This window comes from Arabidopsis lyrata (genome assembly GCF_000004255.2).
Source record: "Arabidopsis lyrata subsp. lyrata unplaced genomic scaffold ARALYscaffold_5, whole genome shotgun sequence".
NCBI classification, from domain to species: Eukaryota; Viridiplantae; Streptophyta; class Magnoliopsida; order Brassicales; family Brassicaceae; genus Arabidopsis; species Arabidopsis lyrata.
This window is the reverse complement of record NW_003302551.1, coordinates 10,862,413-10,932,920: the sequence shown is the minus strand read 5'-3', so window position 1 is coordinate 10,932,920 and position 70,508 is coordinate 10,862,413. Positions and strand designations below refer to the sequence as shown.

General features: G+C 34.8%; 7 protein-coding genes and 1 long non-coding RNA gene across 8 annotated transcripts in view; 7 read left to right on the top strand and 1 right to left on the bottom strand.

Moving 5' to 3' along the window:
- LOC9313404 (probable ribosomal protein S11, mitochondrial) overlaps positions 1–222 on the top strand; it is a 1,708-nt gene extending 1,486 nt beyond the window's left edge. Inside the window, exon 2 of the mRNA XM_002877290.2 lies at positions 1–222. This exon is cut by the window's left edge and continues 770 nt beyond it. Within this exon, the coding sequence (XP_002877336.1) occupies positions 1–57 (57 nt within the window). The 3' untranslated portion in view covers positions 58–222.
- A 108-nt stretch (positions 223–330) lies between these two features.
- Positions 331–4,091, top strand: LOC9313403 (ALBINO3-like protein 3, mitochondrial). Its single transcript, XM_002877289.2, has 12 exons — positions 331–559; positions 860–931; positions 1,109–1,210; positions 1,368–1,424; positions 1,643–1,708; positions 2,205–2,252; positions 2,752–2,931; positions 3,018–3,073; positions 3,158–3,275; positions 3,360–3,446; positions 3,543–3,652; positions 3,732–4,091. The coding sequence occupies exons 2-12, from the start codon at positions 899–901 to the stop codon at positions 3,889–3,891; spliced, it is 1,017 nt and encodes a 338-aa protein (XP_002877335.1). The 5' UTR covers positions 331–559; positions 860–898; the 3' UTR covers positions 3,892–4,091.
- Positions 4,092–11,495: 7,404 nt separating this feature from the next.
- Positions 11,496–13,656, top strand: LOC110228403. Its single transcript, XM_021025840.1, has 2 exons — positions 11,496–13,244; positions 13,586–13,656. Exons 1-2 carry the CDS (start codon positions 11,900–11,902, stop codon positions 13,630–13,632), a joined length of 1,392 nt encoding a protein of 463 aa, XP_020881499.1. The 5' UTR covers positions 11,496–11,899; the 3' UTR covers positions 13,633–13,656.
- A 7,058-nt stretch (positions 13,657–20,714) lies between these two features.
- Positions 20,715–21,468, top strand: LOC110228413. The gene is made up of 2 exons (XR_002331964.1): positions 20,715–21,098; positions 21,211–21,468. It is a non-coding gene; the product is annotated as an uncharacterized LOC110228413 (long non-coding RNA).
- Positions 21,469–24,889: 3,421 nt separating this feature from the next.
- On the top strand, positions 24,890–27,105 carry LOC9313402 (putative NAC domain-containing protein 61). Its single transcript, XM_021025849.1, has 3 exons — positions 24,890–25,100; positions 25,429–25,724; positions 26,495–27,105. The coding sequence occupies exons 1-3, from the start codon at positions 24,911–24,913 to the stop codon at positions 26,777–26,779; spliced, it is 771 nt and encodes a 256-aa protein (XP_020881508.1). The 5' UTR covers positions 24,890–24,910; the 3' UTR covers positions 26,780–27,105.
- An 11,853-nt stretch (positions 27,106–38,958) lies between these two features.
- Positions 38,959–47,550, top strand: LOC9311728 (protein transport protein Sec24-like CEF). The gene is made up of 26 exons (XM_021025835.1): positions 38,959–39,099; positions 39,231–39,254; positions 39,367–40,323; positions 40,621–40,806; positions 40,919–40,993; positions 41,109–41,207; positions 41,364–41,475; positions 41,752–41,879; positions 42,267–42,386; positions 42,553–42,633; positions 42,941–43,018; positions 43,118–43,210; positions 43,460–43,514; positions 43,702–43,778; positions 43,983–44,054; positions 44,191–44,274; positions 44,630–44,749; positions 44,837–44,905; positions 45,156–45,233; positions 45,328–45,466; positions 45,588–45,752; positions 46,163–46,308; positions 46,397–46,576; positions 46,741–46,829; positions 46,925–46,956; positions 47,039–47,550. The coding sequence occupies exons 3-26, from the start codon at positions 39,421–39,423 to the stop codon at positions 47,146–47,148; spliced, it is 3,291 nt and encodes a 1,096-aa protein (XP_020881494.1). The 5' UTR covers positions 38,959–39,099; positions 39,231–39,254; positions 39,367–39,420; the 3' UTR covers positions 47,149–47,550.
- Positions 47,551–48,123: 573 nt separating this feature from the next.
- On the bottom strand, positions 48,124–52,799 carry LOC9313401 (nicalin-1). The gene is made up of 14 exons (XM_002875613.2): positions 52,326–52,799; positions 52,082–52,242; positions 51,890–51,993; positions 51,419–51,485; positions 50,803–50,895; positions 50,561–50,725; positions 50,309–50,449; positions 50,153–50,230; positions 49,590–49,702; positions 49,416–49,476; positions 49,097–49,264; positions 48,877–48,978; positions 48,575–48,664; positions 48,124–48,484 (listed from the first exon to the last, which is right to left on the bottom strand). The coding sequence occupies exons 1-14, from the start codon at positions 52,615–52,617 to the stop codon at positions 48,422–48,424; spliced, it is 1,698 nt and encodes a 565-aa protein (XP_002875659.1). The 5' UTR covers positions 52,618–52,799; the 3' UTR covers positions 48,124–48,421.
- Positions 52,800–66,190: 13,391 nt separating this feature from the next.
- LOC9311727 (F-box protein At3g44326) lies at positions 66,191–67,539 on the top strand. The gene has a single exon (XM_002877286.2). It carries the CDS (start codon positions 66,419–66,421, stop codon positions 67,535–67,537), a length of 1,119 nt encoding a protein of 372 aa, XP_002877332.1. The 5' UTR covers positions 66,191–66,418; the 3' UTR covers positions 67,538–67,539.
- The last annotated feature ends 2,969 nt before the right edge of the window (positions 67,540–70,508 follow it).

Below are 70,508 nucleotides of genomic sequence, written 5' to 3'. Positions count from 1 at the left end.
GACACGACTAGGAAAGCTCATAATGGTTGCAGATTACCAAAGAAACGTCGGGTGTGAAAAGAAAACATCGCATGTCCTCTCTTGTTATTCTATGGTCACTATAGACACCATCTCTTTTGGCAAGTTCTCTTTTTTGTTGGTTATGTTTTCTCCTTTAAATCCGAGGAATATCGGGGTATTAAAGGGATTTGATTAATAATCCTAATCTTTTTCCTGTTTTGACCCATTAAATCTTAATCCAAATCTTAATCCCCAAAATTTTATAATCTGGTTTTACATAAGGTTTTAGACCATAAAGCCTCGTCAAAATTTTGGTCACACATATATAAGCGATAATTTTTTTAAAAAATAGTTATTGCTTTGAAAATAACAGAGCTCAACATTGGTGGTTGTGACTAGATGCTAATAATTTGATAGTGTTTTTCTTGTAGTACCGCCTTTCTGGCCTCCAGAGGGTTCAGGAAGGAGTGTTATTGATCAGTTGAAGCTTTTCCGGAAGGAAAGAAGAGATAGCGGGTGCCCTTCGTTTTTGTGGGTTCCTGCTTATTTCTCCATCCAGGTTATGCTTCATATCTTCGTGTGGAACTAAAAGTATTATGATATTCCATGCCGTTCATATTTCTGTAGAAATTTCGAAATTGTTTACTTTTCGCAGCCTTGTTGACTTTTGCATGAGTGAAATGAGACCATATTTATAGAGCTTAGATGGCTAGTTTTGTGTTATTAGTGCGTCTTTTAGTTTTTACCACTCATGTAACATTACTTATGAGTGTAAATATTTGGTCTACAGATAACTTGAAATATAATTCTTTGAGTGGCAAGAAGTTGTAGGCTTACTCCCCCCTTCTTCTTGCTGCAGATTTCATGTTTTTTCTTGTGGATAACTAGCATCAGAAGAATGTCACTTGATCATCATCCTGGATTTGATTCGGTAAGTCGCCAGCCAGTATATTGGGTTCACTTATAAGCGTATTTTGAAATTGTATATTTTAGGACTTTTGTTTTCTTCTATTTCAGGCCTTATATTATCGTCATTTAGTCGGTATATTGGAAAATGTCTTCTGCCACACTCTCCTTTTAATAGAATCCTTTGTCCCATTGCTTGCAGGGTGGAGCTTTATGGTTTCAGAATTTGACCGAAGTTCCCAATGGTCTTTATGGTCCTCTTTTCCCCTTTTTAATAGCTGGTTTGCATTACACAAACACACAGGTATGTACTGTTTGGTTCTTTGTTGGATCATGAAAGCTTAAGTAACACTTATGTTACATCTCATCAACTAGAATCATTTCTCTAATTCTCTTGAACTATACTTCCTGTTATTTTCTGTATTCCTGCTTGTTTGAAATATATACACATTTTCCTGCAGATAACTTTTACAGCATCCTCAGTTCACAAAGTTGATAAATTCGCGGAACTGGCAAAAGTGAGTTTTTCTACTTTGTTGTCCAGTTTTGTCATAGGAAGTCTATATTTCTTCATATATACTTCAATGAACTTTTTGGCCAGAAAAGTTAGTGTGACTTGGTTGCCTGGCATCAAGTAAAATACCAAATTCTACCGAAAAAGAAAGAGTTTTTTTTATGCACTGTTCTTTATGCATGCTACTTAACAATTGATGGGTGTTTCTGTTTTCTTCTGCAGACTTTCAAGATGTTTTTGAATTTTTTGACATTTGCTCTTTATGGCCTTTCATTCCAAATGCCTCAGGTAAATTGATCGCTTATCTTATCCCCCCCCCCCCCCCCCCTCTTCTGAAGTTGTGATGTTCAGATTCCATCTAAGATGTTAGTGTATAACATTGCCATGCTTTATCTTTGTGTCCAGATAGTCTTTTCCATTATCATGACTATATTTTGATACCGGTTTAGTGCAATGTCCTTCAACTAGATTTCTTAAAACACAAAACTCCGCTTTACTTGACCAGTTTGACTTATATCCTTTTGTAAAACCCGTATTGGTGACCAATCTTGAAACTATGCCATTCAAACAAAACCATCTTCCTTCTCTAGAGTCATGTGTCGTTCCATTGTAAACCTAGTGTCTGGTTGAGTTTTGTTTAAGAGCTACTGCTCTCACTTTACTATTACTCCCTGGAACAGCCATTTTCACCCCATTCTTTCTATTGGGAATACTGTATTTTTACATTGCTTCCTGTTCAAAAGTTTCATTTCTTCTCATTCTTTTTTTCACAATTACTTCTCAGGGAAGTCTACTCTACTGGGCTACCAATTTGTCATTCAGCATAGCTCAGGTTTGTTCTAAAGATTGCAGTCCAAGATCTACTAATGGTGTTTGTCTTTTGATGCTGTCAAATTTATGCTTTGTATGGTGTGGTATCTTTTGGGACAAGCTTTCTCTGGACAAAAAATGAGATCATAGTTAAACTCGTTAAGATGAAGAATTTGTGTGAAAAATTGGGCAAATCGAAAAATTACTTAGGGTGTTCTTAATCTTGAATTCATCTAAACTAAACACTCCATTATAGAGTGGCAAGTGCCACACAGCATTTGAGTCAGGGATGAATGATGCGGATTGTTGAGTTGAGGATCCAAAGCTTATCGTAGACGTTGACCCCAAGTTACTGATAACTTTGTAGTAATTAGTTAAAAGTTTAGTAACTCTGTTTAGGGAGATTGGTTTTTATGCTGGTTATGGTCTGTATCTCTGTTCACAATAACTCTCTACCTTCCCTTTAACATTAAAGATGTAAGTACCCTTCGATTCTCTCATAAAGTGCATTGGCTTTGTAGCAATCAATCCTTAACCACCCCGTTGTAAGTGCAAAGTTGGGCCTACAAGCAAATGACTCTGTACAGAAAGAGGCTGGCAATCCTATATTAACAAACATTAATGAAGCAAAACTTACTGATTCATCCTCAAAAGGACGCTTGATCTCAGGGCATAACTTAACCCCTAAAGAGTTGGTTGCTGTAAGTCAATGTCATGGATCAGGATGTTTTTACAATATTTAGTTTTCCACTTGTTTGTTACTTATGTTAAAAGCTTTTCCTACCAGCTTTCTGCCAAATACTTATCCGGAGGGAACAAGGATAAATCAATTCCGCTATTAAGGTAACTATGTAGCTATGATTGCTTCTCATCATGAAAAGCATTTCCTTGGATGTTGTAGTTAATTAGTTGTGTTTTTTTATTCAGATTGGCATTAGAAAAAGATCCTGAATACCTTCAAGCTATGGTTATTCTTGGCCAGGCTTTATATCAGAAAGACCAGTTTGCTGAAGCTGCAAAATACTTAGAGCTGGCTGCTTCAAAGGTGAGATTTTGATGTCTCATTCTTTAGGACATTTGATAAGAAACCTATAACAAAATTAATCAAAGGTAATTATGACCCTCTCAGCTTCTTGATACCAGTCCAACAGAAGTTGAAGAAGTCGATCTTTTAATTGTTGCATCCCAATGGGCAGGTGTCTCCAATATTCGCCAGGTGCATTATTCACACAAATTTCTTGTCTTCACCTATCTTTTTGTATACACACGTTGATGCGAAAATACTCAAAGAATTGTTCGCTCATGGCTTTAGGGAAAGACATCGGAAGGAATCACTCACCTTGAAAGAGTAGCAAACATGAAAGAGCCTGACGATCCCAAGAGCAAAGCTCATTACTTGGACGCATTGGTACTCTACTCAAGGTAAAAACAAAAACAAGTAAATTATTCTCATGACTTTAATCTTGAGTAATGTGTTCTTCTTATCATTTTGTGTGTGCAGTGCTATATTCAACGAAGGAAGGAGAGAGGAAGCAGCAAAGTATTTGAGAAGAGTGGTGGCTTATGATCCTTCCTTCAGTGAATTGTTGAAACAATGCGAAGAAGATAATAATACCATTCCCACTTCTTCTTCATCTAATTCTGTCAACAAAACTTCATAACTTTTTTTTTTCTTCTATTGGTTTCTTTCTTGTTTCTTCCATCCTTTACTGATTTTCTTTGGGTGTTGCACCATTTTTTGGTTAATCGTATTCGCGTTACAAATGTGGATAGATTATTTTCTTCTATTCTATTTGAAATAAGTATGTATACGAATATGATTATACAACAGAATAAAAGCAAATATACATATTAACATTAAGCAAATTTTGTTATTTACACATTAAAGTCCACATGCTTTGAACTTGGAGATTAAAGAACGTTCCCAAATATGAGATTGGAGAAAGAAGAAAGTCATCATCTCTAGTAACAACAATAAAAGTCTAAAAGACTATATAACCGATTAAGCTAAATGTAATTGTTTGTTCTCTTTAGGTAATAAGGTTGACTATATGTTACCATCTTACCGGCACACACACCATGTAGTAACAAAAATAGCTCATACTCGGTATATATTAATGTAGTCATTTAATAAATTGGGGTTTGGTGGTACCAATCTCACTGCCTTTTGTTAACTAATTCAAATCTTCCCATACCATTCTCGACTTCTATTTTCACTAGTTGAATCCGTAAGCTCACTACTATATACTAAATCTTGAAGTGGTCTATAAGGTCACGATCCTTCCTCTCCTTTTTATCAAATATGTTCTTTGTTATGTAGAGAAGATAGTTCTTTCACATGGCATATACTTCATTATCATCATCTCCTTAATTTTCCATAGACTCTTATCTTCCGAAATCAGAAAGCTTCACACAACTTTAGGTATATTGCTCAAGTACCTTTTATATTTTATCTATAGTTTAAGAGATTCGGTTAAAGATTAAACGGTTTTTATTTTCACGTCTTTGTCGCAAGAAAATGAATCCATAGAGATGTCTATTTTTCATATATGTATAATTTACTTTATCGCATTCTAAGTATTTTTCTCTTCTTTATAAGTCATATGTGTTTTTGCTTACTTCCTATGTAAACCCTCAAAACTTTTTTTTATGGTTTGTTTATATGGTGTTGGGTCTGTTTCTTCAATTGGGCTTTATGAATTTTGAAATGGGCTCTTAAGACCCACGTTGGTATTGTTGTTATGTCAAATCTCCTTCACCCTAAAAGATTAAGTCAAAGAACGTGGCTGAATTTTCTCACCTGTTTCACTTCGTTGGCCACGCGGTGGCTGGGAATGAGCGATTCCCATGGCACAAAAATCTAACTTGATTAGATTCGTTTTTTTGGTCTTTAAAAGGAGTTTTGGGAGAGACTCGATTGAGGTATCAAGTAGAAAAGATCTCTCTTCTATTTTCTTCTTCTTCTAAATTTCTGAGTTTGAGTTTGAGAGCTTCATCTCTTTTGGGTTGAGTGCACAACACAATTGAGAGCAGAGTGAACCCTGGAGTGAGCCGTCTTGGTTATCTTGCACACCGGGATTAGGCGGTTTTTCGCTCAAGTGCAGTAGATTCTCTACGGCTCTGCGACTTTCGTTCTTTGTCAATTTTGGTTCTAAGCTTTATTTCCAACAATCTTGAGCGAAAAAATTATTTGTTGGTTCCATTACGATTCAGAATGCCGAAGAACTCTGCAGTGCCCGATTTGTCAAAGCTCCAGCCTTTGATTGGCTCAAATTACCGTCGCTGGTCGGAGGAACTCATGTTCTTCTTTCAAGAGGTTGGCTTAAGCTACGTCCTTGTTGAAGACAAGCCCACTTCCTCCTCTGAAACGCCTACCTCCGGGAATTCTCAAGATGTTTTGACACAATCAAGCAAGCCAAAACCGGAAGGAAGCTTTGAAGATCACAACCGCACATGTCGTGGTCATATCATCAGGCACCTCTCGGAGAAGCTGTTTGATATCTATGTCAACTATGAATCTGCAAAGGAGATATGGAACAACTTGAAGAAAAGGTACGGAGCCGAAGATGAAGGCAAGAAGCAGTACGTCACTTCAAAATGGACCTCATTTCAGATGAAGGACGATCAACCCGTTCTCGATCAACTCCATGAGTATGAAGCCATTGTCTCCAAGATTCAGGCCGAGGGTATACCAATCGATGAGCAACTGGCTGCTTTGGTACTCGTTGACAAACTGTCTCCGTCATGGAATGGCTATCGCTCCAAGCTGAAGCATGAGAAAAAGAAGATGTCGCTTGATGAGCTGATTGCAGACATAATGATCGAAGACGCAAACAGAAACTACTTAGGTAATAAAACAGTGTCTCGTTCAATTCCTAATGATGCTAACGTTGTGGAAAGTTCTGGTGGTGTAAAGAACAGGTTCAAATCCAACAAAAACCAAGGAAAGACTCCTCAAAAGTCTAATCCTATTACACCATCTGTTGAATTCAAGAAGAAACTGAAGTGCTGGAATTGTAACAAGCCTGGACATAAGAAGCAGGATTGTCGCTTACCTCCACAGCAAAAGGAGTCAAACAAAGCTCATCTTACTGAAGACCTAATTGCTGTCGTCACTGAGGTAAACGCTGCAATTGACGTGGTGGAATGGATCATTGATTCAGGTGCCACACGTCACATTTGCAGCCAGAAGTCTCTCTTTAAAACTCTTGATGAATCTCCACGTGATAATGTCTTCTTGGGTGATGCTAGTGCTTTACAAGTTGCTGGAATTGGAGAAGTTAATTTGAAATTATCATCTGGAAGAGTTTTAACTTTGACTAAGGTTTTGTTTGTTCCAAACATGCGTAGGAATTTAATTTCTAGTGCTTTGTTGATGATTGCTGGGTTTAAGCAAACTCTTGAGGCTGGTAAGTTAGTGATAACTAAGAATGGGGGGTATGTGGGAAAAGCTTTTTGTAAGGGAAATCTCTTTGTTCTTGAAATAATGAATGAAAGTGCTGGTGCTTCTGCTTACTTTGTGAGTGTTTTGGATACATGGCATGGCAGATTAGGACACTTAAATGTGAACTCTATTAGACGCTTAAAGCATGCTAATCTGATTCCTGATAACTTGGAAAAAGATATCTCAAAATGTGAAATTTGTGTGGAAGCAAAGCATGCTAGAAAACCGTTTTCTTATCCTGTTAATCGAAAATCTGAATTGCTTGAGCTCATTCACTCAGATTTGGCTGATTTTAAAAACACCACTAGTAGAGGTGGCAAGCATTATTATATCACTTTTGTTGATGATTGTTCTAGATATACAAGGGTTTATTTGTTAAGAACAAAAGATGAGGCTTGTGAAATGTTTATGCGATATAAAGCTGAAGTAGAAAATCAACTAGATAGAAAAATTAAGAGGTTAAGGTCTGATAGAGGTGGAGAATATGAATCTGAAATTCTGAATTCTTTGTGTTTGAAAGAGGGTATTATTCATGAAAGAACTGCACCTTATTTTCCCCAGCAAAATGGCATTGCTGAAAGGAAAAATCGAACCCTTAAAGAAATGATGAATGCTATGCTTATTAGTTCTGGGTTGCCTGATCAAATGTGGGGGGAAGCTATTCTTTCTGCATGTTATATTCTGAATAAAGTACCTCATAAAGGAATCTCTGTTACACCTTATGAACTTTGGAAAGGTCATTCTCCTAATTTGAGTTATTTGAAAGTGTGGGGGTGTCTTGTTAAAGTAGGACTGCCAGCCTTTAAAAGAACCACCATAGGTCCTAAGACTGTTGATGCTGTGTTTGTTGGTTATGCTTTGAACAGTGCTGCTTACCGTTGTTTAACATTTAAGCATGATTCCTTGCAATTTGATAGCATGATTGAGTCTAGAGATGTTGAATTTTTTGAGAATGTGTTTCCTTTTAAGAGAAACTTAGACTTCGCCTCTTCCCATGATTCAGCTAATATAGATTTTGCTTCTTCAAGTAATGCTAAAAGAATTCATGATGATGCTGAAGAACCTAGAAGGAGTAAAAGAATGAGAACTGAAACTGATTTTGGTCCAGATTTTATTACTACCTTTCTAGCTGAATATGATGAGATTAGTGAAGAATTTGTGTTTGCATTCTTGATAGAAGAAGATCCAAAAACGTTTTCAGAAGCTATGAAATCTGTAGATGCTGTTTTTTGGAAAGAAGCAGTTAATAATGAGTTTGATTCTATCATGACTAACCATACTTGGGAGATTGTTGATTTGCCTAGGGGATGCAAAGCTATCAGATGCAAATGGATTTTAAAGAAAAAATTCAAGGCTGATGGTTCTATTGACAAGTTCAAGGCGAGGCTGGTGGCTCAAGGGTTTGCGCAAAAACAGGGAGTAGACTATTTTGATACTTATGCTCCTGTTACTAAAATTTCTTCCATTCGCATGTTGCTTGCTGTTGCATCTGCTCATAAATTAGTTGTGCATCAAATGGATGTGAAAACAGCATTTTTAAATGGTGATTTGCATGAAGAAATTTATATGATGCAACCTGAGGGATTTATTATAGAAGGTCAAGAGAATAAAGTTTGCAAATTGATTAAGTCTCTTTATGGTCTTAAGCAAGCTCCTAAGCAATGGTTTGAAAAATTTAGTAACACGTTGCTTGAAAATGGCTTTGTTTCAAATGAAGGTGATACGTGTGTGTTCTCTAAAGTGCATGAACATGGATACGTCATTATATGTTTATACGTAGATGACATGCTTATTCTTGGCACATCTCTCGAAATTGTTTGTGACACAAAGGTTTTCTTGAGTTCTAAATTTGACATGAAAGATTTAGGAGAAGCTGATGTCATTCTTGGAATTAAAGTCGTTAAAACTGACTCTGGATTTTCTTTGAACCAGTCTCATTATATTGAAAAAATTCTAAAGAAATTTGGATATTGGGTTGAACCTAGTGCTAAGTCTCCTTATGATTCATCTTTGCATTTGTGTCAAAATAGAGGAGAAAGTGTGAATCAACCTGAATATGCTAAGGTGATAGGCAGCGTAATGTATTTGATGAATTGCACTAGACCTGACATTGCATATGCTGTGAGTAGGTTGAGTAGATATACTCATAATCCTGGTTCTAATCACTGGTCGGCACTTAACCGCTTAATGCGATATCTAAAGGGAACTATTGATTGGAACTTGTGTTATTCTGGTACTTCTTGTGTTCTTGAAGCTTATTGTGATGCTAATTGGAGTTCAGATAATGATGAAGTGAATTCCACCAGTGGCTTTGTATTTACTTTGGCTGGTGGAGCTATAGCATGGAAATCTACTAAACAGACTTGTATTGCTCGTTCCACTATGGAATCTGAACTAATTGCTCTTGAATTGGCAGGACAAGAAGCTGAGTGGTTAAGAAACCTGCTAGCGGATTTTCCGATGATGGGAAGACCTTGTCCTTCCGTGTCTATGAGATGTGACTCTCAAGCTGCGATTGCTGTGGCGATGAACGCGCTGTATAACGGGAAGAAAAGGCATATACGTATGCGACATAAAGTGATAAGAAGCTTGATTGAAGCTGGAGTGTTATCACTAGAATTCGTGAGATCAGGGAAGAATATAGCTGATCCTCTCACGAAAGGCTTGTGTGGACGAATGGTCCTGGACACAGCAAAGGAAATGGGACTAAAGCCTTTTTCAGGTTAGATCATTCTGGATACCAAACCAAAATTCTATTCACTTCTGAATTATTGGTTCAAATTGGTCAAACGAAGGAATGATATTAATCTGATGATAGTGAAGCTCCCATGTTGTTGTCGTTTGGAAGGTTGAGACATATGGTCTCTTAATGAACTTATTCCTGTATGGGGGTGTGAGACAACACACACTTGATAAGTCACCTAAGTAAGTGTTAAGGCAAAGGTTGCCTAACTAGATGAGTTGTGGGCTAACTCACTAGAACACTTATGATGCAGGGTTATGTAATATGCTTATAATACTTTGTATTTGATATGCGAAGCTCTCAAACTATTTTCTTTGTTGATTCAAGTCTTAACAAGACATCAACGTCTCTTTCAATTTTGAAACATGTGGGGGATTGTTGGGTCTGTTTCTTCAATTGGGCTTTATGAATTTTGAAATGGGCTCTTAAGACCCACGTTGGTATTGTTGTTATGTCAAATCTCCTTCACCCTAAAAGATTAAGTCAAAGAACGTGGCTGAATTTTCTCACCTGTTTCACTTCGTTGGCCACGCGGTGGCTGGGAATGAGCGATTCCCATGGCACAAAAATCTAACTTGATTAGATTCGTTTTTTTGGTCTTTAAAAGGAGTTTTGGGAGAGACTCGATTGAGGTATCAAGTAGAAAAGATCTCTCTTCTATTTTCTTCTTCTTCTAAATTTCTGAGTTTGAGTTTGAGAGCTTCATCTCTTTTGGGTTGAGTGCACAACACAATTGAGAGCAGAGTGAACCCTGGAGTGAGCCGTCTTGGTTATCTTGCACACCGGGATTAGGCGGTTTTTCGCTCAAGTGCAGTAGATTCTCTACGGCTCTGCGACTTTCGTTCTTTGTCAATTTTGGTTCTAAGCTTTATTATCCAAGACTTTCATCTTTGTGTTTTCGGAAGATCCAAGACTACCCATTGAAAATCAATGCGATGATGATAGTGAAGCATATGTGATGTGAAGGAGCCTGAGAGAGATATATGTACGAAATTAGGGTGTACGCACCGTTTGATAAGGTTGATGTAACTAGTAATGATATATTTTCAGAATTAGTATCACCTATATATTGAATATACAAGTCTGGTTTGATTTTATAATTCAATCTATTGTATGTTTTTTTTTTTGTTTGTTTAAGTACACAACTATGAAAACCTAAACTAGAAATCTATATATTTCTCCAACCAGCATAATGATGTCATTATATTTGTGTTAGTTCCAATGTTTTTAGTTTGGGCTTTCTTGTCTAACAGTGATTTGTGTTGAAGGGTTGTCATGTTATCTATACCGAGATTCAAATATGTAGAGATATAATAAACTGGTTGCAAAAAAGATCCAGATGAATTTATGGAGGTAGAGTTATAATATAACATCTTAATTTTGTTATACAACAATTCGTTTAAAGAAAAATGTTTAAGATTATGATACAAAATAGGTGAAATTGTTTCATGAGATCGAAAAGATAATAACATAATAAGTTTATTCACTGCACATGTTACATGTATGAACCAAGCTTAAAATTAATTTATGTCAAACTGGCAAAATTTGGTTTGATTCGTATATTTTGATTAAGACATATCCAATTCATAGACCAGATATATACCGAAAATAACTCTCCAGCTCTCGGACTAATTAGTCAATGTTCAGTAATTAATCCTCATGCACATGAATGTTTGAACCTATTATTATTATTATTTTATTCAGTGTTTTTGTACATTTGTGTGAGTGACTGTAAGAACTCATTCTTGTTTTGATTTGATGGCGTACGTGTTACTATGAAAATAATTGAAACTCTCGATTCATATTTAGTCTATTGTTCACGTACGTCTAGATTTATGTTAAGAGAACCAAACCAAGTACAACACGCATCCCACCCTTCCTCGTCACTTCATTTATTCTCACGTAAATGTTTTTTTTTTTTTGTGGTTCATTGAAACGCATGAAGACGCATTTCTGATCAAAATATTTTACACTGAATATTCATGTTTGAAACACCCAGTGCATGAATATATAATAACGTCAACATGCATTACACAATATACATGTTTAATTTAGATGATGATATCAGAGTCTATATATTGGTTATTGTCCCGGTTTATCTTTCTCATTTGGTTAACCATATTCTTGGTTTAGATGTTTGTATTTAAGGAACATTCTATGTTTATTTCCAACTTAATGAAGCATAATCATAATTGAAAGGGAAAGTTTGTTAGATCTGAAATGGTATCAGAGCATTTTTTTCTTCCAGCTTTTCTTCTTCAAGTTTCATTCATCTTCCGCAAAATCAAATCATCAAATCATCCTCCATCTTTCGTTTGTTTCTCTTGAATCCATCATCTTCTTCTTCTCCGATTCATTATCTGCGTTTTCATCGGAGATTTTCTTTCTTCTTCATCGTTTTCTTGCTTTTCCGATCGCGTTACATTCCGATCGCGTTCTTTCTTCTTCTTTCAGCTGAATCTAGTTACGATTTCTTCTTGCAATGTCAAATCAAGCTGCTACGAACTCCGATCCTTACGCAAATCCGTTGTATCTTCATGCTGCTGATAATTCTGGTGTGAATTTGGTCCTTGATAAGCTCACCGGTGAATCTAACTACCACACTTGGCGACGATCTATCCTCAAAGCTTTAAACGCCAAGAACAAACTCGGATTCATCAATGGAAGTATCACCAAACCGCCAGAAACTCACGCTGATTATGGAGCATGGACTCGATGCAACGATATGGTATGTACTTGGATTACGAACTCTGTAACGAAGGATCTAGGTTCTAGCACCGTTTATTTCGATGATGCTCATTTGTTGTGGTTGAATCTGGAAGGTAGATTTAGGCAGAGTAATTTGTCTAAAATCTATAGCGTTCAAGATCAATTGGATCGTTTACATCAAGGATCTTTAGATCTCAATGCATACTACACTCGTCTTACTACTCTATGGGAAGAGCTAAAGAACTTCGAAGAATTACCTTCCTGTAACTGTGGTAATTATACATGTGGATCTAATGATCGTTGGCTTCAACTCTATGAGAGGCGCAACATTGTCAGATTCTTAATGCGTTTGAATGAGTCTTTTACTCAGACTCGTCGCCAGATTCTTATGATGGATCCTCTTCCAGATTTCACAAAGATTTACAACTTTGTTTCTCAAGATGAACAGCAACGAGGCTTAACTACATCACCTATACCAGAGAATCCTGTTTTTCAAGCATCCATGGGTTATCAGAAATCAAAGAATCCTCATCAACAGGGACGTCCTCGTCCTCTCTGTACTCATTGTGGTTTGCTTGGACATACAGTTGCAAGATGCTATAAGTTGCATGGATATCCTCCAGGCTATAAGATTCCTCTTCCTTCTGGTTCTCAAGGTGATCCTTCTAAAGCAAAGTTTCCACAGCAGAATGGAATTCATATGGTTTATTCACAATCTCCAGAGCAGAATGTTTATCTTCAGTCTCCTGATCAACAACAACAGATGTTTTATGTTCCAAATCCACAGTTTCAAGCTCCAGTTCCGCAGAATCCGGTTTACTACACAGGTCAACCCTATACTGCTCATGCTGGCTCTCAAACTGGTCCTTTTGTCACTGCTGGACAGTCTTCTACTACTCCTGTTGTTAGTACTCCTGTTGTCAGTAATCCTCAGTTGACTAATCATTCTGTTAACATGGTTCATTCTGGAAGTGGTTTTGTTGCTGGTACTAGCTCACATGGTGGAAATCAAGTTTCTCAGGTGGTTACACAACTGAATAGACAACTTCAAGGTTCTCCGTATCAAGTCATATGTCCTCAGCCTGTTTCACAACATATTGGTTCAATCTCAGCACAAGGTATGCCTCTTGTACCTTGTCACTATATTTCTGCTTTCGAACCAGGCCTTATTGTTCCACATAATGTCTGGATCTTAGATACTGGAGCTAGTTGTCATATCTGCTGTGACCTTAGTATGTTTTCTAATACCTACCGAGTTGAGCATACCACAATAAACCTTCCCAATAACACTCAAATCTCCATTCACACTGCTGGAACAATTAAGCTTAGTGATAGTCTCATTCTTCATCCTGTTTTTTATGTTCCTGATTTTCATTTTAATCTCATTAGCATTAGTTCTTTAACAAAAACAAATAAAAATCTTTCTATTCATTTTTATCATGATTCTTGTTTAATTCAGGATCATACTCAGGCTTGGACGATTGGAAGAGGGGATCAATCCAATGATCTTTATCTCTTAAATTCACCACCTCCACCTGATAAAGATCAGCATTATCTTGCATTCATTACTGTCTCTCCTGAGCTTTGGCATCAGCGTCTTGGACATCCATCTCTTTCAAGAATTCAATCTGTTTCTTCCAATTTAAACATTCCTTCAAAAATTTCTGAATTTCATTGTAAGATTTGTCATATGTCAAAACAAAAACGCTTGCCTTTTATTTCCAATAATAAAATTTCTGAGGAACCTTTTTCTTTGATTCACATTGATGTTTGGGGTCCTTTTCATATAACTTCTGTCAAAGGTTTTCGATATTTCTTAACAATTGTTGATGATTGCACACGTTTTACTTGGCTTTATTTTCTTCAGTTAAAAAGTGATGTTTCAAAAGTTTTTCCAGATTTCTTGGCATTAGTTCATAATCAATATGGTTTCAAAGTTAAAAGTATAAGATCTGATAATGCACCAGAATTACAATTCAAAGAATTATTAGCTAAACATGGCATTTTTCATTATCATTCTTGTGCATACACTCCTCAACAAAACTCTGTAGTAGAACGTAAACATCAGCATCTTCTGAATGTTGCTAGATCATTATATTTTCAATCAAACATTCCTCTTTCATATTGGCCAGAATGTGTTTCAACTGCAGCTTTCTTGATTAATAGAATTCCCACACCAGTTTTAAATGATAGGTCTCCTTTTGAGCTTTTAAACAAGAAGTTACCAGATTATACTATTCTAAGAGTCTTTGGTTGTCTTTCTTATGCATCTTCTCATCAGCATGATAGACATAAGTTTACAGAGAGAGCTAGAGCATGTGCATTCATTGGTTATGAACCCGGTTTTAAAGGTTACAAAGTTTTGGATCTTGAATCTAATACAATTTCAATTACTCGCAATGTTGTTTTCCATGAAACCATTTTTCCTTTTATTGATAATTCAGTTTCTCGCAGCATTTCTTTCTTTGATGATTCTATGCTTCCTGCTTCTGAACAACATTTAAAAGATTTGGAAAATTTAAAAGTCTATGATGATTTTACTACTTCTTTGGCTGAGAATGATCCTATCACTGATGCTAATACTGTTCTAGAGCACACACATACACGTAACATAAACACTTCAAATCAAAATGCTCAGACTCGGGATGGTATGGCTAACACACTTAGGCCTCGTAGAGAGACACGTGCTCCTAGTTATCTTTCACAGTACCATTGCTCTCTTATTACCAAAGAGCCTTCTCCTTCTCTTCATGGTACTGCTCATCCTCTCTCTGCTTATTTGTCCTACGATAAACTCTCTCATGAGTATCGTCTGTTCTGTTTTGCCATTATTTCTGAGAAAGAACCAAAATCCTTTAAAGAAGCAGTTTTGTTGAAACAATGGCTTGATGCGATGAACCTGGAGTTGGATGCTCTGGTGAGTACATCCACTTGGGAGATTTGTTCTTTACCTGATGGGAAACATGCTATTGGTTGCAAATGGGTGTATAAAATCAAATATAAATCTGATGGCTCTATTGAAAGATACAAAGCTCGCTTAGTTGCTAAGGGCTATACTCAACAAGAAGGTGTAGATTATATAGACACTTTTAGTCCTGTTGCTAAGCTTTCTTCTGTCAGATTAATGCTTGCTCTGTCTGCAATTCACAACTGGAGCATTAATCAGATGGATGTTACTAATGCATTCCTCCATGGTGATTTAGAAGAGGAGATTTATATGCATCTGCCACAGGGTTATACACCAAGACAGGGGGAGATTTTACCAGAGAAACCTGTCTGTCGTCTTGTAAAATCTTTATATGGTCTTAAGCAGGCTTCAAGAAAATGGTTTCACAAGTTTTCTGGTGTTCTCCTGCAAAATGGTTTTCTTCAATCCTTCTTTGATCCGACTATGTTTGTCAGAGTCACTTCTGGTTGTTTTCTGGCACTATTGGTCTATGTGGATGATATAATGCTTGTCAGTAACAAGGACTCTGCAATAGTGGATATCAAACAGTTGCTAGCTAAAGAGTTCAAGATCAAAGATTTGGGGCAACTGCGATATTTTCTGGGATTAGAAGTTGCTAGATCCAAAGAAGGAATCTCTGTTTCACAGAGAAAATATGCATTGGAGTTACTTGAAGAATTTGGTTTTCTTGGTTGTAAACCTGTACCAACACCAATGGAGCTCAATCTCAAATTAAGCCAGGAAACTGGTGACTTGCTTTCTGATCCTTCTCATTACAGGAAGCTCATTGGTAAGTTGGTCTATCTTACTGTCACAAGACCTGACATATGTTTCGCAGTCAACAAGTTGAGTCAATATATGAGTAATCCCCGAGCACCTCATCTTGTTGCTGCGCATCGCATTCTGCGTTACCTGAAAAATGATCCAGGTCAAGGTGTGTTTTATCCAGTCACTTCTTCTCTTAAACTTCGTGCATTTGCTGATGCTGATTGGAGCAACTGTCCTGAGAGTAGCAGATCGATTTCTGGCTATTGTGTGTTTCTTGGAGATTCTTTAATCTCTTGGAAATCCAAGAAACAAGATGTGGTTAGTCGCAGTTCTGCTGAAGCTGAGTACAGAAGCATGGCAAATGCTACATGTGAGTTGATTTGGATAAATTCACTTCTTGAGGATTTGCAGGTTCCTCTCAATGACACAATTGTACTGTATTGTGACAATGAGGCTGCATTACATATTGCAAAGAACTCTGTTTATCATGAGAGGACTAAGCATATTACTCGGGATGTTCATGTGGTTCGAGAGCGTGTAGCTTCTGGTTTCTTGAAGACGCTGCACATAGGCACTGAACATCAGATCGCCGACTTACTCACTAAGCCTCTCACTGCACTTCAGTTCAATCATCTACTGTCCAAGATGGGACTTCATCACCTGTACTCTCCATCTTGAGGGGGAGTATCAGAGTCTATATATTGGTTATTGTTCCGGTTTATCTTTCTCATTTGGTTAACCATATTCTTGGTTTAGATGTTTGTATTTAAGGAACATTCTATGTTTATTTCCAACTTAATGAAGCATAATCATAATTGAAAGGGAAAGTTTGTTAGATCTGAAAGATGACAAATCAACGATTATCACAAACCACTAAGTTACATGGTTCATCAAATTAGAAAAAAAAAGAGAGTTAAATTAGTTAAAAATATGAGTGCATTTTTGATAAATTAAAAAGGGTAATTTTGAAAGTATAATTAAGAGATATTATCAAGCCTCTTAACAAAAAAATATTAAGAAATCTGTAGTTGAAAATGATAATTTGAGAAATATGTATTTTATAAATATAGAGTGATGAAGAGATGAGTAGATGATTTTGGTCTTATAGCTAAATAGGTAATAAAATATTCGGTTGATAAGAACATAAAATAAAAATTATTAATCAAAAATATATACTCAATTTAAATCTATATATACATTTTCGGATATATTTTTGAAATAAATCCTGGAGTTGGCTCTTATTTACAATTTAATGCCATTAACATTAATTCTCAAGATTTGTTTCTTTAATTAAATATATGTTAATCTAATTATTTGCCAAAAATCTGGAGACAATCTTTTCTAATATTTAGACAATGATTATTTATACTCTATTTAAATTAAGATTTTTAATTCAAAATCACTTACCATATATTGTCCTATATTATCAACACAAAATCGCCCAAACAAATATTCATACAAACGAATTTGAGAAATTTTTTAATACTACTAACAATCGGAATTCAAAAAATCTGTATAATTTTTTTAAAAAATAATTATTATAATTTATATATTCAAAATCAATAAATTTTTAATAATATTATAAATATTTGAACATATCAACAGTTTAAACTAACACATGACGGGTTATATTACGGGACGGAATTATATGGCGGGGTAGAGTTATATAGCGGGACAGGTTTGAATCAAAATTAATAAAATTTTAAAATATCATTAACATGTCCCTTCAATACGGGTTAAATCTCCATTTTATTATTTTGGAAGATCTGTAATATTAGACATATCGAATCAGTCTAATTTAGTTAAAATTGTGTAAAACAAAATTTGTTCCGTAGTATACCATTACTTAATGACAATTATAAACTATAAATTATAAATATCTTAAAAAAAATACAATTTGCTAATTTTTATATATAATACATAATTTAAAAATTTTGAAAATCATAAATTTTAGAAAAAATCACCCCGCGGTGTACCGCTGGTTAATCGCTAGTTTATAGTAAAAACGATGACAAATATATTATCTTTATTAATAAATATATGATAGATTATTTTTTTAATTGAATATATAAACCACATTGAATAAGCTAAGACTCTTCACCAAAAAACAAAAAAGATGAAAAATATAATCTAAGACATTTTCCGAGAATATGAAGATCTGTTATTCCAAAAAGAGAAGAAGAGAATATGATTTGACCTTTTCGTTATCTCTTTCCAGCATGTAGAGTTTTAGTCTTTTAGACAAAAGAAACAAGACTTTTTGCCTTTTGGGTCTCCGGAATCAAAAGCGAAGACAGTTTCCGAGAAAATTTCTGCTGTTGTCTTACATGAGACATGTAAAATCAACATTTTCACGACTTTCTTCACCAATAAAAAAAAATTAAAAAAAAATAATGAAATCAAAAGTCGGGCATGACTATTTTACATGTGATGCAACTTTTTGTCTGTTATTTTTCTCTAAACTCACATTTGTAAAAACATAAACGAATCTCACATTTTTTAAGACCTAATGATTAACTTGATTTTTTTTTCTTTTGTGTAACTTATATCCACATAAATTCTATATTAGCGAATTAAAGAATTCTTACATGCATAGAATTAATGAGCATATCATATATCACTGACGCCTTTTGTTAAATAATTTATATGTTTTGTGTAAAACTACAATCACGAAAAAAAAATCATGGATCTACATGAAAGATGAAATAATAAAGTTATTTACGGCGCATGCATGAAACTTCAAAAGTCGATATACACAATTAGATTGCACGAATTAGTTTATATTAATATAGTAATATGATCATGAGCTCTTTGACCACTTGGACCAATTAGTCTTACGTTCACTACTTGTGCATATAAATGTTTGAACAATGTACACTTGCCACTTTTACTGATGTATGAATGTGTCAACTTAAAGACATAATGAACCCATTCATGTTTTGAAAAATTTCACCCAATTTTATAGTCTTTTAATCACTCTTCGAATACTGTTAGGACCACACCAACACCTCTCTCCCACTTGAGTGCCTTTTAGCACGCATTTATGACCATTATTTTCCCCTAAATATTCATTATGTGAATGAATTTATGAATCCATAAGCCTAAATATTCATTTTGTATATTGTTCAAAAAGTGATTTTTCTATAGGCATATACATGTATCTCCTAGATTTTTATATACATGTATCTCCTAGATTTTTTTTTTTTTATATTAATCATTTGTAATAATCTCTTTTCATTATCAGAAAGTGAGAGCTTTAGAGCGAGAGAGAAAACTTGTAGCTCCCAATTTTTTTTTTTTTTTAATCTGCGTGAAGTTCTATTAAAATCAGTCATTTTCGATTTATGTTCGTCATTGGTTTCCAACGTTAATTACTGGAATAAAGTATTATATTATGAGCAAGAGCCACATTGTTTAGGTTTATCCACTCCATCGTAAATACAATGATTTGACTATACAAAAAAAAAAAAAAAACAAAGTTTTACTATACTTTCTTATATTTCACTAGGATATGACCCGCGGTACACCGCGGGTTAATTATTTGATTTTTTTATTTTTATAAATTGATGAATTTATTGTGTATAATATTTTTTGTTGTATACCGCGGGTCACATGCATTGTATCTAAAATAAAAAATTTTAAGTTGTATTTGTTTTGTTTAGTGTTTAAGATTGTATAATTGTATTTTGATTTGTTATTTATAGGATTTCACCTGTGGTATATTGTCTCGTATTAATATTGACCCAAACCCGTCCAACCATATAATCTAAAATGAAATTAAACATCATTTTGTTATTTTTTTAATAACACTTTTATTTAAATGTCATATAATTCGAGTTAATTTGAAAGTTGCTTTCAAATAGTTTCCATGTATATTTTTAAATTAGTGTGTGTTTTTAGACCAACCCGTAAAAATAATTTATAATTGTATCTTAAAATACTAATTAGGATTTCACCCGTGATATACTGTCCCATTTTAGATAATTGTAAAAATTAAAGAAAGATCCGAATGACTCAATTTCGGGTCTGAATAAAATAACGACATGATTAAATGCTCAATTTGTTCTTAAAAATGTTAATATAGATTACACACATATTTTTATTCATCGATTGAGTAATATATGTCCGTTTTAAAAAATTTGAATTGTAACATATGCAGAAAAAAAAAAAACTAAAATTTACTAACTATTTATATATTTTATAATAATTTAAAATAATATAAATATAAGATCAAATAAAAGTGAAATAAGAATCATATATTTATGTTTAAATTAGGTAGAGAGGTTTTAGGAAATTAGTGCAAATTTGTTATATTAGCATTAAATCATCATATTTGATTTCTTTATCTATAAAAATCGTGGAGAATATACCATAAATAAAGCGTTTAAATATAGTAATTAGTTGAGAAAGTATATATATTTTAGATTTTATTAATTATTTTCGTTTTTTAATTTTGCCAAAATTTAAGGAAAGATCCGATTGAAGATTTCCGGGTCAAAATTAAACAAATTTGACCCGATTTGGGTACCCCAAAAACTGCTGCAAAAATGTATAGTAGATGGTTTATATTGATAAAATTTTTGGTCAATATACTAATAAACCCTATGATTATACTAAACCCTAGTCTCAAAATAAATCGGATTGAATATCATTACCATTTTCAACCATAAAATAAAAATATTTTAACTTGTTTAATACTTCAAAAATATTTTAGTTTCATGCATATATAGCAGGAAACATCATCTAGTTTTACTATTATGATTATACTAAACCCTAAGAAGTCTCTTTGCTCAAAAAAGAATAAGAAGTCTATGAGAAAGTTTATTGAGCAGCATGACAAAACCATCAATTTCACTAGGAAAGAGTAGGCCTGGGCAAACGGCAGAAACCGATCAAACCGACCCGATCAACCCGAGATTTTCGGTTTTCGGCGAAAACCGAAGAGATTAGACCAAACCGAACGGCAAAATTAGTTTGGGCAATCGGATGTCGGTTCGGGTCGGTTCGGTAGTCGGTTATCGATCGGTTAATTCGGTTTAAGGGAACATGGTATAAAAACATAAAACCCTAGATCTAATTCATTTCATCTCTTCTCCTCTCCTTTACGATCCTTCTTTTTCCACTCTTTCTTCTTCTCCTTACTTCTTTCTTCTTCTCCTTACTTCTTTTTTAGACTCTCCAACATCGATACCGTGGTTCAGTTTCGACATGGGTTGGCCGTTCATCACTAGCTTCGACCAGATTTTGTTTTCAGAAAGTAAGTCTTCAGATCTAACGATTTTCAATTTTGTTTTTGTTTTTCTTTTCCTTTTTTTCTTAATTTTATGATGGATTTGAATCGATGTGGTTTTGATGATGGTTGGTGATAGATCTCATCGGAGAAATATTTCTCTACGGCGACGGCGACGGCTCGTTGGCTAGGAAGAGAGTAGCGGCGGCAAGCTTTCATCAGCCCTAATTTTTTTTGGATTTGGATTTGTAATTGTAATTTAATTTGGGCTTGGGTTTGTTTGTTTCGGCCCATTATTTATTGGTTTGTAATTGTAATTTTCTGTTTACGAAGCCCATTATCTTGATTTTGGTCTAATTCGGTTTTAAAAAACCGAAGTAGAAAAATTTTCGGTTTACTTCGGAATTGATTTTTAGTCCTAGAACCGAACCGAAAAAACCGAGTTCCGATTAAACCGAACCGAATTATTATTCGGTTCAATTCGGCAAAATTTTATAAAACCGAAAAACCCGAAAAACCGATTAAACCGAACCGAATAACCCGAGTAAACCGAACGCCCAGGCCTAGGAAAGAGTCTTGTGTGGACTAATACTAAAGAAATAAATTCATCAAATATAAGTTTGAGATTAATTACGTCAGAGCTGATGTCAAAACAAAAATAAAGTCTTTTTAATTTGTTATAATTTGGGTGCTTGAATAAGAAGTCTGATGGATCTGTTGGTCGATTGTTGGTGTCACCGATCTCGTTCTGGTGTCACGAAGTGGAGTCACGGATAGCTTCTGGTTTGGCCGGTGGTTCTCTCCGTTGAGGTTAGGCGTTTTCTAAAACCTCTCTTTTGTCCTCTCGACGGCGCTTACTTTTCTCCCTTGGCGATTCTGTGCAACATCGGATCTGTCTCTCGACAACTTGGTATCTCCTTCGTCTCTACGGTTGTCCTCTCTTGTATTGCTTTGTTTCTCGTTAGCCCCATATCTTGCAATCGCTTATTAAGTTTTAGCTTTTGGAGTGTTGGGTCGTTTATAATGCTCCCCTCTTTTGGGCTATCGTCTCCCTTGTTTGGGCTTCAGTTTCTCCTCCTCGACTAATTTACTCGATGTTAGTTTGGGGTTGAGCTCTTTGTGTCAGTTCGGAGGTTTATTCCGTAGTATTAAGCTTTGGTTGGCTTCAATACTTGTTAGTTGTGGCGTTGAAAGGTCTTGCGGTTCTCGATTATCTTACGGTTCATCCGGGAGACCCGTGACAAGGCATTATTTGAGAAATATGCATCTTTTACCGAGAAGGCCAAGTTCCACTATCTTGTTATTGCCTTAAGTGTTGAAACCCGTCTTCATAGATTGTTGTGCGGGAAGTCCTTATGGTGAGCTTCAAGAGCTTAGTTAGTCTTGAGACAAGATTAGTTTGGTTTTTTGCAATGTATTATCGAAATCTTCCTTCCTCTTGTAGGTTATGGGTCGAGCATTGTGTCTCTCCGTAGTTTAATCTCTTCTTTCTCATGTATTGTAACCTTTCCGAATCTAATATCAATATCATTCAGTGAAAAAAAAAAAAAAGAATAAGAAGTCTATGAGAAAATTTATTGAGCGGCATGATAAAACCATCAATTTCACTAGGAAAGAGTCTTGTGTGGACTAATACTAAAGAAATATATTCATCAAATATAAGTTTTGAGGTTAATTACATCAGAGCTGATGTCAAAACAAAGAGAAAGGTCATCTTAGCTCATATATATACCTTTTTTTGAATAAGTTCATATATAAACTTATATATATATATATATATATATATATATATATACTTTCATTTATCCAATGTATAAAAGATGGGATATTTCTTGAGAGAAACTAAATATTTTCTAAAGCATTTCTCGACAGAAATACGAACCGTTTTTTAAATATATGATTATAGTGTTTCCCAAAATTTTGTGATGTTCTAACATTAATATAAACCATGTGACTAATTGGGAACACTATTAAAAAAATCATGGAAACTCTGCTTGAAAGATTGATTTACTACACAAGCATGAAACTTTAAAAATCTTTAACCGTTCTTGTGGACCTAATGGACCAATTAGTATAACGTTCACTGCTCGTGTACATGAAATCATGAATGAATGTATGAACACTTGCACTTTAGTTATTGGGGGCTTCTTTTTTTTTTTTTTTTTTTTTTTTTTTTTCTGTCAACACCATTTAGTTATTACGTGTTAATGAACTTAATTGAAACTTTTTTTTTCTTAATTGAAACTTTCCACCCGATTTTATAATCTTTTGTTCACTCTTGGATTAATAATGTTCAGAGGACCACACGAACACTTATCTCACCCTGCCTTGTCTCTTGCTTTGTCTCTTCACTTCTTGGTTCCTACTTCCTACAAAATTTGTTAAATAAACTGAATTCAACCAATTAGAAAATAAAATGTAAAATACAATTGGTCAAAAAAATTAAGACATTTATTTTTTGCATAAAAAATTGAAAACATCACTAAATTTGAAACAATTGTTTTTCTCTAAAACATTGGTTATATTGAAACCGAAAAAGTATATATTACATGTCATTTTAAAAAAATAATGAGCATCAGTTTATTAGTTCTACATAATATTAATCTTTTATTTTATTTAATACTCGTACTAACAATCATTAATTAATCAACTACTATTCAATTCAAGCATATTTAAATTATTCAAATAATGTCAATAACTTTCAAAATTTATTAATATTGAATAGGTAGGTGGATAATCATGTATGTTTGTGTCATACTATATGCATTGAAAATACAAAACGACACTTATTTTAAAACAAAATTCAAAGTCTAAAACGATATTTAATACGAAACGGAGGGAGTATTTTTGTTTGTCTCCGAGATAATTAATTGGCGACATGATAACTAATATGCGACATGATAAAACAATTAACAATCTCTTTCTCTATAAAAGACTTCTACTAATTCAAACTAAAGAAAATTATTAACCATAAATGTTTTTACTTCCGGGTTAGCTGAACGTCATAGCTGATGTCCAAAAACGTTAGCTCCACATCCCAATGTGTCAATGTGATACCCCGTCTAACAACTCCGTAGAACTAAATGTTTTTTTTCCTTAAATGTTTTTAGCTTATTTAGCTTCGGCGGATTGTATTAATCCACAAAATATAAATTGAAATGCCACTAGAATGGATAATTTATGCTTTGAACTTCAATAAGATATATTTAGCTCATCCAAACCTAAAACAAATGTAGACCAAATGACCGAAATTCATCAAAAATCATTTGAAGATGATGTTACCTCGTTTCAATTTGTAAGACGTTCTAACCATTTATTTTTGTTTCATATTATTAATCATTATAACATTTACTATGCAATATTTGAATTTACTTTACTCAATTTTCCCATATAGTTTTAGACAAAAAAAATTGTAAAAGCAAATACATAAAAAAAATCTTTATATATTTGTTTTTTGATAAAAGTGAAAAAAAAAATCTTTATATGATTTATTTATTTCGACCCTTTTACCAAAAACTGAACATGCATGGAGGTAATTACAATGGAAAATAGGACGAGATAATAATGAATATTAGAAGAAGACTAGTAAGAAGCCTTGACTTATTCAATGATAAGGTATGTGGTTTGTGAAAAGCACTCACTATCTCACGTATAGACATGATAGAAATGGCACGAAATTATCACAAATATGGGCCCGAGTCCAATTCTCCAACAAAATATGAAAAGACAAATAATAATATACATAAACAAAAAACTAAAGTCCAAACGCGTAAAACTTTTCTCATTTCACTCGGAGAAACCAATCTCTACTTGCACCTATTTAAACTCATCATGAGTCCATGAGGTTTCACTTAGCTTTATTCAAGAAGCAAATGGAGGAAGAGCTTCCCGTAGGGTTTCGGTTCTATCCGACAGAAGTAGAGCTTCTTACGTATTACCTAAGAATCCAGCTTGGTGGAGGAAATGCCACCATTCACAGTCTCATACCGATCCTCGATGTGTTTAGCGTTGAGCCTACGCAGCTTCCAAGTACGTATGCAATCATTAGCTATAAATTATGTCGATGATATATTGATATGTTTGTCGTTTAGATATGTAGTTAATAATTAGGAGCATAACGTCACGTCGTTTCACTGTAGAGTTTTCTTTCTTGTGTATCTTGAGTAGAGTAATGTTGTCGACTTGAGATTTAAGTTTCAATTCTTTGTTTGTGTTTCTTGATTTTGTGGTTATATATGTTATAAAAAAAACTTTATAAAGAATGACATTTCTAAAATTAAACAATTTCATTTTCGATAAAGTTTAAATTAATTAACATGTAAGGCAAAACACATAAATTGAGGGTTTGGTTTTGTAGATCTTGCGGGAGAGAGGTGTCGAGGAGACGCAGAACAATGGCTTTTCTTCGTGCCAAGACAAGAGCGGGAAGCTAGAGGAGGAAGACCGAGTAGGACCACTGGTTCAGGATACTGGAAAGCAACTGGTTCACCAGGCCCCGTGTTCTCGCCGGATAACCGAGTGATCGGAGTTAAGAAGACGATGGTTTTCTATACCGGAAAAGCACCTACTGGGAGAAAGACACAGTGGAAGATGAATGAATACAAAGCAGTTGAAACAGCCAGTGTATCTACTACTGCTACTACCATCCCAAAGGTGCATAACCACTTCTTTAAAATGAAGATTTTCATCAAATACTAATTGAACAAGTTCTTTTTCTCAAATACCAAATTAATTCTATTTTATATGTGGGATTCCAATATAAAAAAAAACTGATGTCTCAACACCTTTTTGGACAAGCATGCGCAGTAAACTAGCAGAATAATCTTTAAAACATTTATTACAGCATAGAAAATTCAAAACGAATCACCCTTTGATTCTGTCCAAAATCTTTATCATAGATGTTTATATATATATATATAATCGCATATATCAGGGCTTACTTATATCAGCTATATATACATTTTTGGAGACATTTATGAAATAAATCTTAGAGTTCCAACTTATTTACGATCAAATGTCATTAACATTAATTATTTAGATTTTCAAAATTAAAACAAAGATATTAACATAAAAAAATCATTTCCAAAAATCTTAACCTAATATATTAAGCATAACTAATCCTTACCACAATTACATCCATATTCAATTCAATTTCCTTAAAAGATCTCAACAATCTCTACATTTAATCGTGGCCATTCAAATCTTAATCCGGTTTTTAATCTTCAATCTTGAACATAAAAAAAAAAAGTAAAAATTCATGCATGCATTCTTTCCTCTATAGGTTATATATTAGATTCATAGAATTTCTATATCCTAAGATGCATAAGTTAGTATCTAAGTTACTGATAATATCTAAGAAAAACAATAGTTAATCTTTCTTGATCAAATAAGGTTGTAACGAAGTTTGTTGTTATTCAATATAGTTGAGGAACGAATTCAGTATCTGTCGAATCTACATAAAGTCAGGAAGCTCGAGAGCCTTTGACAGACGTCCCACAGAAGCTTATGCGATAGAGAGAACGCTTCCTAGCCATGGAGTTGAGACATCATCTCGTTCCACATTATCAACCTCACCAGAAACTTCACATTCAGGAGGAAACCAAGTTGATCTACCGGAGAATGCTACTACTATTACACAAAGCATCTCAGATATGGTTGATGGGCTATCACAACCTTTTTGGGAATGGGAACAAATGAATTGGTCTTAAACATATTAGTTTACTTCTTATGTTCAGTTGTTACTAAATATAAAAGAGAAAGATAAGAAAAAAAGTAGAATAAGTAATCGGATTTGTAAAATAACACACTTAGTACATTGATGAAGATGGGCGTAGTTGTCACGACAAAGACCTTTTTTTTTGGCCTAACCGGATTATTAGGCCAAACTTGAAGATTTACTATTTTTTACTTCAAGTCTTTTTTACTTTATTTTCATTTGTGGGCTTTCTTTCTTATTTTTGTTCGTTAGTTTTGAATGAGTAGAGATTGTTGAAAGGTTCTACTTGATCATGGAGGATATTTAGAATACTTTGCATGTATTATTCTCCAAAAGAAAATCGATAGAAATTAGCTTCAATCAATTAGATATTAGTCTCACATTCAATACAAATCCACCGACACTTTCTTTATTTCTTTTTTAGAGGTGTGTGTGTGATCATTTTAACTCTAACCATCTGTTTTTAGAGGTGTTCTTTTATATATAGAGATGTGATCTCTCATCTGTATTCATCCATCATTAGATCGATACAAAAAGACGAGGATGACTGGATGAGTATGTGCATCATGTTTAGCTGAACCAAACCGGCTTATGTCTTTGATCTTGTTAAAGCTCTTTGTTACTCATTCAAACTTCTATCCACAAAATAAAAACTGTAAAATGGTTCTTATTTTTATTTTTCATAATGTTTGGAATAGAGAAAAAGATAAGAAAGAACACATGAGACAAGAAAACATTTTTTGCTTTAATCTTTTTTTTTGTTTTAATTAATTTGTTGAGGTACGGTGTAGAAATTTGAAATATCGCTTAGCTTTATTTGATTAAGTTTCTTTAAGTATAGAATTTATGTGTTTCTTAAGAGTCTGTTATCAGCTTGAATGTATTTTCGTCTCTTTCTTTAGAGTAAGTTTGATGTGTGTTTGAATTTTGGCTAATTAATGTTGTATCTAATTAATCACATACAATGTGTTTGACCTCTTGTCTCGACTTTTTCAACAAAACATTTTCTATAAGCAATTATACGATAGAGAGAAACAAGACTTAGAGATATGCAGAGACTAAAAACTGAATCTTTCACAATGAAATCAGTTCATGGACTAACAAGAAAATTTAAACTTAGATTAACAATAGCTACTCCGACATATCAACAGAGATTGAACACTATTAAATTAACAGTTCTGGTAAATAAACGAAAGAATTGGACATTATTCCCAATCAATTGTTATAATGAGAATAAGACACACACAACTCATAAAGAAGAAAGAGATATCAGTGTACAAAGAAAATTTGAAAGTAACTCTATAGCCAAACTGTAGAAGACCTAACTATTATTGTAATGAGTTGAGAGTAAATGAAAAAATAAATGATAAAATGTACATTTGTAGATTTACTTCAAACTGGTAGCTAAAATAATTCAAATGAAGTAGAAAATGTCATGTTATAGTTCTCTAATAGTAGAAGAAAAATTATTTGGTCAGCAAATTGTGTCAAATAGTTCAAACATATTTTTTGTATTATTTTAGTTGATGGATGTAAATGACATTTTATTTTATTATTAATATTTTTTGGTAGGTTTGCATCAAATTGGTAGCCAAAAAGATTCAAATAAGATCAAATGTAATGTTTGCTCTCTTCCGCTATAAAAAATATATGTGGTCAGCTACTTGTGCAGAATAGTTCAAACACATTTTGTTTTTATGATTCTAGTTCTTGGATGTAAATGACAATATTAAAATTTGTACAACATATGAACAAATAGTCATGATCTTATACTAAAAGATTTTTAAAATATGGAAGTCGATTAGAGAAACATAAATATAAAACAGTAATAAGAGAGAGAAAAAAATGCATATATATATAGAATTTTTTTTCTCCTAGAAAAGTGCCTATGAGGACGATATAAATGGATTTCCTATGATGTCTGAATATATTATATCACTACATTAACAGTACACTAGTAGCAGCATATAGACCGTAGTAGATTCAAGAAAATATATAAAATCATAACACCAAATAACTCGATCGTGGTAAGCCTAGAAACGAAAATACATGCGGTCCAATGTGTATGAGGATCCTTCGCAATACGTTTAAGCTCTCTTTTTATTAGAATAGAACACATGCTTCTTTACCAAAAGAAAGCTACAAAAGTTAGATGCAGGTTATGCAGATTAAAAGGAAGCGACTAAGTGGTAGGGAGAGAACATTCCGCATTTCTAGACCGGAAGGGAACCCTACGGTAGATAAGAAACCATTTAATGTTTATTTCATTGGGAATGACAAAATGATTTTTAAGAGTTTTAAAAAGATTTACAAGGGCTTTCTAAAATTTTCATCGGAATTTTTTTGGCGGGAAATTAGTGACTGTTACGGAAAGTTTTTGGCGCCAAAAATTATTTTAGCGTGAAAACTTGACTTTCTCATTACTTTCTCTCAATAAAGAAGGGTAATTTAGTTATTTAATCAGTGGAAAGATTTGGAGTGAGATTCATGCACTAAAACACACTACTTTGGGACGATAGACTCCATGTTGTGAAGAAATGTTTCTTATCACCCTGATTCCTTTCAGAGAAGAAGGGTAAAATCTACAATGGTAATGATGCATCCGAACATCCTAACCCACAAACACAAATCCTCAATGCGAAATATTATCCTCATTTACCCCTAGATTTAAAGTTATTATCTAGGTTTTATAATCTTATTGATTTGATATTATTTTCTAGAATTCATGTGTTTGGATTCTAAAATCTCTACATTCTACTTTAGATTTTGTTTCTAATAATTTACTTACAAAGCTCAGGATTTTTCTCTTTTTTTCAAATGATTCAATATATAAAGATTTTAAAAATAATTAGTTCTGTATATATAAAACTGGATTTTAGTGATGTATTTGAAATCCGAATGGAATATCACTATTTAAGCATCACCTGCATTGTTTCAACAATTTACAAATATAAGATCTAATAACACCATATTTTAAAACATGATTTAAAATCAATACTAGAATAACTCATAAAACGTAATGGTAAACTAGTTATTTTCATGACAAAAATATCCTATTTCGTGGGGGAAAGATTTCGGAAAAAAAATCTTTTAAAAAAGTCAGCGGATTTAGTTGTGAAAGGTTTATTTTTCATTACAGACTTAATTTTTTTTTCCTCTCACATACTTATTTGAATATGGTTACGACAAATATTTATTTTGTAGCAGTTTTTTTTTCCTTCGACGGACTAATTTTATGATGACACCACAGACTATCGTAATTTTAACAAATTTATTAGAATATGTGGTAGATTTATTTTTTTAGTAGCGCTAGACTTATATTTCTAGGAAAACATCTGCCATAATGTAGCAGATCTGTTAATGAAAAAATAATCACTAGTTTGATTCAAGTCATAACAAATTTATTTTACGTTATGAAATTTTTTTTTACGTTAACGAAAAATCTGGAGTGTGATAGCAGATTTCTTATATAATATTTTTTGGTAGAATGACATATAGTCGCTGTTATTATATAGATGTTGAGGCAATTGAAAAGAACTTCTTTTCCTTTATTAAGAATCACTTAATCAATCTACAAGATATGTTTAATCAGATTTACACGATGTTGACACAACTCGTCACTGACCAATCCTTAATCTACCCAAACTCACAACACAGCAACAGCTATGCATACACTATGTTCACTCACCAAGAACCCTAACAGCTTCTAGCTTAGTACTTGAGATTCACAGAGATATTCTAAACGCCCACCTAAACCTAAAGTCTAGACTGCGAATATAAAGGAAGCGTCATAGACAACTTTCCTAATCTTCAGATCACACCAAATCTTCTTTCTTTGATTTGATCGTATCTTCAATACATCGAATAACTTGAGCATCACGTTCTGGAAACTTCCAATCACCAATCACTGCTCGCCACGTCATCTTCATTTAATGTCTCGCAGTTTCCCGCATACAACTCTCTCCTGTGCTCCACAGGATCTTCCTGTAGCTCGACATCCATATGTCTTCAATCTCCCCCTTTTTACCTGAATGTGACACCTCAAGCTCCAGAGCTACCTGTCAGGGTTAGTTTGCCAAGATATACACCAAGAACCATGTGCAAGGTTCAACACCCAACAGAAGCAAATACAGAACAGTAGTGCAAAATCTATCAAAGACACACTACACATTTGCTCCCCCTTATTAGTAGGCCTAGTCTAAACTAATCAGCCACTAGTCCCTCATCACTAGGATCCCCAGCAGGATTTCCATCACAATTATTCTCCCCCTGCTTGAGTGCACATTCATGTAAAAACCAAAAGCAATCAAGTTAAACAGGAAAATCAGATGAAGGAGAACAGACACTTACCGTCCAGGCGACGCTTCATCCGGGTAGCTACAGCCAGGAGATCTACAAGATCATCACGAAGCAAGGTCCTTGATGTCTGAAACGGAGGTGTAGCATTCTGAGCTTCAGTAGTCTCGACCTTGAATACTCCAGGAGAACGAGATAATGTATCAGTTTGCAGAGTCAGAACAGCTCTCTGGGAGGACAGCACCATATCTATCAGCAGAAGACGATCAGTCCACAGGGTAGTCCGATTTGTGCCAGGAATCCAGTAGACAAATGTAAGACCGTCAGCACGAGTTTCCAACTCAGCAAGATTGGCATAAAACTCCTTCACAACCAAGCAGACCTGTAATTGCTTCAAAAACTCGAAATTCCAATAAGATACATAAATCGGTTTTAACCGATGAGATAACAAATTCACCCTTGCTTTGTTTGTTTTAACATGCACTCTGTACAGATTAAACACTGTTAAGCACAGGAATATCACATGCAACCACTAAACAACCAGAGGCAGGAAGTGACCATGTTAGAGATCCATAATTGTTTTCCATGAAACATCATATTAAAAATTCAATTCATTTTGAGTCACTCAATAAATGCACCAACCACATACCTTTGAACACTGAGTTCCTGAAGTAACATGATGTACACAGGAGCAAGCACATCGAACTGTAAAAAACTGTTTAAACCCACCAGCTCAGTGAGGTAGCTATTTCTCTGATGAGGAGCTTTCACACACACTGCTTCACTCAGACTAGTCTACACATCTGCATACTCAACCAGAAAACATTCTCAAGACAGCTTTCTCCCCTTTTAATTTTCTCCTTTTTTTTTCATTCAAAAAATGTAGGCGAATAGTGGTATCACTGGAAATTTTCCTAACCTCGCTTCCATCTTTGTGTGATCATCTCTTTCAAAGTAAAATAATGAGGTCATAGGAAATTTTCCTACCTCTTTACTCAAAAGAGAATCATTTCATCTTTTCATTTCTTTGTTTTCTTTTTCTTTTCTCTTGTTTTCAATGACCAAGATTGATATGCAAAGCAGACAAGAAAGCCATCTCTGTTGAACATCGTCGAAGCCAAGTATGCAAAGCAGCTCTTTTTCTGAGGGAAGTTGCCAATAGGAGGTTTTTCTTGCTGTAGTCAGTACCACAGTAACCAAGGGATTAAAAAAAAACTGATGTACTCCTGTGCAGTGAACCTGTTCCAACAATCCCTTAGTGACACAAAACAGGTCAGTTTTCATAATACCAAGTGACTTTTGCAAATTTGTGACAGTGCTCAAATCAAGTGGTTTAGTGAAAATATCAGCCAATTGTTTCTCAGTATCAATATACTGGATCTCAACAAGTTTCCCTTCAATTAGCTCTCTGATGAAATGGTGCCTAATGTTAATGTGCTTAGTGCGAGTGTGATGAACAGGGTTCTTTGTAATATCAATAGCACCTGTATTATCACAGTGTATCAACAGAATTTCGAAAGTCATACCATAATCTGCAAGCATTTGTTTCATCCACAGTAGGTGAGTATAGCAGCTACCCATAGCAATGTACTCAGCCTGAGCGGACGACAGGAAGACACAGTTCTGTTTCTTGCTATGCCAAGCAATCAGGTTGTTTCCCAGAAAGAAACATCCTCCAGATGTGCTTCGTCTGCCATCAAGACATCCTGACCAGTCTGCATCACAGAAACCTGCAAGATTATGATTAGTATACTTGGTACAACCCATATTTAAATGTACCTTTGACGTGTTTGATAATACGTTTAACTGCATTTAGATGGGATACACGTAGACAGGCTTGGTAACGGGCACACAAACCAACACTATAACACAGGTCTGGTCTGCTAGCTATCAGATACAGCAGACTCCCGATCATGGCTCTGTAGAGTTTATGATCAACATCCTGACCATCTTCATCAATCTTGTTCTTGAATATCCACATTGTGCCCACAACATTTATCTATGCAGGTCGAGGTACCAGATCCCACACTTCATTTCTGGAAAACTGATTTAGTTCCTCTGTACAAGTACCATACCAGTATTCATCTTTAAGAGCTGCAGCAATATTTTTGGGTTCAACTAAACACACAAAACACGAGTGCTGCAACATTTCTTTGAAGTTAAGTTGAACACCTCTGGTCGTTCTTTCATTCAGATCTCCTATCATATCAGCAGCTGAATGATACTTATGAACAACTAGTTTCTTTGTCGTAGAAGGTACAACAGGTGACTGTGCCTCAGATGATACTTCTCTGTCAGTGACTTTTTCTTCAAGAGCTGTTTCAGGTGCGTCTGCTGCAGGTGCTTCTGCAAACTCGTCTGCTGTAGGTGTTTCTGCAGACTCGTCTGATGTAGGTGCTTCTGCAGACTCGTCTTCTGCAGATGCTTCTGGAGACTCGTATGCTGCAGATTCTTCTATGTACTCGTCTAGCACAGGAGGTAACAAAAATCTATTTTTATCATCAAAGACCACATTGACAGCATCACCAATTACCTTGGTTCTCTTGTTATACACTCTGTATGCTGAGCTGTTTGTAGAGTATCCCAAGAAAATTCCCTCATCACTTCTAGAGTCGAATTTTCGAAGTGCTAATTTTCATTAAGAATATAACACATACATCCAAATACACGAAAATGGCTCAGATTCGGATTTTTTCCCTTCCATATCTCGTATGAAGTGGTCTTTGTGCCAGGTTTCACATAAACCATGTTGACAATGTAGCATGCTGTGCTAACTGCTTCTGCCCAGAAACCTTGAGAGATGTTATTACCATGTATCATAGCACGAGCCATTTTCTGCAGTGTTCTGTTTTTCTGTTCAACAATTCCATTCTGCTGAGGTGTTCTGGGTGCTGAATACTGATGTCTGATTCCTTGCATTTGACAGATCTGTTCAAAGATCTCATTCTGGAATTCTCTTCCATGATCACTTCTTATCTGAATGATCCTTCCCTTTTCATTCTGAAGCTGTATGGCAAGAATCTTAAAGCTTTCCACTGCTTCAGACTTCTCTCTTAGGAACTGAACCCATGTGTACCTTGAAAAATCATCTACTAACACAAAGATGTACTTCTTCCCATTGATACTTTCCATTTGTACTGGACCCATGAGATCTATATGAATCAGCTCAAGTACCTTTTTAGTTTCAATTTCAGGTACCTTCTTATAATTGACCTTGATCTGCTTTCCTTTGTTACATACACTGCATACAGACTCCAGTTTGTAAGCCAGTTTTGGTACACCTCGAACCACTCCAGCGTTCACAATCTTAATCAGGGTCTGAACGTTCATGTGTCCAAGTCTCTTGTGCCACAGCTCCAAATCATTAACAGACACAGACAAACAGATATCTGATGCCTTCCACATGTAGCAGTTATTGCCTGAGCGCACCCCACACAGTACAGTGTTTCCATTTTCATCAACAGCTTGACAATCAGTCCTTGTGAAGATTACTTTCAGACCATCATCGTACAGCTGACTTATGCTAATCAAATTTTCTTTCAAGCCTTCAACGTAGTACACATTTATCAGTGATGGTTGATCATCACATTCGATGTTTCCTTTGCCTCTTATACGTCCTTTACCACCATCACCAAATGTAACTTTTCCACTGGCCTCTTCTGTGAAGGTTGACAGAACACTTGAATCACCTGTCATGTGTCTTGAGCAGCCACTGTCAAAGTACCAAGGGTTATTTGCAGTTTCATCTGTAGATGTGTAAGCTACCTTTGCAGTGAACTCCTCATCTTTATCAGACTCATCCAGTTGTACAATCGTCACGTTACAGGTCAGACTGATTTCTTCAGATTCAGAGACTGCTTTGTTGTACTGTTTCTCATCATGCTCTGAATCTTTGTGGTACAGGTCTATCTTGCGAACCCAGACTTTACCAAACTTGGATGGTTCAATAAAGCATTTCCGTGCTTGCCACAGTTGCTTGATCTTGTCTTGAAACTTATAACAAGACCTTCTGATATGACCTGGTTTTCCACAATAGAAACATTCAAACACTTTTCGACCTCTGTTTGACCTGGTCCACTTCTTTCTGGATGCAGTCTTTCTTGGTGCAGTCTTCCTGTATTGTACAGCCGTATTATTGTTTGACCTAGTCCACTTTTTTCTAGGTGCAGTCTTTCTTGGTGCAGTCTTCCTGTATTGTACAGCCGTATTCTGTGGAGCATTCTGATTCAGCTTCCTAGGCTGATGTTTCTCTTCCACTTGAGCTTCTTCATCATGATAGGTTGTACTCCTCACGAACTGAACTGTCTTTGGCATATCCAGAGATGCTTTGGGAGCATATGACTGATAGCCCAATCCTCTATGACTTGAACCAATTATTCCCATGGACAGAATCTGATCCAGATTTTTACCACCATTATTCAGCATTTTGATCTTCTTGTGGTTCTCACTCAGTTCTCTTTCCAGCATTAAAGCTTTTTCTTTCTCCTTTTCATAGCTCTCAAGTAAGCATTTCATTTTCTTCTCAAGAAACTCCTTTTCTGACACAGGTAGCTTCTCGCCAATTTTTTCTTCCTCCACTTCTTCTTCCAGCATGTTCACTTATGCCACCAGCATCAAGTTTTCCTTAGTGAGCTGCAGCTTGTCATTGCTCAGAGAGATCCAGCTGTCATACAGAGTCTTGAAGTCGTCACTGGTGATCTGATTTCCATCATCATTATCTGAATCAGAATCCTCACTGGAGTTATTCTGATCTTTTACACTGAATGGCACAAAATTCAGCATAGGTTCAGCTTCACCATCACTATCTGATTCAGACTCACTGAAGCTCAACAAAGATTTCTCTTTACCTTTCTGTGAACTTGGACATTCTGATTTTACATGACCAAATCCATTACACTCATAGCACTTTAGCTCCTTGCGTCTTGCCACAGGACATTCAGGTCGAGTATGTCCTATACCTCCACACTCGTGACATTTCTGATCACGTTTCCATCCTGATGATTCGCTCCTTACAGGCCTGCTGCCTGACTTTTCAGCATCACTTCTGTTCCAGCGACTGATCTCTCTTGTGTCCCTGCTGTCTCTATCCTTACCCCCTTCAACCTGTTTCAAAGCTTTCCCGAAATTTCTGGCCATGAGAGACAGATTGTCTCTGATTTCTTATAGCGGATCTGGACCCTTTTCTTCATCAGCTTTGACCGCTATTCCTTTGTTCTGGTTTCGTTGATCTTCAGCAACTTCCATCTCTTCAGACTTTAGAATCCCAACCAGATCTTCATATTTTAGGGTATCTGTGTTTCCTGAAACTCTCATGACAGCTTTGTGTGCAGCGTATTTTGGTGGTAGACAACGAAGCATCTTCTTCACCAGCTTTTTCTCCTTGTACGTTTTCCCTAATGATTTTGCTTCGTTTGCAATCCCACTCAGCTTAGAACTGAACTGAACAATTGTTTCTGAAGGATCCATCTTCAGATTTTCAAAGTCTGTAGCCAACTGGTCCAGCCTGGTGCGTTTTACACCAGTGTTACCCTCATGGGTTTTCTGTAGAATATCTCACATCTGTTTAGCATTCTCACTTCCTTGAACCAGATTGAATTCATCATCATCAAGGCATGAATAGATAGCATTCATAGCCCTTGCATTGAACTTGGATAAATTCTTTTCTGCATCAGTCCAGTTAGCTTTTGGTTTCTTCACTTTCAGACCGTCTTCTGTTATGCTGAACGGAGGTTTCCAGCCATCTTCAACTGAAGTCCAGGCGTCCTCTCCATGTCCTCTAATTAACTGCATCATCCGAGTTTTCCAGTGACCGTAGCCTTTGTGATCCAGCATCACCGGTCTGTTGAGTTCTGCCTTCGACATCTCTAATCTGCAGGATCTTAACCTGTATTGAGTTAGTACTCAGGTCGGTCACCCGCTCTGCTACCAAGTGTTATTATATAGATGTTGAGGCAAATGAAAAGAACTTCTTTTCCTTTATTAAGAATCACTTAATCAATCTACAAGATATGTTTAATCAGATTTACACGATGTTGACACAACTCGTCACTGACCAATCCTTAATCTACCCAAACTCACAACACAGCAACAGCTATGCATACACTCTGTTCACTCACCAAGAACCCTAACAGCTTCTAGCCTAGTACTTGAGATTCACAAAGATATTCTAAACGCCCACCTAAACCTAAAGTCTAGACTGCGAATATAAAGGAAGCGTCATAGACAACTTTCCTAATCTTCAGATCACACCAAATCTTCTTTCCTTGATTTGATCGTATCTTCAATACATCGAATAACTTGAGCATCACGTTCTGGAAACTTCCAATCACCAATCACTGCTCGCCACGTCATCTTCATTTAATGTCTCGCAGTTTCCCGCATACAGCTCTCTCCTGTGCTCCACAAGATCTTCCTGTAGCTCGACATCCATATGTCTTCAGTCGCAACCGAAATGTTTAACGTTATGAGAAATTTTTTTTATGTTATGACAGATTTCAGTTTTGTTTCCAAAAAATATGATATATGATAGCAGATTTCTTAAATAAAAACTAAATTACTGGATACTCTTGTTGTCGCGTTAGCTTTGCATTTTCTTTACCGTTATGCTTTAATTCTTTTGTTGTTGTTCTGGAGGCTCTTGCCCCGGTTTTGTTTTTGGATACTCTTGGGTCTACGCGACCAAGAAGTTGTCGTTTGTAAGTTACTTTTTTTTTGTTTAATAATATTCACGGGAGGCTTTGCCGCCCGGTCATTTATCAAAAAAAATAAAAACTAAATTACTTGAATGACCTATATAGTGACAACATATTTGTTTTATGTTATGACAGTTTTTTATTTTAAATCCTATCATGACAGATTTATAATTTTTATGTGAAGGCAGATTTGTTTTTAATAAGATTTATGTCACGGATTATATCTGGCAATTTTTTTTAATAATCTGCAAAATTAATACAAGATTTATGGCAATGTTGTACTAAGCTTGATTGAAGTTAATTAGTTTTTTACACAAAATTTGTGTTAGTCTAGTTATTCATTTCCAATGGAAGTCATTCTAGTTATTTTTGCAAAGTTTTGAGTTGATCTGGGTAAATTTTATACATCTAAATGATATGAAGTTTTGGTTTGTGGGGGATCAATGGGTTTTCAGCTTGCTGGGCGAATTTGTCGGATGATTGCTAGTCTTGGGTTTGCTGGATGCAAGTCTTGGTTGAGCCACCATCCTTCTCTGCTACCGCAATTTGCTTCTCGTCTGACCGGATTTCAAAGGATGGTTTGGTCCCGAAGAGGTTGCGAAAGTGTCGAGGTCGAAGAAAAGGTAAGTGTTGAGTTTCTCTCTTTGCTAAGTAGGAAATTTGAGAGATTTGGTGCCGGATGTTGGTTGGTTGATCTATTCCGGAAGAAATGCTCCAGATATGGTTTTGTTGTCGGTTTGGCTTGCGATCAGAACCGTTTACTTCAATCAAAAGGTTTGATGTCGACGGTGGAACTGCGAAAAAGTTGGTCTCGTAAACGATAGAATTGGTAGATCTTAACCTCTCCCTCCAATGAACCGTACAAGTGTCCAACTATTTTTAGTGAAGTCGCTGTCGTTTATTCTTTTTATTTTTAACCGTGTTTTGTGATGGCCTATTTGTCAAAGCCCAGTTCGGAAAAATAATAGTACTATATTTTTAGAAAAAGAAGAAAAGGAAAAAAATGATCAGCTGAATTCTAATTGGATAGATTATGTCATACTTTCCCTCTGTAGTCTGTATCATAAAAAGAAAATTAAGGAAGATTTCTTACTATATATATAACACAACTTGAACCGAACCACAAAAATAGTGAAACTTAAAGTCAAGGAACTGGAAAGATCAACTGGTTCAGCTCGGACCGGATCGGTATCAAGTGCCACGGGTACGATACAACGCACCGTTACCAGTTTCAATTAAAACGCTATATTATAGCTTCAAAGGCCTCATAGCTTCTTCTCCTTCCTCACTACTCGTACTCGTAATCTCTCCTTCTACTCTCCAGGTTCGTGATCTTCGCTGCATTTGCTCTTGTTCATCACCAAATTGCGATTACTCTCTCTTGATCTCTCTTAAACCCTAATCGTTTCAATTCGAATTCTCCAGATCTGATCTTTTTTCTTCTCATTGTCACAGATCCGAGGATTCTCTTGTTTACAGGTAATTCGATTTCTTCAATTTTTGATTTCTGTATCACTGATCGATTACTGTTATGGAATTTGATCTTGTTTTTGTTGCATTTGTTGATGATGATCGTGATTTGATTTCGTAGATTTGTAAAACGTACGTGATATTGGATTTGTTGATCTCTTTTGGTATATAAAGCATGGCTGCTCCAGTGCCTCCAGGAGCATATAGACCTAATAACAATCCGCAAAACTCCGGTGGTCCTCCGAATTTTGTTCCTGGTTCACAAGGAAACCCCAATTCTTTAGCTGCTAATATGCAGAATTTGAACATTAATCGGCCACCTCCTCCTATGCCTGGTTCTGGTCTTAGACCATCTCCACCTTTTGGTCAGTCACCACAATCTTTTCCTCAACAACAACAACCTAGGCCTTCTCCAATGGCTAGACCTGGACCTCCTCCTCCTGCTGCGATGGCTAGACCAGGTGGACCTCCTCAGGTATCTCAACCTGGCGGGTTTCCACCAGTTGGAAGACCGGTTGGTCCGCCTTCTAGTCAGCCGCCGTTTGGTTCCAGACCATCGACTGGTCCGTTGGTTGGTGGTGGTTCGTCATTTCCTCAGCCTGGTGGTTTTCCAGCTTCAGGTCCACCAGGAGGTGTACCTGCAGGTCCTCCTTCAGGAGCACGTCCGATTGGTTTTGGTTCACCTCCACCTATGGGACCTGGCATGTCCATGCCTCCTCCCTCTGGCATACCTGGTGGTCCGTTGAGTAATGGGCCTCGTCCCTCTGGCATGCCTGGTGGTCCGTTGAGTAATGGGCCTCCTCCCTCTGGCATGCCTGGCGGTCCGTTGAGTAATGGGCCTCCTCCTCCGATGATGGGTCCGGGGGCATTTCCCAGAGGATCACAGTTCACAAGTGGTCCTATGATGGCTCCACCGCCTCCCTATGGACAGCCTCCTAACGCAGGTCCTTTTCCAGGAAATTCACCATTATCTTCGCCTCCTGCTCATTCGCTGCCTCCGCCAACAACTTTTCCTGGTGCCCCTTACGGCAGACCACCCATGCCAGGAGGCTTTCCTTATGGAGCACCACCACAGCAGGTACATCCATTGAAGCTCATTATGTATGTTCTTGTCTAGCAGTAATTGCCCAGTCGACTTATGAATTGATGAAACATGACATGCCTTTATAGAGATGAAAGTGAAACCTATTCTTTATGTGACTTGGGGATCTTTCCAGAAGGGAACAATATTTCTTTATGGATCTTTCAGTCTAGTACTAGAATAGGGGACAATTTATGTAGTATCTTTAAATTTTTGCCTTTCTTCTATTTTACAACTGATGTGTTTCCTTTGTCTGACTCGTTATGATTGCTTTACATCTTTGAAAATTGGTAGCTACCTTCTACTCCTGGAACTCCTGGTTCAATGTATAGCATGGGTCCAGTGCCAAATCAATCAATGACCTCTGTTTCTAATTCTAGCCCCTCAAAGATTGATCTTAATCAGATACCAAGGCCAGGTTCAAGCTCCAGTCCAATCATGTATGAAACTCGTGTGCAGAATCAGGCTAATCCTCCACCAGTAAGTCATATTATTCTACTTTTTGAAATTACTGTTTGATCTTACGTGAGAGTGTAAAACTGCTATTTATTTACCCTGAAACTCTTTTTTTTTTTTTTTTTTTTTTGTGAAGCCTACTACTGTTGATTATATTACTAGGGACACTGGAAATTCCAGCCCACGTTACATGCGATGCACAATCAATCAGGTAACTGTAAAGCGAAATGTCTTGAGCCAAATGTAATTCTCTGTGTTTTAAGTATTGATTTACTGTGTCTCTTGACCTTGGATATTGATACCTTGCTTCCCTGTATCCACAATAGATCCCTTGCACTGTTGATCTTCTATCTACATCTGGTATGCAACTGGCGTTAATAGTCCAACCAATGGCACTTTCTCATCCATCTGAAGAGCCTATCCAAGTAACATTAAACTCTTATTGTCTTCTCTTGTATCATTGATTTAGTTTCCTGTTGAGTATAGAATCTTATGTTTTGACGGAAAAGAGAATAGAAATTAATGCTTTCTAAGAATTTTAGGAAAAATTCATGTTGACATGAACCTATATTATTGTGCAGGTTGTGGACTTTGGTGAGAGTGGCCCTGTTAGATGTTCACGTTGTAAGGGCTACATGAATCCTTTTATGAAGTTCATTGACCAAGGAAGGAAGTTCATATGTAACTTGTGTGGTAATTATTACTGTTTCCGTATATAACAGCCATAGATAATGAGTTACTGCTATATCAAGTGCAATAATGAGTACCAAGTTATGAAAGAAACTAGAATTACTCTACGCCAGAACTAAAATCTGGTTTACTTTACTGATTTGAAATAAATATAATGTGAATTTGGAATTCACCTAGAATTTGGACACCCTATGAATTGCTATCATCCTAATCACTTTAGGATTTTGATAATGTGGAATGTAATTGTGATCCATTTTCTCATCAACTGTCTTTGCACAGGATACACTGATGAGACTCCTCGTGACTACCAGTGTAATCTGGGTCCAGATGGTAGACGTAGGGATGCTGATGAAAGGCCTGAGCTGTGTAGGGGAACTGTTGACTTTGTTGCTACAAAAGAATATATGGTTAGTTTGTGAACGTTTCTGATTATTTTATGCCAAAATTCTGTGATGCCTTTATTAGATGTCAGTATCCTTGTATCGGCTCTCAGACAAAACACCAAAAGTTTTTACGAAGTGGCCAGTACTCATCTTCATTCGATTTTCAGAAGATGGGAACTTCTACTAAGACAGAAATTGTGTTTTCTCTATTATTGCGACACCTCTTGCTAATGTTGATCCACAAATTAAAACAACTTTTGAAAACATTTAAGTTTTGGTTTTGAGCTAAGAGATTGAGTTTCTATGCGGGAATGTATGATGATTATATATTTATATTTGCTTGGTAATGCGAAGCAAGCTACTTTATCCATTGCAACCGGGTGAAGATAAATATCAGTATTTTTTTTACAGGTACGAGATCCAATGCCGGCAGTATATTTCTTCCTCATTGATGTCTCAATGAATGCGATTCAAACAGGTGCAACTGCAGCTACTTGCAGTGCAATCCAGCAAGTCCTCTCAGACCTTCCTGTAAATTTTCTCGCTCTTTCTAATGATAGACATGTATTTTTTTATTTTTTATTTTTTTAAACAACTGAGTTGGAAAATTAGGCTAGGCTAAAGTTACTAGAGTAATGATAAATGTACATGTTTTGTTTTATCATTATTTTAAGAAATTCTTGTATGCATTTTGCAGGAAGGTCCTAGGACATTTGTTGGAATTGCCACCTTTGATTCAACAATTCACTTTTATAATTTGAAGCGTGCACTGCAGCAGGTGATTTGTTACATTATTTTTTACCTTGTTTCTTTTGTTAAACTATTCAAAAGGGGAAATGGAATTATCTTTTTCTGCGGAGAGTGGAGCCCTTTCTTCCTTTAGTATCGTAGATGTGAAGATGTTATCTTGCGGCAAAGAATTCTTTTCTGTCACTTGGCTGAATAAATTTATACTGTTTTGTTTTCTTCACTCGAAAGCCACTTCCCTGTTGTTATAGTTTTCCAGAACATGTGCTCTTTTTTTCTTGTTAGAATAAGGTTTTGCTGGATTCCATGTGAATTTGATTTGTTCTGCTTACATGCAGCCGTTGATGCTCATTGTTCCTGATGTTCAAGATGTGTATACACCTTTAGAAACAGATGTCATTGTTCAGCTATCTGAGGTAAGCTCTTGTCATTGTTCTGGGTGCGCCGTGCTTATATTTTTTACAGTGCCAATTCCTAATCTCTTTCTTATTCTCTGTTATTGTACTCAAATTCAGTGCCGTCAACACCTAGAGATTTTGCTGGAAAGTATCCCAACAATGTTTCAGGAAAGTAAGAGTCCTGAATCTGCTTTTGGTGCAGCAGTTAAGGTATGTGGTTGCCTAATGTAAATGCGTAATTATAATTGGATGCAGTTAGATGGTATTCTAAATTTTACTAGTTGACTAATTAGTTAATCATTTTTAAAAATCAATAAAGGAAGTTAAGTTGGTTTTGTGGGCCAATTGGCCAATCACTTTTAGTATAATCACGATTTTCTTTTGGCAAAATGATGAAGATTACCTCTAGTACTCTCCTTGTGCCATTGACTAATGTATCTACAATCTTTTTCCTCCTAGGCCGCATTCTTAGCGATGAAGAGCACTGGAGGAAAGCTCATGGTGTTTCAATCAGGTCTGCTACTTATTCTGTTTGGGCCATCATTTGGAATGGATCTATATATCTTGAATCACCTGAGATATATCTATGCACCTTGATGATTATGTATTTTTTCTTTAGTACTAGCTCATTCTTCTTCTTACTTGTCCTTCTGTTTGGTACCTGTATAACTTAAATGATATGATTACCATCTCCTCCATAGTTTTGCCTTCTGTTGGCATTGGAGCACTTTCTTCTAGAGAGGCCGATGGGAGAGCTAATGCCTCTGCGAGTGAAAAGGTACAGCTGCATTTTTTTTTTGTTTCTTATTTTGTATTCTGACTCTATGCGTTAGAGACTTAGAGGTCTTGAAGTAATAGTTTTTTAAATGCATTTCTTTGGTTTCTTTTGCTGGCTTGTTTTGTCTAGAAACTTGACTGGCCTCTGTTCCTGAGATTGCTATGTGCCATTACTGAAAGTGAATCCTCTTTAATATGATTTCAGGAGGCCCATAAATTACTACAACCCGCAGACAAAACTTTAAGGACCATGGCTATTGAATTTGCTGAATACCAGGTATACCAAAATAGATCTATGTGGGAAAAAATTAACCAATTGTGTTACAATCTGCATATCAATCATCTACTGCGTATCACTTTCTCTTAGTTGTTGCAATATTTTTCCCTATCTAATGCATCCAGACTTGCCTCAGGTCTGTGTAGATTTGTTTATCACAACTCAAGCCTATGTTGACATGGCTTCTATTTCCGAGATCCCAAGAACAACTGGAGGACAGGTAGATTCAAATATTCTATATCCTTTCAGGTTAATACATATTCTTTTAGTTGAAAATGACTTGCTTTCTTTCCAATAATGACTGATATAACTTACATAGTTACAATAAGTATACTTGTTAACAGAGTGGATCTCGTCTCTATACTTTGATTATTTTTCCCATGGAATCATGTGTATATTGTTTCGACTAAAAAAAGGAAGCATGTGTCTATTGCATTACCGTGGAACACGCATCGCCCTTCCTTAAAATTCCTGTGAAAGTTTTCCTTACATGATACGTCTTCCTGTCCTGGGGGTCTTTTATGGATTTTGTGCTCAATGTTTTGATTTTAACTTTTCATTATAACTGTTTCCAGGTTTATTGCTATTACCCTTTCTCAGCTCTTTCAGACCCCCCAAAGTTATACAACGATATTAGATGGAATATCACGAGGCCCCAAGGTTTTGAGGCTGTCATGCGAGTCAGATGCAGTCAGGTAACATTTTGTGGCAGAGAGCTCTGTCCAGTTTAAAATTCAGCTTGCTGTTATTTTGATGAATACCACTCTTGTCAATTATTGTAGGGTATTCAAGTACAAGAATACTCAGGGAACTTCTGTAAACGCATACCAACTGACATCGATCTACCAGCGGTGCGTGCATCCTCCTTAAATTTACGTTTAGTTGTCTCTGATGCGTATATATCTGTTTCTTGTGTCAATACCAAAAACGAATAGTTCTTGTTTTTTGTTTTCGGGAGTACAGAATATTTATGTTGCTTTGTCACCTAAAACATAAAATACTAGTCAAGAGGGAAACACATTTTTTTTGCTGCAAGTTTTCCTGGAGAAGCACTTTGGTATAGATTTGCTTCTTTTTTGACGAGCCTTGAGTGCCATGCAGATTGACTGTGACAAAGCTGTCATGGTGACATTAAAGCATGATGACAAACTACAAGATGGAGCTGAATGCGGTTTTCAGGTTTACTTTGTACTCATGTCAATTGGCCATTCAAAATAGTTTGGCAAGACTCAACTTTGCTGAAATGTTGTAAAATGTTTACGTCTATTTTCAGTGTGCCCTTCTGTATACCACCATGTCTGGAGAAAGAAGAATTAGGGTTCTTAACTTATCACTCCCTTGTACAAACATGCTCAGTAACTTGTTCCGCTCAGCTGACCTAGATTCCCAATTTGCTTGTATGCTGAAACAAGGTAGGTTTCTTTATTCCGTCTCTGATTCTACTGCTATTCTACTGCTGGCCATGTGATGATATTAGCGCAAAAACCCTTTCAGTGTAATATATAATCTACTTATGATATTTTTCTTATGTAGCGGCTAATGAGATCCCTTCCAAGGCACTTCCGTTGGTAAAGGAGCAAGCAACTAATAATTGCATCACCATACTACATTCCTATCGTAAATTCTGCGCAACAGTTACATCAACCGGACAACTTATTCTTCCTGAAGCACTCAAGCTTTTGCCTTTATATACTCTCGGTATTTCTTTGTCACTTTTAATCCATTTGAAACAAGAATCTTACACCTCTTTTAGGTTGTTTTGCTCCTTGTGTGCAAGGCGCTTTCTATGCCTTGTCTTGAATCAAAAGCTAGCTAATTCTTGCCTTAGATTTATTTGTGATATTAATATACAATAGAAAAGGTGTGTACTTGCATTAAAAGCGTTTAAGTACTGTTGTACTCCTATTCTACTAACTTTTGAGACATTGTTACATGCTTGATACTGGTCATATGCGAGAGCAAGTTAGACATTTTTTTCATTAAGATGTATTTGTTTTCTTACATGCCATTAAGATGTATTTAATCCCCTGTTCCTTGATTTACGGGTACTATTCTTGCTTTGTCCATTTTTCAATGCAACTTGTGATCTCATCATTTTTCCTTTTCAGCCTTAACCAAAGGTGTGGGGTTACGAATGGACGGGAGAATTGATGACCGATCATTTTGGATAAACCATGTGTCTTCATTGTCCACTCCTTTGGCTATTCCGCTAGTTTATCCAAGGATGATTGCTGTCCATGACCTTGATGTAAACGTATGGAGCTAAACTTTTAGCTCAGGTATTGTTATTCCTTAATTTACTAATTTTCAAAAGTTTTGATGATTGTTCTATAATCTATCAGGATAATGAAGAAAATGTGGTTCCTTGTCCAATCCCATTACAAAGTGAACACCTTAGCGATGAGGGAGTATATTTTCTTGAGAACGGTGAAGATGGTTTGATATATATTGGGGAATCAGTAAATTCAGATATCCTACAGAAGCTCTTTAATGTTCACTCAGCTGCTGAACTTCAAAGTCAGGTAAACTAATCATCATCTTCGCCCATGGTGTATTCTGTAGAATTTGACTGTTACCTGATTGTTGGTTCTGCACTTACAGATCATGAATTACGTACCACATTATTAAGATTTTCTAAAGTTAGCGAAACATGCTTAAAATGATACTATTGTGTTTTTCTTCACAGTATGTGCTGCAAAAGTATGATAATCAGCTATCAAAGAAGTTCAATGACGTGGTGAATGAAATAAGGAGGCAAAGAAGTTCTTACCTACGGTATCAAACAAAGTCCCACTTATCTTCTTTTTTTTTTTCTCCTGTAGTGATTACCGTTGTAACCTTATAAATCTCTTTGCGTTCTTTCTATGCAGCCTTAAATTGTGCAAGAAAGGAGATCCAGCAGGTGAGTTAATTTTCCAAAGTTTATCAACCATTGATCCTTGCACATTTTCGGTTAATGTCTTCTTGCACTTTGTTTCTCTCAGGAAATATGTTGTTCCAATCGTATATGGTGGAGGACAGGGGATCGAGTGGGCCTTCGTACGTGGAGTTTCTCGTTTCAGTTCACCGTCAGATCCAACACAAACTGAACTGACAGGTCTCTCTAGTCTCCTCTGTTTCGTGTCTTGGAAATCTTAGATTAGAGGAGCAAGACAGCAGAAAAAGAAAAAGGAAAGACAATCTTCTTCCTTTGTACATACTTTCGGCTGGAAACTTTATAATTACTCTTCAAGTTCTTATGTCCTTGAGAAGTTCTATATTCAATGGAAGATAGAGAGAGAGAACAGAGACAGACAGGGAGAGAGAGACACAGAGAACTAGATATTCTTCTGCTTTTTTTGTGGATTTTTATTTATACAAGAGTCTTTTTGTAGTGCGTACTTCAGAAAAAAGGTTTTCCAATATTTTACGAGAGTGTTTTCTGGATCTATCTATTTTGCAATTTATTCTGTTGCTTAGACTCGAAATAGCTAAGTCGATTGAAACAAGTGATACATTTTTGGGTGTTACAAGTTACAAACCGATACACAATTAATTTTTCTATCTTCTTCGTTAACATATACAAAGATAAGAGATTTACTATAATGGTGGTCATATGCGAGGGCAAGTTACACATTATTCTTCTCGTTCTACTTACCTAGTGACCCTTTTGGCGATTATTGTTGGTATTCCTGGCTTTGCACTCAAATGCCGTCAGTAAATTCGCCATTAAATTGAAGAGAATATAAAGCAAAAAGCCTTGATCCAAAAAAAAAGGTTCGGCACATTCATCTTCAAGATCATCCCAACAAAGATTGTTAGTTTAGTTAAAGAAAACCGACGAACGCAAAAGAAGTCACTCACTAAGTGTGGATCGTGTTCTTGCTACTTATAAACTCTCTGTCTCAATACTTGTCTCCCTCTCTTGCTCAACTAAGCTAACTTACCCAATATCAATATAACATTATTATATACATTTCAATTCTGGTTCATAACAACGACAACCCAAGTTCCCATCTTTTAATCATAAATCACCATGTTAAGAAGCGTTGCATTAGCATTTTTTGATGCAAACTTGTTGGGTGGCCAATTACGAAACAATGGAAAAATACTAATTTAAACCAAAGGAAAAACTACAATGTTCGATCTTATTTTCTTTGGCGCCCACGCAAAATAATAAGAAGCCATATCGCCTATAAAGAGAGGCATACAACCAAACAAAAAGTCGAAAGGGGGCCAAAACTCAACGAACACTCATTTTTTCTTGTTGCCTCTTCATCTTTGAATTCTTCATGATTCAAATTCTAACGACTCAAAAAACATATCTGAGAGTGAATCGCCAAAAGGCAGGTATGAGAAGAATATAAAGTTACCGGAAAGGAAGCAAATCATCCCATTTTCACTTTCCGGGAAGGAGGCCGGCGAAATAAGCTTATCAAGTCATCCAGACCCTGTCATCATTTCCAACAAATTTCTGTTAAATTTGTTTCCATGATTAACACAGCCGTATATGTATCGATAAATCAGTTTATTATATTTACCCGAGTTGTGATGACGAGGAAACTGAAAAGCACTATCAAGTATGATCCTAGAACCAGAAGCAAGAGCAAGTCGAAGGTTACACTCGCCACCTACAAACAAAAATATCAAATAGACGCACCGATCAAAACAGTGGTTCGAGAAAAGAAAAAACAGTGTCTGAGTAAAGTAAAGCCTCTGGTCATATGGTTACGATTTAGATTTTATGGGTTTCTCACACTATATGGCCAGCAGAGTGAGAGGGATCTTCATCACATGAACAAAGCTAGTGTTATAAAAATATTAAAGAGACTGATGAATGTACCTGGTATATATTAAGGCTAGCCTTTGTTGAGTCGTAAAAGGTGAAACTTCCGTCTAAAGATTCATGTTGAACACTAACTTCAGCAGTATAATCCTCTAGTTCCTGCCAAGAGGCATCTCACGTAGTTAACACCAGAAATCATATATAATCGACGGATAGCATGTGGTAGAGAGAAACCGGACACAACATGGTGAGAGTGAGAATAGAATAGATGATATACCTTTTTCAGAGCCATGATTAATGGTTCGTTCTTTGAGAGAAACGGTGCTACCCGAGGAGTTTGTGACAAAAGATCCAACCATGATCTCACATAGAATGGATTTACAGCCAAACTACTGTCATCAGCAAAAATCTTAATGTCTTTTCCTTGGTGACCATAGATATGTTTCTGCGGGAGACAATACGTTATTTAAGTCAGTTATCAGGAAACATAACAAGAATACAGATTTCAACGATTTGTAAACTTGAAACACATTTTCTCTTCCAACTAAATAAACGACAGAATAAGAAGTAATACTTGAGTTGGGTGGTTGTCTTACCGCAAGGCTTTCAGCCACCAATTTGACACCCTTAATGATAGCATCTTCACTCACCAATTGCCTGCAGAAAAAGCATCGTCGTATTTAGTCTGAAGGATAATGAAAATTCTTGATGGATAGAACAGAAAGTAAACGCTGATATAGGTTGCAGATGATTAGTTTTGTATGTGATACCTTGTGTCAGACAGACTTCCAGCATTTTCCAGTAACTCGGGTGGAGTTGAAAGTTCAGATATTGTGGCTGCAGTTACTCTGAGTCTTGAAAACTGTTCATGCTCCCAAGCAACCTAAACAATTCAGCAACACAATTCACTCAGAAAGGGTCTTTTGTAATGAACAGCGAAAAAAATTGACGAAGAGAGAACATAGTAAAGTCAAACATCTCAAATAATCCCGGCATGGGAAGATAATCAAAGGAAGTGAAAATAATATCAATCAGCTAAGCACAAGGTAGGTTTTTTCTTTTTGTTCAACCAGTAAAGGGTAGGTTATTATAAAGAATTAGCAATTGAAAATGTAAGGGCAGTATCTACACACTGAAGATAACAATTTTAATGCCACAAAACATTACAATTTTCAAATCATGACGGGGGAATTCCGACTATCAAAATTTCAGCACAGTTCTAACAGTTAGTTGGGACACCTATGATTTCCAGGATCGGGATGAAAAAGAGCACCCGAAACTAAGAAATACTTTTGACATCTACATCCATTCAAAATGTGGAGTATTGACTCACTCGTGAATTAGAGATATTAATCTTCTTGTGCTTCAGAGCAACTTGAAAACCCAAGTCTTCTGCCACGTTAGAGAAGCCCTGCAGAGATGCATCCATTAACCAATGAACCATCATAATAGCTAGTCATTGCAATAATCCATACACTACTTTGTTTACCTCAAAAATTTGCTTTATATAGGCGTTATCTGGAGGCTTTGACACATGGATCAATAGTTCACTGTCCCAAGACCCAACACTGTTCAAGCAAATGGCATAATCAATGCTCTCACGCATCCTCTGATCAAGGCTCTTCAGCCACTGCAGAAGATATGATGCTTAATGAAGGATACAACCAAATTTGCAAATGCACCAAATAAAAACTGCCGGAAGGATATGGTTGTAGTAGAATCAAGAAGTTAGGTCGAGTACCTTTTGAGTTCCTTCGTAGTTGTAGGGTCCACCAGATGTTAGTGCAAAAAGTAAATTGTATCTCCCTCTTGTTTTGGGATTTGAGTACAGAACGGAAAATAGTCTAGCCACTTCAAGAAGCGCCACGACCCCACTTCCATTGCTGTCACTTCCAACTGATAATGCCTATATCCAGAAGTTAGTCAGGTACTTACTTGATACTACGGTAAGATGATCCAGTATCCACTACTCATATTACATACCGGAGCTGCTCCGAAGGTATCATAGGATGCAACTACAGCAATTGTTGGAAGCTGGTTGGAATCTCCTTCTGCTCTTAATCCGGGTAGCCATCCCTACACACAAACCACATCGTCTAAGGCTTTCAGTATGTCAAGCATCTAAAATAAACCAGCACAAGAGAGATAGAGGGCGTAAGAGCACATATCCATATGCAATAAGTAACAAACAAGGAGCGGCCAGATCAAAATTAACATAAAGTAATAATCTTCAATTGATCTAGGTTCAATGGTACTAAACATGAACGAATTGTACACCAAATCCTAGTTGCTGAAAAATGGAAGATCTTAAACTGATGCTATAAAGATGATGAAAGCGAAACGATTGCTGTATTGCAGGGAGATTGGACTGTAGGATGCACAAATGCATGCTACCAAAAACCAGACCATCAGAGTTTAACAACTGAGGTGTCTACAGGCTGTCATGCTAATCATACACATCTTAAGATAGAGTCAGCCGAAGTTCCAAAACTGAATTAGCAAATAGTTGAAGACACAACAGAGAAGGTTCTACTACTTTTAACAGATATATCAAAGCTAGTCATGACATTATCATAACTAATTATATGCGATGAGTTACCTGGATGTTTGTGATGATGGGAGATGCAATTTTCTTAGGCTCTGATACAGAGATCACAAGCTTATATCTGAAAATAGTTACAGAAAGAAATGGTTCACATACTTAAATTAATTTTCAAGTGTATAGGATTCCTTGGAAATGAACAATATCATAGATAGAATGAGCATACTAAAATATTGATACACAGTTCAATAAACCTTAAAGCATCTACCTATATATACAAGATGTGCTAGTAGATATTGATAGACATTTCAATAAGTCTTCAAGGATCTACCTATATATACAAGATGTACTAGTAGACTAAGTGCTATGTTTATACAAGAAGTAGCTTCCCCAATCTTTGAACTTACACATCAGCATTGTTCTACTTAGTTTATAACAAAATGTTTGCCAGAAGGAGAGTCAGTGACAAATAACCGTCTACAAAAATTCATGATAAATCGGAGAGTCATTGACAACTAACTGACTAACCCGCCTGTAGTAGCAGTAGCTTGCTGACCAAGTGCATCATTTTTCTTTACATCAGCCAACATAGCATCAGTCTCTTCATTCTCAAATGCGAAGTAGACAGGAAACTGTAAGAATAAACAATCTTCACCATAAGACCTATGTAAAACGCTACGCTGTTCAACTTCACTAAGACAAACGAAACAAAACACTCACAGGTATGTTTCCATGAACAAGTATCTTCTCAAGTTGAGCTAATAACTTCCTAAACCCATCATTTTCAGAATTTAGACTTCCACCACCAACATTCCCAGGCCTAAACGTCTGAGGAAGCAAAATCAACAATCCACCAAGCGACTGCTTTTGCGAGATGTAATCTGCCAACAAATCGCAACACACAATGAAATCAAAGTCCGATTTCAGCTCTACCTAACTAAATCCACAAAATCAAGAATCAAACCTTGAACAAAACCAATGTCAAGCTCACGAAGAGGAAGTATAAGTACAGAACGAGATAGATCGGCACCACGTTGGAAGCTAAGAGAAGCAGCATGATGATTAAGAGAAGAGAAACGAGAACCAAAAGGAACACCGGAGATATCGTACTGAATTAGACGATAAACATCGACAACAGTAGCTGCATCGCAAAGCTCGACGCAAGCGACGAGTATAAGCATAAGAGCGAGGACGGGATACATGGATTCGAAGACCATGACTCGATGTCTCTGCTTCGATTTCTTCTCATCCACCATTGTTGTGGATCTAGGGTTTTGTGAAGAAGAGATCTCGGATTTGTTTTTATTTAGTTTAGTAGTGTTTTAGTAGTCACCACTAGTTTATCGTTATTTGACTTCTCTTTTTTTTTTTTTTTTTTCTTTTTGGGTAAGAAATATACAATTGTTAGATTGAGAGATGATCTATGCACGTACAATTGTTATTAAACTCTACTTGTAGATACAGTCTTCTTTCAAGCCCTCATCTATATGAAATTTAAGATTTTCTAAGGTTGGTGAAGAACATCTCACCGTGCATAGTCTCTAGACTCTTGGTGATCTCTCCATAGCTAAGGATCTTCCATTCCTAGGCATCGTAGAGTGATAATGATATGTCCTCTTGAGTTAGGATTAATGTGTTCATGGCCTTTCACATTTGCCATAAGAGGCAATGTATCTTTAGGTGAGCCTATGCACATGGATCTAAAAGATTAAAGATGTAACTTTTGCATGTTTGTATAGAAATGCCAGGAGAAAGCAAGGTAACCTAATTCAAGAACAAGAGAGAGAGCTCAAACTAATCTTGTAAAATGACATGTGAATAGCTCTTGGTCACATCTTTGACAATTACCTTCTTGTCTCAACTTTGAAATATATATTGGTTCAAAACTTTATACTGGATACAACAACCAATGAGCAGGGTCGGCCCTGAGGACAGCTGGATGAAACATTCGCTTCGGATCCCAAATTTTAATAAGTTAATATGTATAGATAATAAGATTCCCGAACCGTAATATATATAAGGCTCGCAAACCATAATTGTTTTTGAGCTCATAATCTTAGGATCAACCCTCCTAAAGAGTTGGTAAGAGCATATAATTGAGAATTTTGGGGTTTTGGGCTCGTCGTCAGTTAACATAAGCTTTGAACTTGAACTCTCTAATAAAATACTGTGAGAAGGAAGCTTCATTACTATATTGATCAATGATCACCCAATAGCCAGACTACACTAATATTGGCCTGACTTGTGATATTTTTTTGTGGACCATGTGTATATATATGTCACATAAAAATGCCCTTTCGAGTAGGTATAAAAAAATATCTTATTTTTCTATAACATGATCCTATGATAGAAAAAATTAAATAAAACAAAATCAATATGGGCCATATGCCCTAACACCTCCAGCAAAGCCCAAGAACCGGGCCATGTTTGAATTCCTTTAGATTCTTAAACCCGAGACTTCCGCCTTTTTTGGAAATGATTTCTTTAAAAGTTTGAATATTTAATAACTTTTCGATTTAATTTGAACAAGACTAAGAGAGTAAAGTTTTGCGACTACTCTGATATTTTGCCTTCCGAGGATTCTCGAATTTATGTTCTTTTCTCAATCGGAGAAAACTGCAAATGATAAGGAGAAACGAGTTGCAAAGATACAAAATCGTTGTCGGGTTTCGCTGTGCTATTGACATAAGCAGTTTCGGCGGCTGGCTGTTGCCTGTTCGAGACCTAGCGGCACTGAAAAAAGTTGTAAATGATGGTGGTGCATCCAAAACCGCATGCTTCAATTGCACTTCTCTTTTCATTTTCAACCTTTCATTTGGTGTTTACACGTGTTTGTTGAGGTATCCAATGTTAATTTCATTTTTATTTTGTTGGGCCAAATTTGAGTTGGGCTTTGTATCTTGGATTTTTCTTTTCCTCAAGTTGGGCGTAATCAACGAAACTGTTGTTGACAAAAATATATATATTATATAATTTAAACATAGAGAGAATTAACATCTATGCTACATTTACCATGATTCTTTTTCTTTTTATCACTCATACAACAATTGCCGTCTGTAATGATCATTTTACCCTTCTTTTTGTGTGTTCAAATTTCAGAAACAAAATTTATTGTTTGAGCACACAAAAGGAAGTTTACACAATTGTCTCCGAAGTTTGACAATTCCACAATTTCATCTTATTTTTGCATATTAGCTAGTTTTTGTCCCTCGATTTTAATTCATTGTTCTTCGATTTTAGTTCTCCTAAACTCTAATTGCGGCTTTTTCATTTTGTTTGATAATTATATTTCGTTTGATTATTGTCCCCGACTAGGTTTATTGTCCCCAGATACTTGTCCCTAAATATTGCACTTTATCTGTCACATCAGCTGAAGACAAAACAGTCTTTTTATACCACAATACCACAGGGAAAACGGCCATTTTCAACCCCAACTATTTGGGGGCGGGTTTTTCCAACCCAAACTAAGATCCCCCGTCAATTTCTACCCAAACTCAAAACTAATTTAAATTCAAAACCTAAACTAATGAAAATTAGCCGATTTCAACATGACAGAAGACGGTGTTAGTTCGGGATTTAACGGCTGCTGAGTCAGCGATATCGTGGCATTGACGTGGCGGGAAAACGGCCATTTTCAACCCCAACTATTTGGGGGCGGGTTTTTCCAACTCAAACTATTTGGGAGCGGGAAAAAAATAAAACGTCGTCGTTTTAATTTTGGGGAAATATTAAATTAGGGTTCTTCATTTTCTCTCGAAACAGAAAAATGTTCGTCGATTTTATGAATTCACAGGCACTGTAACTGGAATCTGAAAGTAATGTAGCAATAGCAAGAAAAAACAAAATTTGTTCCTGAATAGTTTGGTCTAACAATTGTGTCCGTCTAAAGATTTTGTCTTTCTTCTTGCAGTGGAATCATTGTACAGACATTATATCTGGAAACTTGTCTGAAATCAATTGGGTAACGTCAATAAACTCTTTCGTAACTCCATCACTTGTCGTAACCCTAAACGATAAACATTGTTGGGTACAAATTGACGGGGGGTCTTAGTTTGGGTTGGAAAAACCCGCCCCCAAATAGTTGGGGTTGAAAATGGCCGTTTTCCCGCCACGTCAATGCCACGATATCGCTGACTCAGCAGCCGTTAAATCCCGAACTAACACCGTCTTTTGTCATGTTGAAATCGGCTAATTTTCATTAGTTTGGGTTTTGAATTTAAATTAGTTTTGAGTTTGGGTAGAAATTGACGGGGGGGTCTTAGTTTGGGTTGGAAAAACCCGCCCCCAAATAGTTAGGGTTGAAAATGGCCGTTTTCCCCAATACCACATGAATGTGGTATGAGTAGAAAAGGATTATCATATGTGGTAGAAGTGGAAAGGCTTTGGTCAAATGTGGTAGACTTGACCAAATTCCCTAAAACATATACATATTATATAAAGTATACTTTTCAAAGTAAGTAACTCATAGGATTGTGCCAGGTTCTCAAGTCTATCGATTAGATGTTGACATGTGTTAGAAAATATTTAACTTTTTTTTTCATAAAGAAATAGAAAAACTATAAAATAAAAAAATTTACATATACTACTTTATATGTCTATATCTAAAAAAAAAAATTTTTATTTTTTAACCAAAATGAAAATTAACAAATTTGTTTAGAATTTAGCATGTATTATTTTTTTTTAAATCATTTGGTAGATAATAACTAATTAAAAAGGCCATTGAAATATAAAATAACAATATAATTTATTTAAATTAATTTAATTGGGTAGAATTGTATTTATCATTGTAATATAGTGTTTTCATTCTTTAAATTAAAACACAAAAATGGGCTTTGATTTGTTACTGCAAGCTTATACTTATGTTTTATTATAAGAATTTTAACACAAAAGTGAAAACACAAAATTTTGGGAAAATAGCTTATATGATTGACTTTTCAATTACTTAATCAGAAGTTAGTTTGTATGAAGTAAAATTAACTTACAAGATTACGCCAATGTATAAAAATATATTTAAAACAATGTTTGTTTTCCAATATTTGTGTGGATTTCTGTTTTTTCATTAATTATGTTTTGTTAATTGTTAATTATTTTTAATATTAACTAAGATAGAAAATTTGATCTGATATAAGATTATTTTGATATGAAATCGTTATCTCTTAAGATGAAGTGTATAGAATTAAAATCCAGTTTATTATGATGAAATATAAGTTCAACTGTATTGCAAAATTGAATGTGAAAGAAAAAAATTTGTTATTTTTTTCTAAATACTAAATTATAGAAACAGTCTGTGGGTTATTATTTAGAATTTAAATATCATTAACAAGATTGAGTTTGTAGAATTAAAATGTATAAGTAAATAGAATAAGTAAATAGAATACATTAAACTAAATATCAAGAAAAATGTATAGATCACTATTTTACTATTCAAAATTCAAATACTATCGATAAAATTTTATATTTATATCTTAAACCCGCCTATTAGGCGGGCCTTATCTAGTATATATATATATATATATATATATATATATATATAAAAAATAAATATGCATATGTTTAAATATTTAAATATTTCATTAAAATGACGGTACAATGTTTTTTTTCCTTAAAATAATAATAAAAATATTAATATTCTCAATACATTTTGTCAAGCATATAGTTTATTAGATCTTTTAAACAAATTTTGTAACCTTAAATATTTTATGAGAAAATTCTATAAATACGTATTTTAGATAGTCCAAATGACAATTATACATTTTAAAATCTCATTCTCTCTTATTTGTTTTGTTTTTTTTGTTAACAAAGAAATTTTGAGTTTTTGATCATAATCTCTGTCGATGCAAAACAAGCTTTCCGTACTCTAAATACTATCATTGTTAAAAATTACTGCAAAATGTCATTGAACTTCAGCTTTTTATAAAACAAATACTAAGGGTGCAATTATAAACAACATAATTGATATTTAAAAATCTGCAGAGTTATTCAAAATCTGCAAATAATAATTTTATCAATAAGATATGTACAGGGGATATGAATACTGAATTATTAATTAACAAATATCTCTACATCTATTACTATATTCCGAAAAAAATCCAGTATAATTGATCTTTTTTTTGTTTTAGTATAATTGATCTTTGACATCCTCTAATCAATAATTATGTTCTTACTAAGAGCCAAATATATTTGATAAATAATCAATAATTATTTATCAATATATTTTAGTATTATAACTTTGTCCCACGCAAGGTACCGGTCGATTTCAATTTTCTACTTGGAAATACAAACGTGGAACAAACACAATTTGCGTGTTGTTTTAAAATCGAATCTAATAATCTTTATCAATTACTCCCTCTGTTTTCGAATAGTTGTCGTTTTAGAGCTTTATTTTTGTTTTAAATTAGTTGTCGTTTTAAGGTAATAATGTAATTTATGCCAATAACTACCCAAATTACCCTTATTTTATTGAACACAAATTATTTGTAAATAATTACTTGTCATTTTTATGAGGTTAATATAGTCATTGTATACCTTTTCTTAATTTGTCCAAATACACTTAAAACGACAACTTTTAAAAAACAGAGGGAGTATAAAAGAAAGAATAATGCAAGTCAAATCATACCTAAACTTGATAGGATAATTTCCTATGCTGGAGATATAACAGACATACAAATATAAATAATTATACGGTAGCTGCGGGTTCTGAGAGTTACCTCATCGGTTGGTAACTTTTTCGAGGGCATAACTGATTTAAACGTAGTGGATGTGGTTTCGACTGTGGGAATTTGTGGAAGCAGATAATTGTGATTTTAAAATTTATTAAAAATTAGTGCATTTGTGAGAGTTTTATGACTGGTTAACCAGCGGATGCGACAGCAGTTAAATCGAAAATGACCAATAATAAATATAATTTATAATTATATAAAGTACAAAACACTAAATATTTATATTATTATGATAAAATAGAAAAAAATTTAAAATAAATTATTAGTAAAAACTATATATAAAAATTATACATAATTATTTTAAAACAAAGAGATTTCATAGTTAAATGTTTATTACTTCAAGCATTTGGTTCATAAAGGAACAGCATCAAGTAATATGAAAAATTACAAAAAAAATATGAAAAACTAAAAAAATATATGTTTTGAGTTCTTAGATCTTCCGGACTAATAATATTATTACAATACTTGCGTTTGTATCTTGCCATTTTTCAGTTTGGATTTACGCCATGATTTGGATAAAGATTTTGATAATTAACGTTAATATATATAGGATTTGATAATATTTTTTAAAAAATTTATTTGTTGTTTATGTATTTTTCTAAATATATATAGGGTTTGATAATAAAAAAAAATTCCAATCGCTACCGCCGCCCGCAACCGCAAACGTTTGCGAGAATAAGCTTTTGAAATTAAATGATTTCGAACAGTCTAGAGCAGTTTGGAGCGGTTTAAAGTGTTTTTTATGATTGATTTTAAACGCTAGTAACCGCAAACACAACGTTTGCGAGTGGGTGCTAGCAGAAGAACAAATCAAGCTCTAGTCTCGTAGAATTAAAATATTAATATTTTAATTTTAAAAAGCATTTGATACTAAGAAAGAGATAATTGGTGGAAAAGTCTATAATAAGATTAGCAAAATCTCTAAAACAAGAGACGTTTCTCGTTATCTTCTACTTTCTTATTTTTTATCTTCGAGATATTTTACGACCATCGTTGGAGCTGCTCTAACTATAGGAGATTTTAAATCATGTCCATATAAAAGTTTAAATCATGTCCTTTATTCTCGCTGTTAAGTATTTTTCGTTCTTTTAATCTCCAGGCTGATTGTTTAGTAAAGACCTCTAAATCTTCACTTTCGGAAGCTCTTTATGTAAACATTTTTCCTCCTAATTGGGGTACCAATCAAGGAGTGCATTTTTAATTTAAAGTGTGGTTGAAAAAAAAGATATATAAATTTTAAAGTTAATATGTAGTTAGTTTTCTTACATCAACTAGTTTTGATAAATTTCATGTAATTGAAGTTTATTTTTATAGAAATTAATGTCTGTATTAGGATGCAAGTTTTTACCCAAATAATCTTGTAAGAATACACAATTTATTGTTTTACTTTTTACTAATATTCTTAGTTTCTAACTAAGTAACTCAATTCTAAATAATCAATTAGAATAAAAAAATTTTGTGCTGTAAAAGCAAAATAAAATTAATAGTGAATTTATTATTGGATCACAACGTGTGACATTTATATATCGTTCAACAGTCTTTAACAAAAATATATAACTTTAATAGTATGTCACTTTGTAATATTAAAAATGAAAAGCATCATGCGAGATGTAATGAATATTGTGAGTTGATTAGAGGTTCGGGTGCCAGAGCTTCCGAGATCCAAGAGAAGTTACCTATCCATTAAGGTTGTTCAAGGAAACGACCTCGATCATGCAACCTACAATGCCTTTTTCTTAGGATTATGATGGTGCTAAGGTCCATCACATCTTGGTCGGAAGGTTGGATCGTTTCTTGACATTTCCAAAAATCAATTTCCTAAATAATATGACAATATATTTTTTTAAAAATTATTTTTATATATAATTTGACAATATTTTCTCTAAACTTGTTCTCGTTTGATATTTGGCATGTTTAATATTTGACATTTATTAGATTTTCCTCTCTCTTAATTATTAGTAATATATTCCTACTAAATCATCAATATACCATATTTCATTTTTTTTTGTCATCCGAAATTAAATATAACTCAAAAAGTCATTTGTAAGAAATGTTTTTTACATATGTGATATAATGCGGTCTTATACAAATTTTTCATGCCAGATTATCCGTTTTTACATTAGCACTACGGAAAATTAAAGATAAAGAGAAGGTTGGAATTCTTCCTTGTCGCTCTGAAATTCCTCCAAATAGTACGCTGAAAATGCCGGTCATTCGGTTGGAGAAGACACCATCTTCACCAGGCCAGAACAATCTGTAAAGAACGCTACCTCATGATTATCTGCACCAATTATACACTTCATCGCCCAGAGAAGGGCCTACACTTCTATATGTAGTGGAGATAGACTTCTAAGGAGGTTAGCAGCTCCCATTGTTGGCAGCTCTCCACTTGATGATGTACAAAACCATCATGTGCCGGAGAACTTATCACTTTCTTTTCATGATCCATCCACAAAATAATGGTATCTCCAATAATTCGATTCGAGTGAAGCATCCCTCACTCGAGATCGAGTTACCAAATCCACAGAACTTTGATTTTCATTAATAAGCTCATTTTTAGCAGACCGCCATAATTGAACCTCTTTTTCCGCTAACCGTAATACCTCTAGTGGGTTTTTGTCTATATTTTCAAATATTTTTTTATTTCTTGCTTTCCAAATATACCGGATAATCCATTGGAAAGCTGATGAGTCGAATTCCAAAGGTATTCTCCAGAATAAGTGATCCAAATTCGTAAAAATAAACTCCATGGGAAAATTCCTCGTTACCGTAGGAATCTGTGAAAGCACCCAAATCTGTCGAGCCGGGTGGCACTGAAAGAGTGTGTGATTAATCATTTCCTCTAGTGCGCTACATCTGGCACATCCTGTGTCATAGTCAATTCTTCTTCTCCGTAGATTCTCCGTAACCGGTACACAACTCGTTAAAATTTGCCACAAGAAATGGCGTACCTTAGGTGGACACTGCACTTGCCAAGAATGTGCTTTTTAACGGTTTGATGTCTGAGCCCATAAAAGATACATTGGTTTCCTACTTTTCTATGTGTGTGGTGTGATATCCCGATTTAACTGTATATTTTCCTGATTTTGTAAAATGCCAACCCAGAGTATCTTCCTTAGTTGGCGCACCAACATGTAAGGCACTTATTGGCGTGACATCTTCTGGCTCAAAGATCGCCTATAAGAGATCAATATTCTAAAAGTTTGACCGACTATCTATAAGATTGATAACTTTTAAAGATGGATCAACAATTGACCTATTGTTTTTTGCCGGTCTCGGGAATTGAGCTAGAATCCAGGGATCCTCCCAAACTGAGATGGCAGCCCCAGATACGACTCTCTTAAGAAGTTATTTATTAACCAGAGATCTAGCTGAACATATCCTTCGCTATCCATATGATGAAGAGTATGCTTTTATATTTTCCAAAAGATTGCATTTCCGAAAGTACCGCCCTTTGAAAACCTTTGCGAAAAGAAAATCTGAAACTGTAATCAACCACCATGATCGTAACACGTAATATATATAAAGTTTGATTTTCAAAGGTTGTAACACGCATGATCGTAACACGTGTCAAGTCTATCGATCAGATGTTGACGTGTGTCAGATAAAATTTAATTTTTTATTAAAAAAATAGGAAAGCTTAAAAAGATACATATTTACATATACTAATTTATATGTCTATATCAAAAGTTTTTAGCTGTTTATTTTCTTAACCAAAAAGGAAAAGTAACATTTGTTTTACATGTGTTATTGGTCAATTAAATTAGCATGTATTGATTTTTAAACCAAAAATTCATTTAGCATGTATAGTAACTAATAAATAATGATGGTTGAATTTTAAAATAAAAATATAAGTTATTTAACATTAATTTAATTGGAAAATATTGTATTTATCATTGCAGTTGTGTTTTTATTCATTATACGAAAACACATATAGATTGAAAAAATAATGAACTTATAAAAATGAACTTTTGAATACTTGATGAGAATATTAACTAGTATGGTTATACACATACTTTTTTTTATTCTAAGTTTTTTAACGTATGTAGTCATAATTGAAAAACAAAAATTTTGGGAAAATAGCTTATATAATTGAATTTTCGATTACTTGATGAGAATGTTAGTATATATTTTTTTATACTTTTTTAATAAATTTCAACTCATTTAAACTTAGCTTTACATGAGATAAAATTAACTTATGACTTTACGTCTTTACGTCATATAGAAAACTGTATTTTAAACAATGTTTTTTTCCAATTTTTTTGTGGAATAATTGAATTCTAGTTTTTATTAATTATGTTTTCTATTTGTTAATTATTTTAATATTAACTAAGATACAAATTTCATATGATATACATATTATTTAAATATAAAATTGTTAGCACTTATCTATTAAGATGAAGTGTGTAGAATTAAAATAGTTTTGTGATGAAAAATAGATAGTTAAATTATATTGCAAGACGAATGTGTAAAATTGAAATTTAGTTATTAAAAATATAAATTAAATATAGAAAAAATGGGTGGGTTACTATTTTTAGAATTCAAATATCATCCACAAGATGGAGTGTGTAAGGCCTGGACATAAAAACCGGAACTAAAGAACCGAACGGAACCGAACCGAAAAAAGGGTTCTAGTTTGGTTATGGATACCACTAAATACCCGAATGGATCTCAGTCACACTATTTTTTGGATATGGGTAACAACCGAACCGAAGCGAATATCCATGGATACATGAATGGAACTGAAAATATTTGGTCAACCCTCTACAAACCTACATCTAAGCCCAATACATTTTGTCCCAACCTCTAACCCAGTAAATTTTTGTTAATTTTTTGATATTTTAGCCCAGTATATTATGATCTATTACAATTTTGTCAAAAAGGTTTAAAATATTGGGGTGTTTCGTTTTTTTTTTTAGTATTTGGGTTTTATTTGTGGATTTTAGGTAAAATAACCGGAACCGAATCGATATCCATTTGATTGTGGTTATTTATCGGTTCTCTTTCTAATTATCCGAACCGAATCGAACCGACAAGTAACCGAACCGAACCGAAACGAAACTCTTTCAGTTCTTTTATGGATCCTAAGGGGTTGGAACCGTAAAACCAAAAACCGAAAGAACCGAACCGAATGGAACCGAAGAACCAAACGCCCATGCCTATTTGTATAATTAAAATTTAGTTTATTATGATGAAATAGATAGTTAAAATATATAGTTAAATGAAATGTGTAAATTGAAATTTTGTTTAAAATTTTTTTATTAAATATTACGAAAATATGTTAATTACTATTTACTATTAAAAATCTAAATATCATCGATAAAACTAAAAGTATGTGAATTATTATTTACCATTTAGGCGAGATTTATCAAATTACATAGATTTCTTAATTTAATGGTAATCATAAATACTGTAAAACTAAAAGTAGATTACACTAAGGCCACACGCAATGGTGCAACCACTCGGCGAGTGTGAGTATTAGGGGGGTGTATTGGACTAAACATTTGGTATGATTTGGTGGAATTTAGATTTGGAGGAATATTAGTAGGATTTAAAGAAATTGTAGGTGATTTAATCCAAAATCCAAAATCCTTTGTCATTGTAAGTATAGACTTTTCTATAATTACAAAAAACAAAGTTTAGTGATTTGGTGAGATTTATCATTATAGATGATATTGGTGTTGTGTGTGATAATTTTTCTCTCGTCACCTCCAAAATCTCAAGTCGATCATTTGTTAAGTAAAAAACTGTATTCTTATTAACAATCAAATAATCGATACACCGTTTATGAGAAGAACCATCATAAGTATCACATATGTCACTTTTTACAACAAACAATGCATAAAACCTAACAAATGAGAAAACTATTCTTATTTGTGCCAACATTAGTTTCTTCAAGCTTCTTCTCTCACGTCTGGCTTCCTCTGCTTTCTTCATTCATTCTATACACATTCAGTGGCTTATCAATCTTCCGTGCCAGCTTGATCACATGGTTTCCATTATCTCATGATATTATCTTTATTGGAAAGTTTGAACAAAGATAAGACTTAGGTAAACACCTCATTGTCATAAGCAAAGGACAAGCAGTAGTTAAAACTTTCAAACATATTCGCCTAAGCGAAGCATCTAACCCCACTCTTATAGCTAGTAGGAACAAAACCGCAGCGTTATAGACTTGAGAGAGAAAATAGAAAATCAATCACAAGATTCTCGGATGAACAATTAAACAGCTCTTGATTTATAGCAACACTTCCGTCTTGAACTTAAGTTTGTATATGTCATATTGTGCTCTTAATTCATGGCTCAAGCTTTATCTACATGACCACCATACCACTAGAATGTACTCATCCATCTTTTTAATCATGGACGTCGATGTTCATGTGAAGAATCTGTGACGAGCAGCATTACGAGAATCGCTCTGACCTGACACAACGAATCGCAACCCCAAATTAGTTCCTTCTTCAATTTGGCATATTTACTATGGAGGTCGTTTCAACCATATCTATCATCAATTCATAATCACATGTCGTTGTTATCCTCAAATATGAAGAAGATCAAAAATTAAAGAAAAGGTCTTCCTTTAAGATGTGTAAGCTCATGGCATCGTCGTCTTCCGCAAAAAAAATTCCATAGATTAGAATCTTCAATCAATCCCCTAGATAATTTACAAACTATTGATTTTAGACACAAAGAAAAAAAACAAGAACTAATCGATGAATCGATCATTGAAAACAGAGAAGTAGTCAAAGCCATGTGGAGGAGAAGAAGAAGATACAGGGAGGCTTTTGTTTTCACTTTTCAACAATTTTTTACATAAACGTTATTTTAAAATTTATGTGAAGTCTCTCAAATCCCACCTCTATAGGTGTGATTTTCTTGGCCTCTATTTTCAACTAAAAATGTATGTAAAGTCTCCTACAATCTTTTTAAAAATCCTTTCTTAAAATTCTTGGTAATTTTTGAATAACAGTGGATTTGATATGAGTTTTACGAATCATTGATTGAATAACTAGGGATTTTAGATGATTTTGAATGATTTTACATAAATTTCATTTCCAATAACATAGGATTTTGAAAGGCATTTAAAAATCATTAGTTGAATAACATGTGATTTATAGAAAAAACAACACTCTTCTAAAATTCCTATTCCAATACACCCCCTTAAACAATAGAGAAATAATGTAAAAAGTTATTTTTCAACAAAACTTGAGTGTATAGTTGCATTCGGGTGTGAGGCTTTTTAAAAAGGGAAAAAAATTTATTCTCTCTATCTCTCTCCTCTCTCTCTCTCTCCACCTGCCAATTCTCCTCCTCTCTCTTCAATAAATTTTATAATAAATCTATTATTAACATCTATCCTCATGGTTTTGCCACTGCTGATGCCCTAATGGAAGTTAAGTACCTAATTGTATGTCATTTATGATATTAAAACTAAAATAATGGGCCTGATTGGTAACAGCTGTAGTTTTACATTTTTTGATGTAGAAATATGACTGTAGGTTTATTTGCTGTGGCTGTAGATTTTATTGCTGTAGTATTTTGGCTGTAGAATTTAAAATTTTGGAAAGTTGAAAATTATGTGATTTAGGAAAAAAGGCTTTCTACAGCCAAAAAAATGAATTAAAAAAATATTTTGGCTGTGAGAAAAGAAAAGGAAAGCCAAAGCTTCTAAAGCTTGATTGGATGTATTTCAAATCTTTATTAATTTTTTTGCTTTGTAAAGACTCTAAAGCACTTGCCAATCAGGTCCAATATCATAATTTCTCTTGAATATGATAAGATCTAGTTATTTAAGAAACCTAAAAATAGCTGGATCTTGATTGGTTTGATTGATTCCCTATTTGATTGATTCCGTACACAACGAGAGATCGATTCCGTCATAAAAGATTGTGCACACTATTGTTAATTTGGTATATAATATACAAATTGAAATTGGACCATGTAAGTCAACATCATTGCATATTTATATTTTTATAAATAAACGTGAAACTGTATTTCTACAAAAGCAAACGCGTCTTATTATAGTTTAATGAATGCTAATACCAAACAATTTAACAGACAATAAATAAATAAATATATATATATATATATATATATATAGATTATATATATAGACCACGTAGTATTCGTTCTTCTTAAGCTACATATTATAATTAGGTGTATTATCGACGGTCAACAAGGTAGTATACTTTTAGTTAATTCTCCCAAATTTATATATTAATAATTTCGGTCAGATTTTATCTCTATATATATACTACGTGGAAAACGCTTCGACTATTCAGTAAATTCTTCTGATCTTCTCTCTGCATTTTCAACACAATCTTCATATATATCGAAAATGCTTTCGTCTTCTTCTTCGTTGACGGTGGAGCAACCATCACGTACCGGAAGTTCGGGGATCAACGCCGTGTCCTCCGACGTTTTACGGTCTAACATCCTCACCCGCCTCGACGGTGCTTCACTTGCCGCCCTAAGCTGCACTTGCTCCAACCTAAACTCTTTTTGCTCGGACGAGTCCCTATGGATGCAACAATGTTCCGCCACATGGCCTTCTACCTTAGATACACGTGTCCAAAGCATCATCTCAACGTTCCCCGCCGGTCACCGGCAGTTTTTCTCTGATTCCTTTCCGTTTCTTGAACATGATGGTGTGATTAATCTCCCACCGTCCGTTGATATGACGGAGTTAATCTCAGCCGTTGATATGACGGAGTTAATCTCAGCCGTTGATATTTTCTACAAAGATAAAGTGATTTTCTCAAGGGTTCATGTGACAGAGACAGTCTCTGGGTGGTTCCTTTGTTCACCTATGCGTGTCGATCTTGTCGAACCGAAAGAACTAATTTCGACAAAAGTTTCAGTGGTCAACCAATGGGAAGATGACACGTGGAAAAGTGACTTGGAAAAGGATCTCTCCTTGAGCTGGATACTCATTGACCAGACCGGTAAACGTGCGGCGGATGTATCAACCCGTAAACCCGTCTCGGTGCAACGTCATTGGTTAACCGGAGAAGTTCACGTAAAATTCTCAACTATTTTTGTCGTGGGCAACAAGAAAAGGTCGGAGCAAGTAGAGTTCACGGTGACGGTGGTGCTGGCGGCGTTTAACCGGAGGGAAGAGGAAACAGCGGTAATGCAGATAAGAGAGGTGAGCCTAGTAGCAGAGGACAAAGATGGGAAAAATTTAGGAGGGAATGGTAGTTTGGTAATTTTGGCGGCGGCCATGGGGAGGAAGCGTCGGTTTAGGGCGGGAGGGGAAGGAGGAGGGAAAGAGAAGTACTTAGAATTCATGGAGAGGAAGTCGGAGAAGGCGGAGATGAAGTGGCGTCGAGGGAAAGAAACGGCAATGGAGACGGCGGCGTGTTGGATCGCCGTCCTTTTACTTGGTTTTCTTTTGTGTTTTTATCTGTTTATACATAAAAATATGGTAGCTATTATGAAAAAACTAATAAAATAGTTAAATAACTAGATTTTAACCCTGGTACACTGCAGGATAATTTATTTTTAAAGTTAATATAAAAATATTTTGTAAATTGTATCTCCTTATAAAATATTTATTTATATTATAGTTTACAATTGTTATTAAGTAACGGACAATTGTTAATAAACTAAAAATTTAACCAGCATTAAAGCAGCATGTTAATGATATTTATAAATATTGATTCAAATTCGTCCGCCATATAAACCCGTTCCGAAATATAATCCGTCCCATGATTTGTTTTTATTTTAAAATTTAATGATTATCTATTATATATAAAAGTTTACAAATCATATCATTCTCTAAGTCATTTATATTTTAATAAACTAAAGATTTAATTTGTATTAAAGCAGAATGTTAATGATATTTTTAAATTTTATAAATATTGATTCAAACGCGTCCACCATATAACTTCGTTCCGAAATATAACCCGTCCTATAACTTTTTAACCCGTCCCGTGATTTGTTTTCTAAAAGTAGTCATTTTTAAAATTTAACGATTATTTATTATATATAAAAATTTGCAAATTGTATCATTTTCTAAGATATTTATATTTTATAGTTTACAATTGTTATTAATTAACATTATACCATGGAACAATTTTTGGTTTTATACAATCTTTTCTAAATGAGATTCATTTAATATGTCTAATATTGGTGGTATTAAAAAAATAAGGATTTAGTTCTGATTGAAGCAGCGGATTAATAATATTTTAATCTTTTTATTATTGTTGATTCAAAAACCCGTCCTGCCAAACCCGTCCGGCCAAAAAACTCATTTATTTTATTAATGTTGATCTTATTTATGATATGATTCTAAATCATTGTCTAAATATTTTAATCGATGTAGAACGTTGAACACACATTTTCGTCAATTGGATAATATATGTCCCTTTTTAAAATTTCGAATCACAGTTTATGTACTGAACCCTCAACCACTGCACCAACACCATATTGCTATAGTAACTATACTACTATAGGTTATAGCAATGTGTTATCTTAATTTGACGTTCAAATAATTGCATGTCTTGTCTTAATAACTTTTTTTTTTTTTTTGTCATCCGTAATTAAATAGTGCTCAAAAGAGCCATTCTTGTGGAATGTTGTTTACATAAGTGATATGAAGCGGTTCCGTACGAACTTTTCGTGCCAGATTATCCGCTTTTACATTTGCACAACGAGAAATTAAAGATAAAGAGAAGGTAGAGAACTCTTCCTTGTCTTAATAACTTATTAATTCAAATATGTTATCTTACTTTGACGTTCAAATATTTTAGCCTATCACTATCCTGTCTGATTTTGCTAATTAAAGACAAATTAATTACGTTGTAATGCCTTTTTTTTAATAGAAAAAAGAAGAAGAAAGTATCCACTCCTTCAAACTTAAATAGTATTCAGTCTTAACTTTAGCAATTTATTAAACATTTTAAAATTTATAATACAAAAGATCCGTGTTTGACATACAAAGGAGAAATATATAAAATTCTACAAGAAAACATTATTCGTAGAATCATAGAAGCGACTTGGGATGGTGAAGGCATTGCAAAGCACAACGGTGAACGGTGCCAAAAAACATCTGATAGGCGTAAAGACTCAATGATAATTCTAAACTTGCAGTTGACAAAAAAAATTAAACTAAATTTGCTCACTTGATTTTTTTAGTTTTTAAATTACCAAATTAAACATATAATTTTTTTATTTTTTTTTGTTTTCATGCATTTAAGTCTTTAAGACGTTGCAATGACGGGTTGGATTATCTACAAACAGTAGGTCATATTTCGACGACAATAAACGTTGGAAATTTGTCGGAAATTCTCCAAAAACTGATAGTTTTTAACGGTTTTCCAATAATACAAAATCTGTCCGAACTGGAGCGTCCAAAATTTGATCCTTTATTTCAAAATTTGATCAGGTGAGAACCTTTTCCAAAGGTGAAATAATAACACTTCCCCCTTCGGGCGACAAAAAAATAATGTTCTTTGTTTTTTGGTCTATGTCGTCAAGAAACAAGTAATCATGATGACGAGGGAAATCCTTACGCTGGTAGAACTTTCAAGCTAACAACACGAAACATCACCTTCGAGCACAATGTGAAGCATAGACAATTCCGTGAGCACAATAAAGATCAATTCTCCCAATATGGTGCCCGCAATTCGATTCTCGTTGGCCACCGAGGTTTTCACCTGGCCCCCTCGGGCCTCCAGGAAACACACTAAGCGTTGGGCTCGGACGGCCCGAAAAGGAACCGGCCTCAAGCTTTAGTGGTAGTCGGGCTTCGGCCCGGATACCTGGATTATCAAAAAAATAAAAAAATAAAATAAAGATCAATTCCTACAGAAAAACAAAATGTTTTAGGAGTCTTACATTAGAAAGGGCTTAATCATATATATAAGGATATACGGGTATTCCATGTCGAAACTCCTAAATTTTGACATGGTTTAGAGTCTAGATTGACCCAAGTTATGTATGTTAACGATTATAAAAGAAGTTCGAGATTCACTTGGAAATTTCAGATCAACAATAACTTTGGACCTAATCTGCTATTATGTAAGGAATCAGAATCATTAGTCACTCCAATGTCATACGATTTTGAAATAAAATCAAACCAATATTCTTGAAGTGCTCTTCGCAAGATGTGGGACAACAACACCTAGTTAGTTATTTAAAGAAAAGGGCAATTGCATGTCTTGTCTAACACATTAGCTCTAATCATATACAGTAAGACCTTTATAATTAAATTAATAATTTCTGGACTGTGATATTTGCTAATTTTAGTTAGCGTCGGTCCCTCATTATCCTATCTGATTCTGTTAGCGATAATTAAGTAATTTCGTACTGACTTTTCAAACTCACACGGCCAAATTGAATAGTATCCTGATAAGTAAGTCTATTATAGAAATAGAAGGCACGTGTAAGGACGAATACTCATCTTAGTTCATTCACATTTACAT

What these genes read in the sequence shown, in the direction of transcription:
- LOC110228403 (XM_021025840.1), top strand. Translation starts at nt 11,900, where the DNA reads ATGTCAAATCAAGCTGCTACGAACTCCGATCCTTACGCAAATCCGTTG. An exon ending in TGGTTCAATCTCAGCACAAG is followed by an intron (nt 13,245 to 13,585) that starts GTATGCCTCTTG and finishes TGTTTAATTCAG; the next exon opens with GATCATACTCAGGCTTGGAC.
- LOC9313402 (XM_021025849.1), top strand. Translation starts at nt 24,911, where the DNA reads ATGAGGTTTCACTTAGCTTTATTCAAGAAGCAAATGGAGGAAGAGCTT. An exon ending in TGAGCCTACGCAGCTTCCAA is followed by an intron (nt 25,101 to 25,428) that starts GTACGTATGCAA and finishes TTGGTTTTGTAG; the next exon opens with ATCTTGCGGGAGAGAGGTGT. An exon ending in CTGCTACTACCATCCCAAAG is followed by an intron (nt 25,725 to 26,494) that starts GTGCATAACCAC and finishes TATTCAATATAG; the next exon opens with TTGAGGAACGAATTCAGTAT.
- LOC9313401 (XM_002875613.2), bottom strand. Translation starts at nt 52,617, where the DNA reads ATGGTGGATGAGAAGAAATCGAAGCAGAGACATCGAGTCATGGTCTTC. An exon ending in GGAAGTCTGTCTGACACAAG is followed by an intron (nt 49,477 to 49,589) that starts GTATCACATACA and finishes CTTTTTCTGCAG; the next exon opens with GCAATTGGTGAGTGAAGATG. An exon ending in CTAGCCTTAATATATACCAG is followed by an intron (nt 48,665 to 48,876) that starts GTACATTCATCA and finishes TTTTGTTTGTAG; the next exon opens with GTGGCGAGTGTAACCTTCGA.
- LOC9313403 (XM_002877289.2), top strand. Translation starts at nt 899, where the DNA reads ATGTCACTTGATCATCATCCTGGATTTGATTCG. An exon ending in TGTCATTCAGCATAGCTCAG is followed by an intron (nt 2,253 to 2,751) that starts GTTTGTTCTAAA and finishes TTGGCTTTGTAG; the next exon opens with CAATCAATCCTTAACCACCC. An exon ending in AAATCAATTCCGCTATTAAG is followed by an intron (nt 3,074 to 3,157) that starts GTAACTATGTAG and finishes TTTTTTATTCAG; the next exon opens with ATTGGCATTAGAAAAAGATC.
- LOC9311728 (XM_021025835.1), top strand. Translation starts at nt 39,421, where the DNA reads ATGGCTGCTCCAGTGCCTCCAGGAGCATATAGACCTAATAACAATCCG. An exon ending in CAAAGAAGTTCTTACCTACG is followed by an intron (nt 46,830 to 46,924) that starts GTATCAAACAAA and finishes CTTTCTATGCAG; the next exon opens with CCTTAAATTGTGCAAGAAAG. An exon ending in CAAGAAAGGAGATCCAGCAG is followed by an intron (nt 46,957 to 47,038) that starts GTGAGTTAATTT and finishes TGTTTCTCTCAG; the next exon opens with GAAATATGTTGTTCCAATCG.
- LOC9311727 (XM_002877286.2), top strand. Translation starts at nt 66,419, where the DNA reads ATGCTTTCGTCTTCTTCTTCGTTGACGGTGGAGCAACCATCACGTACC.